This window comes from Macadamia integrifolia, chromosome 14, assembly GCF_013358625.1.
Source record: "Macadamia integrifolia cultivar HAES 741 chromosome 14, SCU_Mint_v3, whole genome shotgun sequence".
NCBI classification, from domain to species: domain Eukaryota; kingdom Viridiplantae; phylum Streptophyta; class Magnoliopsida; order Proteales; family Proteaceae; genus Macadamia; species Macadamia integrifolia.
Genome location: NC_056570.1, coordinates 7,700,030 through 7,763,109, shown reverse-complemented (window position 1 = coordinate 7,763,109; position 63,080 = coordinate 7,700,030). Strand labels below are relative to the sequence as shown.

The 63,080-nt window shown below is 39.9% G+C and overlaps 2 protein-coding genes, 2 long non-coding RNA genes and 1 pseudogene across 5 annotated transcripts; 2 read left to right on the top strand and 3 right to left on the bottom strand.

Moving 5' to 3' along the window:
- Positions 1-21,686: 21,686 nt before the first annotated feature.
- On the top strand, positions 21,687-23,646 carry LOC122060957 (D-inositol 3-phosphate glycosyltransferase). Its single transcript, XM_042624088.1, is given in 2 exon segments — positions 21,687-22,700; positions 22,703-23,646. Coding segments are annotated over 2 exon segments (1,446 nt in total). The 5' UTR covers positions 21,687-22,072; the 3' UTR covers positions 23,521-23,646.
- A 1,432-nt stretch (positions 23,647-25,078) lies between these two features.
- On the bottom strand, positions 25,079-29,153 carry LOC122060956 (pentatricopeptide repeat-containing protein At1g28690, mitochondrial). Of its 2 annotated transcripts, none has more exons than XM_042624087.1 (2): positions 26,719-29,153; positions 25,079-26,458 (listed from the first exon to the last, which is right to left on the bottom strand). In XM_042624087.1, exon 1 carries the CDS (start codon positions 28,522-28,524, stop codon positions 26,947-26,949), a length of 1,578 nt encoding a protein of 525 aa, XP_042480021.1. In that variant the 5' UTR covers positions 28,525-29,153; the 3' UTR covers positions 25,079-26,458; positions 26,719-26,946. The 2 variants fall into 2 exon arrangements, with proteins under 2 accessions (XP_042480021.1, XP_042480020.1); XM_042624086.1 differs by lacking the exon at positions 25,079-26,458 and having other exon boundaries at positions 26,617-26,841; positions 26,891-29,153.
- Positions 29,154-31,678: 2,525 nt separating this feature from the next.
- LOC122060958 lies at positions 31,679-32,749 on the bottom strand. Its single transcript, XR_006134516.1, has 2 exons — positions 32,562-32,749; positions 31,679-31,817 (listed from the first exon to the last, which is right to left on the bottom strand). It is a non-coding gene; the product is annotated as an uncharacterized LOC122060958 (long non-coding RNA).
- A 4,229-nt stretch (positions 32,750-36,978) lies between these two features.
- Positions 36,979-38,853, bottom strand: LOC122060467 (annotated as a pseudogene).
- Positions 38,854-51,812: 12,959 nt separating this feature from the next.
- On the top strand, positions 51,813-56,962 carry LOC122062157. The gene is made up of 3 exons (XR_006134809.1): positions 51,813-51,882; positions 52,745-52,801; positions 56,675-56,962. It is a non-coding gene; the product is annotated as an uncharacterized LOC122062157 (long non-coding RNA).
- Positions 56,963-63,080: the final 6,118 nt, after the last annotated feature.

Here is a 63,080-nt window from a genome sequence, read left to right as displayed (position 1 = left end):
TGAAGCATCAGGATTCCTGATTGAGCTTGCATATCAGAAAGAGTTGGGGAAGAAGACCCATATTCTCTATTAAGAGGAGTAGGAGAAGGCTAAAATTGAGCCTGGGATTGTTTTCTTTACAGAGGACCTTAAACAGGTTGATTAACCTGTAAAGGTGTACAATTAGTACCCTGAATATTTATGATTCCATCATAATTCTCATTCTGAACTCTGGAAGTAGAAGCACAATAAGGTGCTTGAAACAAAGGATATTCAGAAAAAGAAGAAATTACAGAAGAGGTAGATCTTCTTGAATCATGAGATCTACGGTCGAAAGTAATTTCAACATCACCAGATGGAAGTTGAGTGATGCATGATGGACAAGTTCTCATAGGTGGCTGAGGTTGAGCCACAGAGGTTAAGGTCCAAGAGTCATGAAGATTAACTTCTGACCATCTGATACATCGGGGCACAAAAACTTGAGATCTTTCAGAATTGGCCTGAAAACAGATGGTTTGACCCTTTGGATCTATAACTTTGACATTAGGTGCACATGTGGTCATTGTTTTGTAATAGATACGATAAATTACAGTAATATTCTGAGTTCTTCGGAGAATATCATATCCATATGTCCTTAAGGTAACAATAGTACCATTTAATATATTTAGATCTGTGACGGACATGGATAAACTTGTTCAGCTTTGAAAATAGATAGGTCCTTCACAGAGGCTGGTTTCAACAACACCCATCAGAGGTTCGTTAAAATTATTCATCATTGCATCTCTAATGGCAGTAAAAATAACACTATTTAACCCTAGGAGAGTTAAGGGTTTTAGGGCGACCTGAACTAGGCCTATGTGGATAAACTTAAATCCACGCTCTCTATGCCTCTGAATCTGGGAGTTAGTCAAAAGTTGAATTTGCTCTTGATCAGAAGTAAGAGTATGTGTGCTTTCGCATGTCTTAATAACATAGTCACTATGAAATGCAAAAGTGCCTTTATGATATAACTCAGATTCAGGTATTTTAGGAATGGTATAATTACTTATAGCTACTTCAAGGTTACGAAAAACCACTTCTTTGGAATTGTGGACTATGTCTTGAGTCCTTTCGGATGTGCTAACCTCAGAAGATGAAGATCTCCTTGAACTTGAGCGAAAGTATGAAGCCATGCTTTAGAGGTTTGAGTCAATAAGGGTCTCTGGTCAATATATCCTACTATCAATACCTTTACGCCTTCAAACGCCTATCTGCGGCAACATGGCTAAGTACGACTTGGGTGTAGGTCGATACGACTTGGGCGTAGGTCTATATGACAAAGGGTGAAACACTACCAACTTAATGGTCCTTACGACTTTGGCACCTATTCTACCTAGGCTCTGATACCATTTACAACTAGGATCTAAAGATCAGATTTATGCAGCAAGAGAAGTTATCAGGCTAAGGAGGTGTCTTTTCTTAGAGCAAAGCCTAGATAATTCAAGGGTTTCTAACCGATGAAGTGCAGAGAAGTGGTCTGGATTTTCAGGAAATAAATAAATATAAAATTCTATATAAGCATAAGAAAGATCAATTAAATTATGTAATAAAGCAATTTCTTCTTTTAATTTTCTAATTGCAAATATAATACAAAATATCAAAAGTAGAGAAGAGAGAATACAAACTTACATAAAAAACTTTGATTTTCAGACTTGAATATGAACCGGGTAAGATGATTACTTGCTTACAAAACACTCTTAAAATGTTTACAGAACACTCAGAAATTTACAGATACTAAACACTCTATATCTTCTATATTTTTCGTGGTGTCAAGTAAGGATGAGAAGTTCTCCTTTTATAGATGACGGACACCAAACTTCAACAAATTATAGTTCAGAGATGCTGATGGGCCTTGATAGAGATGGCATCGATTAGGCATCCAACCAACCAAGAATGACAGGTGAACAACCTCAAGATAAGGTGTTCTTTTTGAAAGAGGGTACACCTAATAAGATGTGGGGTTTGTGTCAGAAACTGATAAGCTTCAGCCAAAAGTTATCTTGTCCATAGTCCAAGTGTGTGACTGAAATTAAGCCACAAAAGATTCTCTGGCATTTCCACGTGGGAGGTCCCACTGTTTTCCAGAAGAGTCTTAGTGAGGTGAATTATTAAAGTGTCCACCCATGACACTCACTATAATTCATTTATAGTACTGCATGACGCATGCCAAGACGTCAGTCTGACTAAAGTGGCACTAGGTGTGGGTGCTTGACACTTGGTAAGAATCAGAATGGCGTGTCTGATTATCACGGCACTGCGTCATGGTGCAGTGAGACCTCTTGAGATATATACCCTCCCAGGGTTTTTTTTTTTTTTTTTTTTTGAAAAAAGGGCCTCAGTAGTCAGGCCGTTGAGCGCATTGGCTAGCATCATCTGACGGAGGAAGAGTGGAAGAGGAGGAGGAGGATGCGACAAGGTCGGATTGAGGAGGAAATCCGATAGCTGGGAGAATACGCTCTTGGATCTGCTCATCAGATAAGTACGGAAGGCGACGTCGAGCATCTTGAAAAATGTTATAAAAAGGCGTCTGAGCCGTCATCGAAGAAGAAGGTGCAAGGGGTAAATCGGCACCAATACCTTTTTTAGGCATAAAATGGGAACTAGTTAATAGTGAAATGTCAAATTTATCCCACCATTTCACAGACAGATGTCGCTCCAAATGAGGAACATAATTTCATTCATCAAACTCATCATTAGTCATTTGATACCTCCACTGAAGGATCCAGGGTACTTCGTATAAAATAAAAAATTGGATGAAGAGAGCCCGAGAGTCCAGAGGTTGATTGAATTCTTTAAACTTGGTAACTGACTGCTGAAGAGATGTTGGAAGAAATTCAATTGGAGGTGATCTCCACGTGAAGAACTATCAAAAAAATCAGTTTGGCACACCTAATAAGTTGTGTTGAAGTCAAAACTTCACAAACCAGGAATGGGTCTCATGATCATTCTGATATAAGAATATCATGTCCCATGCTTTAACATAATCAACATAATTATATGACCTGAGTTTAAGGTCAGTGATATCATAGAATTTGCGTTTGAATGAGGGTGAAGATCCCTATTCACGATCTCGAATGATGTTAATTATATTGAGCTTAGAATAAGTCCAAACATGTGCAGATCTATAATTGTGCTGAATTTGAGCACTCTAAGTTTCTTCAAGGATTCTTTCATAGAAAAAATGGGTTTTATCGCTAGTGGATGGATGAAGGTAATCACGGAAGTAAATGGTGGCTATTTCAGAAGGAGTGTGGCGAAGATGGATGGATTCGATAGGGATGACTGGGATAAAATTTGTTGCTATGAAAGGAGAGTTATTGGTAGCCTGTAAGGTTGAGGCAGGTGATGAAGACTGGGAGGAGATAGGAGAAGGATGCTCTTGAAGTTGTCTGGACAATGTTGAGGTAACAACTTTATTGGGAGTGACAGGGATAACAACCTTCTGTTTAGGAGCCCTGCAAAAATTCTCGAGTTAAGAAATGAGGTAAATTGTAAGTACTACCTTTAATAAATTCAATATTAAAATAAAAAATAGAGAGTTGTGACTGCCATCGAGCGAAGATTTGTTTTGAGGTAAGATTTTTGACATCTTTCTCAAGGACATCCTTAGCTCCCTTACAGTCAACTCGGACAAAAAATTATTGATTAAGTAGATCACTTTCAAATTTGGTTATGCACAAGACAAGTGAAAGAATCTCCTTTTTCAATGTTGAATATTTTTTTTGAGTGGGATTCCAAGTACCAGAAGTAAAACGTACTAATACTTCGTTTGGAAGATTAGGACATCATTGCTTCAAGATACCACTATATCCAAATTCGGATGCATCGGTCTCAACAATTTTGAAACAATCAGGTCGTGCTAAGCTTAAGCACTGGAGTGTTTTAGCTTTAAGCTTGATTTTATGGACAGAATTAGTATAACATTTGTCCATGGCTCAGGCTGTGGTTTAAGCTGATTGAACAAAAGTTTGGTGTCCTTTGCTAAGTCTTTATAGAACTTAGTAATGTAATTTAGGCTACCAAGAAACCTTTGGAGTTGAGTCTTATTGTTATTTCATCAGAAATTTTATTAGCAAATTGAATAGCTCATTCTATGGGAATGATGGATCCAAAAGAGATATAATGTCCAAGTAGCGAATATTAGTTTGGAATAGATTTATTTTCTTTGCAGAAACAACAAGTTATGCTTGTCGAATAACAGAAAAGAAGAGATTTAAATGTTTCCAATGTTGAGAAATGTCCTGAGAATATATAAGGACATCATCAATATACACAATTATAAACTATAAATACTGATTAAAAATTTGATTCATAATATTTTAAAATTCAGATGGAGCATTCTTAAGACCAAAAGGCATAACATTCCATTCGTATTGACTGAATGGGACAACGAAAGCTGTCTTATACCTATCGTTCTTTGCTATCTAAATTTGCCAGTATCCAGACTTCATATCAAATTTAGAAAATACGCGGGAGGCGTATAGTCTATTAAGAAGATCCCTCTTATTAGGGATAGGATACCAAATCCATTTAAAAATATTATTTAAAGGTTTATAGTTTATAACAAGTCTGGGTGCATCTCTTTCAATCTTAGCATTATTGTTTACATAAAATGTAGTGCAGCTCCAAGGAGACTTACTTGGTCTAATAAGACCTTTAGCAAGAAGTTCAGAAATTTCCTTCTGACAGGTTTCTCGTAAAAGATCAGGCATTTGAGCTGCCCGAGCTTTAGTGGGAATCTGGATTTCAAAAAAGTTATTTTCATATGGAAGAGTAACAATATGAGTTTTCCTAGACCAGAATGCAGTTGGAATGTCTGAATAAACTTCCTTTTCAAGTTGAGCTTGGAAGTTTTTAACTCTAACTTAAAAACTAAGGTCATCAATTTTTTGTTGTATGCTCTTTTGTTGGATTTTAGAAGATAAAGAGCATATAAACTTTTCTTTGGACTGACCTTGAGTCCAGATTTCATTCACCGTATGGATCTTAGGTGGTTCGATAAAATGAAAACTGATAGGGTGATTTTGAATCGCCGAGTGAAGACCGACTGCATTAATTTGTAATGGATACAACTGGGATAGGAATGGAATACCAAGAAGTACAAATTGAGAGAGTCCTTTTACCATTCTAAAAGGAGTCTTCAGGCAGTGTCCATTAATACTGATAGAAGCAGAGGGGAGTTTATATCCGACCTGCATTCTATATCCATCAGTAGTAACCAATTTCTGAGCAGTCTTCTTAAAGTATTTAGAAGGTACAAGTCCTTCATTAATACAACTGATATCAACACCTGAATTAATTAAGACAATAGTTTTTAGGCTAAACTCATGATTAACAACGACGTCAATCATTACATGCCATCGATGAGTTTGAACCTTTTAGATGGTTAAGACTTGAGCGTCATCAGAAGAAACTGCAGTAGGGGTTGCAGAGGTACTAGCTACTATGTTTTGAGTTGCTAGTAGATCCTTAAAGGAAGCTTCTCCATCAGAATCTTGCTCAATAACCTGTTGAGTATTGTAAAGTTCAAGAATCTGAATTATTGTTTAAGATCTCAAACTTCAGTTTTAACTTCGTTGAGGTCTTTACGAAATTCCTGAATAGTAGGTTCTTGGGTAAGAGAGGTAGCTTTAACCCGATTGATCATAGTTTTAAAACTATAGTCTTGAACCAAAGGCTTATTAGGAACTTGGCTATGCCTAGTTTTATCCTTAACTAAGGTGATATATTCATATAAGAGTTGAGCCTTAGTTGTAGGATCATAGACCTGGTCAATGGTTTTTAGAAGGAATGACTCTTCAGAGGAGAGAACCATTAAACCATTTTTCTTGAGCATAGCCTGATAAGGATCGCAACTACAATGGGGAGTCTGAGATTTAGACTTAGAGGAATCAATATCGAACTCAAGTTGAGCAATATCTTGATCAAAGTTAGACTCGAAGTCTGACTCAGGGTCAGAAGAGCTGTATAGCAAGACCTTTTCAAGATTTTACTTTTGAGAATCTTCAATTTCTAAAGCATTGATTCTAGCTTTAGTTCGACAGTTATTTTTATAGTATCCTACTTTTTCACATCTATAGCAAACAGGAGGTTTATTAGGAAAAGTGTTTTGAGGACGAGTTTTTGAAAAGTGTTTCTTGAAGAAGCGCTTAGGCTTAGTTGTATAATGTTTGGCCCTGATATTTAGGCTTAGAAAACTTAGAGAGTTTCCAATGGGTTTTCTTAGAGCCTAGAAGGCGAAACTTTTCAAACCCCAAATTGTTCACAGAAATCTCTAAGTTCTCGAAATCTAGCTTGTCTCTCTTTAGACAGTTGTTTCTTGAGTTTGAGGTCTATGCAGAGTTGACGTCCTTCATTGCATATTTCAGCAGATAATTCCCCGTAGATGTATTGCTCGAAAGGAATAGTACCATTTTGCATTTCTTTAAGTCTATACCTTACCTTTTCAGCAAATAAAGGAGGGAGACCAGAGATGAACTTTTCTTTCCATATAGAATTGTTGCAGTCCTCTCTAGAAAAGACTTTAGCAAAAAAGACGTCTCTATACCATCTATAATGAGATAGTGTAGGACAACGAAGATTCATTAGTTGTTCTCTTGTTCGATCAGCTAGAATTTTAGCTGGTCCAACAAAATGAAGAGTTATAGTATAGACCAAAGTATTAACCGCATCTTCTTGGTCGACATAAACAGTTCACTGGGAAAAATAACCATCAGTTAATTGTTCAGTGAGCTGTTGCGGAATACGAATCACAACATTTATAATCTGCTGTCTAACTTCTTCAGATAGATAAAAATCCTACCAACCACGGAGTTGGCCAGAAAATCCGGTTGCTATAATTTTAGCAACATCTGAATCAGATGAATGATTTAGTTTTACCGCTGTGGCATACATAAGCATCTGTTTCAGGAGATTAATGATTTGATATTCAGATAAACTATCAATATTCCACTCAAAAATAGTATTACCATCGATTATAAAATTGGCAGGTTCTCCTTCTACTTCAAATTGAAGGTCGACAGGAGAAGGTCGAGGGTAATAATAGTTTACAGGAGCGGTAGGCATAATTTTTCAAGCTCTTCTCATAACTTGATTTAGTTGAGGAAGAGACTCAGGAACTGCTGCCTGTTGAGGTAGCATAGACTGAAATTTTTTCTCTGCTAACTCTATTTCAGAATCAGAGGGTTCGGCAAGAGAAAGAGTCAGGGCCTAACTGTCTTCTAATTTTCCCTTAGAGACTTGGATCTTTTGGATTCGGATAACAATCTCATCAAGAATGTTAGCCACATATTTTTCAATTTTATGTTTTGGAATATCCAGGGTTGGAGGAGGTTTAAATAAGACAGACTGGTTACTTCTTGGTTGAGAAGTGGATTCTTTTGGAGTGCTTTTAGGTTGAGAAGCAAAAGTTGGCCAAACATGCTCAATTTTAGCATGAGACGTAGACGGATTAGAGATTTTTAAAGAGTCTACTATCGTCTCAATACGATCAGTTTGGCTTCCAATAGACTGAAGACAAAGATTACTAAAGTTATTTTGTTCAATAACTTGACTAAGATGAAATTCAGTTATAGCAGCAGAGGTATGGCTAGAAATTTTAAGAGGAACAACCATTTTGTTTCCACCTATTTTTAAGGCTTGAAATGGAAGATGAACATATTCAATTTCAGTTCCATCCTTAGAGACATAAGTGGTTGTTACCTTCTTAATCTCACTAATCTGATGAGGGTTAGAGGAGTTATTAAGAAGATAAAGTTTTAACCACTAGAAAAGAGGAATGTTTATTTGATGAGTTTTCATATGAGAAACCCATTTCTCATGAAGCTCTTTTCGCTTAGAATCAGAAGGATAATGTTCTTCAAAGAGTTTTCTTTTTCCTTCGTTCTTAGCGGATTTGTACTCCTGAATTAGGAATTTCTTATTAATTTGGAATTTGGGTTCTTCTGTGATGTGGAGCATCTGGATTCCTGATTGAGCTTGCATATCAGAAAGAGTTGGGGAAGAAGACCTATATTCCCTATTAAGAGGAGCAGGAGAAGGCTAAAATTGAGCCTGGGATTGTTCTCTTTGCATAGGACCATAAACAGGTTGGTTAACCTATAAAGGTGTACGATTAGTACCCTGAAGATTTATAATTCCATCATAATTGTCATTCTGAACTCTAGAAGTAGAAGCACGAGAAGGTGCTTGAAACAAAGGATATTCAGAAGAAGAAGAAATTACAGAAGAGGTAGATCTTCTTGAATCATGAGATCTACGGTCGAAAGTAAGTTCAACATTACCAGAAGGAAGCTGACTGATGTATGATGGAGAAGTTCTCATAGGTGATAGAGGTTGAGCCACAGAGGTTAAAGTCCAAAAGTCAGGAAGATTAATTTCTGACCATCTGATACATCGGGGCACAAAAACTTGAGATCTTTCAGAATTGGCTTGAAAACAGACGGTTTGACCCTTTGGATCTATAACCTTGGCATTAAGTGCACATGTGGTCATTGCCTTGTAATAGATACGATAAATTATAGTAATATTCTGAGTTCCTGGGAGAATATCGTATCCATATGTCCTTAAGGTAATAACAGTACCATTAATATATTTGGATTTGTGAGGGACATGGATAAACTTGGTCGGCTTTGAAAATAGATAGGTCATTCACAGAGGCTGGTTTCAACAACACCTATCAGAGATTCGTTAAAATTATTCATCATTGCATCTCTAATGGTAGCAAAAACAACACTATTTAACCCTGGGAGAGTTAAGGGTTTTAGGGCGACCTGAACTAGGCCTATGTGGATAAACTTAAATCCACGCTCTCTATGCCTCTGAATCTGGGAGCTAGTCAAAAGTTGAATTTGCTCTTGATCAGAAGTAAGAGTATGTGTGCTTTCGCATGTCTTAATAACATAGTCACTATGAAATGCGAAAGTGCATTTATGATATACCTTGGATTCAGTTATTTTAGGAATGGTATAATTATTTATAGCTAATTCAAGGCTACGAAAAACCACTTCTTCGGAATTGTGGACTGAGTCTTGAGTTCTTCCGGATGTGCTAACCTCAGAAGATGAAGATCTTCTTGAACTGGAGCGAAAGTATGAAACCATGCTTTAGAGGTTCGAGTCAATAAGGGTCTCTGGTCAATATATCCTATTGTCAATCCCGCCTACTATCAATACCTTTACGCCTTCAAACGCCTATCTGCGGCAACACGACTGAGTACGACTTGGGTATAGCAAATTAGAATTAGAATTGGAATTGGAAGAAACAGAGTGGGTTTGGGTATTTTAGGTACTTCATATTTAGTAAGGGCATTTTGGTATTTAAAATAAAATATAATAGCTAACATCAACATATAAGGTATATTCCTTAACAATGACTGATGATAGGTATCTAAGTCTAATTTGGTGAAACAAATGGAGTGTTCTTATAATAGTGGCATTCCCTAGGGGCTGGCGTTGTAAATTTTCCTAAATAAAAAGAAAAAGTTTAAGTGCTTGAACATATTTATATATATATATATACATAGTAGTAAAAAAACACGTGCAAATGTACGTGGTCAAACATTTTTTTTTCGCATGCTTGTGTGGACAAAAATTGCAAGTGTGGAAGAGAGGGATAGAATGGAAAAAAGAAGAGGGGAGATAGGGATTAGATAGAAGAGGAGAGCTCCTGGAGAAAGGGAATTAAGGAATTATTTTGATTTATGTCCTATTTGGTAGTATATCTTGTCCATTGTTCATATCCACTCTCAGTGTAATATATGTTACGTAAAAGCAACACTTTTAGAAATGGAGGTCATTAAAAGTACAATGCATTTGAAGGCATTTTAATTTGATGAAAATATTATTTTACTTGAGCATGAAATTGAATATATTATTGTAGTTAGGCATGAAACCTCAACAACAAAATAACGGAATAGGATATGATGCATTGCATGTACGACTGTATAGATGTATCAATGTATTTGTAAATCTCCAAAAAGAAGAAGAAGAAGAAGAAGAAGAAGAAAAAGATATTAAAGTTATGGGGAAAAGATGTTTATTGTATTTGACATCTATCATCTTGAATTTAACATATAACTGAAAAATATAAGTATGCAATCTGTTATTTATCATCTTTAACTTATGGGGACTTAGTGTACATAGAAATTTTTTAAAAGTATACATGAAAAATAATATTGATGAATTTTGGATCTAAATTCTACTATTTCTTCTAAAGACCCGGCAGTTGTATCTCAGCAAATCTATTATCTTTTCTTTCTTTTTAATGATGGTATTCTCTTAAAAAAAAACTGTTATTTCTTACACTTCTTTGTCTTCTTCAGGTTGTTCTCTTGGAAGGCCATCTTGAGGCATCCATCAAATCCTACATCAGGTGATTCATTGAATCAGAGCATTCATAGTTGCATTAGAAATTGACATTAATCCATTTAATCTCAGATCATTGTTCCAAAGTCCAACCCAGTTTTCATAAATAATTAGCCAGTGTGCATGCATCAAAGCTGAGTTTAGAGAACCAAGCAGTTTAGTTCCCACCTGATTGGAATAATTTCAACTTCTCTACACGGTTTGACCTACCCAAATTTCATTGAATGTTCCCCTTTCACCTCCTAAAATCGAGAGCTTGCAAAGAGATGACATGTTTCCTAATTGGTTTATTATCTTTAGAAGACAAGCCCTCCTAATCGTCTTGCTTTGGAGATTCTTGGCAATCTAATTTTATCCAAGAAAATTCCAATACTGTGATCTATAAGAGTCGCAACTCAAGAAGTACACTCCACATAAAAGAAAAGGTAATACAAACATAAAGTGCAAGAGGAATGACAAACTCTCCCAATAGATTTACCTGTCCAAGTTTCATCTTTATGAGAATCATATATCTATCTGTTGTGGAACGGAACTAGAAAGCCATTTCAGAACCTTGTATTAAGGGAATAAAGAAAATAAAATTCTCGCAAGTGTTGATAAAGAATATGAAATTCTAAACCTGCTGTGTCAACCAAGTATATTATTCCTCAACAGAAATTGAAACTAAAAATAGAAATCTTCAATTTACGAATAATAAGAAAGGAAAGGGAATCATAGGAACTAACACAGACATGAGAGAGAGAGAGAGAGAGAGAGAGAGAGAGAGAGATCATCCCTATGGATATAATAACAAGGGTTTCGAACTAATTTTTGGAATTTTGAAGAACCCTAAAGACAACTGTCGTAGAGAGAAGTGCACAGAGGCTTCAGGGAGGGGCCAAGTTTCGATTCATTAACTGCAGCATCATCTGAAGAATCATCTGAATGGGTCCAGCCAAGTTCACATATATCGTTAGATGTTCTTCTTGACTTCCAAGCTGTTGAAATCGATGTTATGTACGCATAGGGTCTCTGTGAAGGAGAGCCTATGTATGTGGACCGATCCTATGTATGTGCAACTAAAGAAAAGAAAGGAAGAGAAACCAAGAGAGAGGGAGAGATTTTTAATACAAAAAGGAGAGAGAGAGAGAGAGAGAGAGAGAGAGAGAGAGATTTTTAAAACAAGAATTAAGGAAAGTAGAAGGGATAGAGAGAAAGAGAGACAGGTAAGAGTTTCAAAACAAAAGGAGATTTTAAGTATTATAAAAAATATAAAAATATAAAGGGGCATCGATAATTTAAAAGAATGGAAAAAAAAGGTTAATAAAGAAAAAAGGGTAAAATTGTCAAGTAAAATATTTGCCACTTCGTGTTTTTATATAATAGTATGATATATATACACTCAAGTACATTTAATCTAAACCTAGAACATATATAGGCATTGCATTAACTCTGAATTATTGATATGATTGTTGTTAATCTGAGTCATCCATTAATATAAATCGATTATAGTGTTTAGGTAAGAACTCATCTTCATGTTTTTTTGCGTAAGCCTTAGGGGCCTCTTCATTTGTCGAAAAAGAGTATGATGAGAANAAAAGAGAGAAAGTTTTTCATAAAATACCAAAAACATGTTTCCAACCCATACCTCTCATCTGCTCATGATTTTACAATCAATATTTACCAAGTGTCTAGCTTTCTCAGCTTTCCGTTGACTAATTTTACTCTGTATACATATATATATATATATATATATATATATTTATATATGGGAAAAGGTTGGGTATGCCGCCAATATCAAGTATGCTAGCACCCATTGTGCCTATCTCACTCTTCCCTTTTTCTGAAATGACCCTCATATCCTTCATGAATGATACTTCATCATTTGTTCCTATTGGTGCTATCTGCTAGCACACTTGACATCGATCCTTATTGAATTGGTTTTGGACTAAGGTATGATCGGACCGGTTGAAAACTGGACCAAACCGAATTGACCAATAACCAAACCGAAATCGTACCAAATGAAACCAATAAAAAATGATTATAAAGTTATAAATAGGTTAATTGATTGTCCATTTTTTACAATACTAGTGAGAATATTTATCTTATAAGGGAAATTTTTACAAATCAATGAATATGAGGTTAGAATATGAAAATTGATTTATAAACTGTAATAATGTTTCCATTGATGTCCTTGTTTACTACTCAAAATTAGTTGGATAGTTAAATGAATGATTTGATAGTAGGGTTCATTTTGCGATTTCAATATTAGTTATCTTTTTCTTACAATAGTAAACCATGATTTCGCTACAAATTTAAAGTGTTTTCGCCAAATATTTCCTCACTACAGGTTATAGGCCTAACATTATTCAACTGGTTTTCTTAGTGGCACGATTTCAAGCTAGTCCTAAGGAAGATCACTTATTATCAGTAAAGAGGATATTGAGCTATCTAGAGGGGAGAATGGAGTATGGGTTGTGGTATGCAAAGACTATCAGTTTTACTCTCACAGAACTCTCATATGCAGATTGAGCTAATAGCATTGATGACAGAAAAAATACTAATGTCAGTGCATTCCTTTTTGGGGGAAAGCTTAGTTGCATGGAATAGCAAGAAGTAAGAGTCAGTTTTATTTTCAACAGCAGAGGCAGAGTACATAGTAGCAATAGCTAGTTGTACTTAGTCATTTGGATGAAGAGACAAATTTTTTTTTTTTTTTTTTTTTACATTCACAGTGATGAACCAATGGCAATAATGATTGACGATATGAGTGCAACCAACATCTTTAAGAATCCAGTGCAACATTCAAGAATCAAACCTATTGATATAGGATATCATTTTTTGAAAGACAAGGTGATGGAAGGAGAAGCAATATTGGAGTTTATGCCCACTGCAAATAAAATTGCAGGCATCTTCACTAAGGCTCTTTCAAAAGACAGTTTTGAGTGACTTCGAGAAAAACATTGAGTTATGACTCGAAGTGTTCAATTATAGGATTGGAGTAGGGGGAGCCTTGACACCTGAAAGAACCTAGAGGGGGTTGAATAGGTTTATGCTAGTGAAATTTAAACTTTTTTGATTAATGGTTCCCAAATGTGATTGTAAATTAAAACTGTGGAATAAGTGAAATAAACATAATCACACAACACCAAGGTTTATAGTGGTTCGACTCAATCCGAGTCTAGTCACTCCCTATAAATTTCACTTGTAAGGTATTCCGCTAGCACTTCCCTTTTAGTACAGTAGGTAGGGAGGAAAACCTTTATAATCTTTTAAGGATAAGAGTGTCCGTACAATCCCCTTTATAGGTAGAGAGACACATTACAATTCCCTTTACAGGTAGAGAGACACCTTACAATCTCCTTTAAGGTCGAGAGGCACCTTACAGTCTCCTTTAAGGTCGAGAGGTACCTTACAATCTCGTTTAAGGTCGAGAGGCACCTTACAATCTCATTTATAGGTAGAGAAGCACCTTTACAATCTTGTTAGGACAAGAGTATCCTACACTAGCCTAAGTACAGTTTAGACAAGTGTAAAAGAGAGAAGTGGAATAAAGTTTTGAGTTACCTCGTGCGGTGCATGTATAAAATGCAATGATATATAAGAATGCACCTTGTTGTCTTCTCAATGCTTGTAGAATGCTAAATAATGGAGAAGACTTGTGTAGAGAGAGTTGAGTTCTTCTTTGAAGATATGCTCAAATAGCAAGGCTAGAACTCAACCATATAACTTCCTTCTCTTCATTCTAATGCCCAATAAATGTACTTGGATTTGTAGTAATCAATGGTGTTCTATTGTTCATTAATGTGGGCTATTTATAGAGTGAGTGGGATAAGAGAGGAGTTTGAAATTGTGTCTAACGGATAGAAATTTTCTCAATCGACAGTTGTTGCTTCCAATCGACAGTTGTTGCTTCCAACCCACAGTTGTCGCTTTCAGGTCCATTTGAATAGAAGTAGCCATTAGACTCAGAATATAGCTGTTATATAGCCATTGGGGGAATTCATTCGATCTGAAACATCCGACAAGCCGGTTCAATTGCCGATTCCATCAAAAAGTTGTCGGATGGTCTCTATTACCATTATCTAATGGAAAACAGATCACAGAGATCAAGCAACAGTTGCCACTTCGATCTGACAGTTGCCGCTTCGATCCGGCAGTTGCCGCTTTGATCCGACAGTTGTCGCTTCGATCCGGCAGTTGCCGTTTAGTCTTTGTTTATACTGACTAGTCATTAGTGTTTTGACCATAATTTTTTTGTTTGACCTTGGATTAATCTAAAATTAGTTGCATTGAAATCATGACTAGATTTTCTACAACTTTCATGAAGGGTTCATATCTTGATACTAATTTTAAGGTTACCCAAAATGCCCTTAAGTCAGGTCATTGTGGTTTTCACAGAATATTACTAGAACATATTTTTCCTAATATGTTTCTAACCACTTTGGGACTTTCATACTTGGTCAAGGTATGTCCTACGGTCATTTTAGTATGATGTTATGCAATGCATGAGGTGTGTGCACATATATATGGAAGTTTATAGATTACATATAAATAATCATTCTATCCTAGAGGTCTCTTCTCCACTTGAACCTTAAAGTCTTTATCTTGACTTCTACTCTTGATACTTTTTCTTCTATTTTTCTTGTTTGCAATTCCATGACTTTGAGCTTGACATCTTGAAGCTTGAATTCTTATGATATCTTCTTCAAGCATTGATACCAACTTGTTGACACACCTCATTTGATGACTTCAATCTTTATTTCTTCCTTCCATTCATCAGATTCAATCTTTGATATGAAGTCTCTACAAAACAATGCTTAAAGACAAATTGTGAAATACTTTCATATGTTTGTTACCATCAAAACCAACTATAGGAGTGTGGGAATATCCCTAACAACACCCTTTGTCTTTGTTGTCAAAGGTGGAGAGAGATTCCTCATCAATACATGGGGAGATTGGTGCATGTTGGGTGAGAATAAGTTTGGAGATTCCATATTTAGGGGGAGCATGTTCTCAATAAGTTTTATTAGACAAGTGATGAGAAGGTTGCACAAACTTTGAAGGGAGAGATTGTTGTATATTGGTTGTCCTTGTTGGCAACCTTAGCTAAGTGTTAGTGATGAGGTGGCCAGAGACGATGATGAGGTTGTGTACTATGTTGTTATGAAAGTGCTCAAAGGCATGTCACATGTTGCATGTGTGAAGTGGAAGTAGTGTGTGAAGGACTCTTAATTAAAGTGAAGAAATGATTGGTTTATACAATGACAAAACATTCGAGTGCATTTTTGGAAACCTGGAAGAAATATTTAGTAAGAGACATGCACATATAACTTTTAGATTTTTGAACTGTGAATTTAAAGCAATTTAAATCGCATCGATCAGATATCGGAGTAGAAGTTACAACATGTTCTTCAAGTCAACATGTATGCTAAGTAGGCAATATCTTACACATCTTTAGGTTCAATTCCATTTTTTAGATCTTTATAGTGCATTTGAGTTGAAGGTATAACATGAGAAATGTAGTTCTTTGAGTCTTCTATCTGTATAAAAAAAGAAGGGTAATTTACAATGCCACCCCCTGGAGAATGTCAATATTAGAGGGACACCCCCTCTCTTTCACCAAATTAGACTCAGACCTCCTGCCGTCAGTCTCTGTTAAGTTATGCTGATATATGACAATTTAGCCCTTAACACTTCTTTTTCTGTATCAAGAGCAACCTGAGCTTTTATGAGGTTCTACTGTTCGCGGTCGTCAATCTCTTCACGTCATCGGCTCCCTCTTTCTCTCTCTCTTTTGAGCATTTTATTGATGATAGAATCCGTCATCCGATGCCTTGATATCAAGCCACACCAATGCCGGAAAAAGAACCTCCATCGTCTTCATCCCCAAACCATGAAAAGCAGCGGAGCTTCATCTTTGGATTCTCATTCTCCTTGCTTGAACCTTTAGAGGGCCCACACAATCACCGAAATCCCCTGCTCTCTGGTGATTGCCTGAACCTTTTCATGGTCAGTTGCGAGGTTAAGCAAGGCAACAACAACGGTAATTTGGACATCGTGAGAGGTGCCTTGCCGGAGGAGCGCCACCACCACCCTCTGCCCCAATAGCCCCACCAGAGAAAGATCCCTATAACATCATCCCTGTGCATAACCTCCTCCATGACCACCCTTCCCTCCGCTACCCAGAAGTCTGCGCCGCAGCTGCAGCTACCCTCCGCACCGTGGGAGATCTCCGCAAACCCCCCTTTGTTGTATGGCACGATGGCTTGGATCTGCTGGACTAGCTTGGTGCTTTCTTCAGCTTCCAACACGACAATGTTCTGAACTAGAGAGAGCACTTGGTCCTTCATATTGGCACCAATGGAACGTTGCAGGCCTTCCATTCGCAGCCGAACAAACCTAGCAGATGAAATTTGAGACCACCGCCTGGTTACCAATACTCTGACGGAGTTTTCCCCCTTCTTTCCATCTTCAATCGCTTGATATACAAGAAACAATCTTCCTATTTCACGATCGCAGCAAAACTGTCTTCTCCGTAACTGGTAATTTGTAGCGTTTATCCGACGATCTTGAAATCTTCTCACGGATTAATTGGCCTCGCCAAACTTCAAATCCTATAAGTGAATATCAGTTTCCCATAGAATCCCACCACTGATTAACACACTCCAGATTGATCTTGCCAATCAATACCATCTCCACATTCCGTTGAAGATCAGATATCAACTTCGGTTTGAATCCTACCAATGAATACCCACTTGGGATCAGTTCATATCCACACCTAATCTCTCTTAAGGAGAAGATCTCAATTGTCCTCCTATTTTGATTCTTGACTTGCAATTTAGATTTTGGAGTTTAGTGCTTGCAATTGGGACAAGTTAAACAGGAGCATTTATATGGAACTATTTTGTTCAGTTAGAGATGGTAAAGAAGAGCTTCGCAACACTAAACAAAAATTCCACCGGATTTGTTTGCCATGAATTTCAAATGAAGATGTTATACAGTGTAAGCCAAGAAAGTGAGGGGTGTGGGTGGTGTGGAGGTGGAGGATCTTGTCCAGGATGACGGAGTGTATGCCTGGAAGACGGTGAATGTGGGTTGCCGGAGACTATGTGAGCTGGATGGACAAGCTGACGGCGAAATGGCTGTGGGGTAGATGATTTGTGGTGGGAATTATTACATGGGCATTTTAGGTACTTCACATTAAGTAAGGGTATTTTGGTATTTAAAATAAAATATAGTAGCTGACATCAACATATAAGGTATATTCCTTAACAGTGACTGACAGTAGGTGGTCTAAGTCTAATTTGGTGAAAGAGAGGGGATGTCCCTATAATAGTCTATTTAAGAAGAAATATGAATCAGTTCATTAGGAATTATATATAAAAAGTTATGCTTCCTGCATTGAGGTTAGGTCAATTTGTCAAAGTAGATTCTAGTCTGAACTAGGTGGTTAAACTAGACACGATTTTGGGGCTTTTGTTGGATCTTCTTAAATGAATTTTAGGGATTTATTTCATAATTGCTTGAAGAACAAATAAAAGAAAACCCCTAGAAGAGAAAAGACGAGAAAATAGAAGAATAGACCAAGGCTCCGTTTGGTATCGTTTCTGTTCCAGAAACACCATTTCGTGTCAAAAACAGAAATTTCAGTTTCTGTGTCAAAATGCAGTTTTTAAACGAAAAAATGGAGTTTCAAAATTTCAGAATTTTATCGGAAATTTTTTTTTTGTAACATGGAACGAAACTGGGAAGACGGAACTCCAAAATGGAGTTCCTTCCAATCTCATTTTTTCAGTTTTTTTTTTTTCACTTTTTGTTCCAAAAAAACAGAAACGGACCATAAGTGCACCAAACAGAAGATTCCGTTTTTTCGTTCCAATAGAACGAAAAAACTCCAGAAATGTTTTTTTAGAACGATACCAAACGGAGCCTAAGTGTTTGTATGCTCTCATATCCAAATCTTGAGAAAACCCCTTATTTGAAGATTTTGGTGCATTGAATGCTTCAGTACCATCACCACCAAGCCTGAGAAGTCATTAAAGGCTATGAAGGTTGGAGATCGATTTTGGAGCTCATTAAAGACAAAGAAGCTCCTTGTGTATGATAGAAGAAGACGAAGAAGGAGAAGAAAAAGAAGATGGACCATCTTTTTTCTACTTTTGAAGGTTCAAGATTTTCCATCAAGTTCATTAAAGACAAAGAAGCTCCTTGTGTGTGATAGATGAAGAAGAAAAAGACAACATTTTCTCCTCTTGAAGGTTCAAGATTAACCAAAAAAATGGAAAGTTGAAGATTTCAGTGTATATGAGAATCTCAATGAAGCTCTCCACCCCTTACTAGTCAAGAGAGGTAATCTTTGCTCACCAAGTACTATTTTGTATGGCCTAGTTTATTAAAGTTATATAACCTAAGATATTGATTGTAAGGGGAGGGACATGTACTCATATTTCTCATCATATACATTGTAAGGGTAACCTGAGTACTATCTTAGGTTGAAGTAGGTGTCATAGCACCTGGACTATTAAAACAATCCCAAGCTAGGTGAGTATTGAGCAAAATACAAATCTTAGAAAGGGTATTGCTCTGTGGAATAGGCAGTGAGCCAAACCGCATATATCTTGTGCCATTTGTATATGCTTGTATATTGGACTTGGAATGCATGGATTATGAATGTGTGCATGATGGATATGTTTGTCTGGTAGACCTGACCACTGAGTGGTGCAAGGTGGACAAAAATATGATAGTGTGAAACAGACATTTTTGGGAAGGATTTTGTAGACACTGTTCACCCCCCTCTCAGTGTCAAACTGGAATTAATAGAGTAGCCTGGCCAAAATATCCCATCTTATTAATTAACTTGTGAGACCATGTGGACCCACCACTTTGACTCTATAAGTCATCAATTGGGTGCTAGAAGGGGTAAACCATACATGGGGAACTTTATCAAAAAGTGTGACTGTGATATGCCGGTTCCCATATCCGATAACTCTATTCAGACAGTAAGACCCACTGGTAGGTTGGTCGACTAGTGGTCCTTACTACACTTGTCTTGACTTGGTTTCTTCAATGCCCTTGCCCAATTAGGGAGGGGGTTCCCATAGGGGTTTGTGCACACAAATATGATTATACCTACTGTGCTTTAGTGGAACAAAGTAGTAAGGTTAGAATACTCACTACCAAGGTTTCGAAAGGCCTCTATTCCTTTATTTGTTTAGCCTATGTTATATACACTATCTCTCTTCTTATTTTCAAGCATGTTCTTTTCAATTTATTTCTAAGAAAATCAACAATGTGTCTGATTCCTTAGCTAGGAAGGCCATGACGATGATATGTACGACAATTTGGTTTATTTTCACTCTGTGGTTGGTGGATCCTTGTAATCCAATTTTAGGATGTTCTTATATCAATGAATAAGTTCACTTTTACCAAAAGAAAGAAAGAAAGAGGAAAATAGATTTAGTGTGGACTTACTTCGTGATAGAAAAACCCTCACAGGAGTTGGGTGTTGGAACAAAGATGGATATGCAAAAGACCTTATCTCATTTCTCCACGATTTAAGCTTTTCTTAACTTCTTTTGATTTTTTTTTTTAATTTTAAAAAATAATCAAAGTTAAAATAAAATAAATTTTGAAGAGTAAAAAATAAAATGAAATAATGGGACGTGTTGCCAAGTGAGGCCAGTTAAAAGAGAAAAAAAAGGTTGAGGTAAGCACATGGAGGAGAGAGAGAGAGAGGAACGCTACCTCCCTTCGGTGTTTGTGAGGAACAAAGAAAAAAATAAGAAAATTACTAGCATTGTTTCAGCACAGTTTCAATGGTCACTAAACTATTTAACTCGTCAAGACTCCTACTTGACTAGAATTCTATATGTAGACAACCCTATCCTCTACTAAAATTTGTACTATAGTCCATATCCATTATATGTGATATTGAGTCATAATATAACTCCCACATGTGATATTAAAATCCTAAGTGTAACATCTCTTCTTATTAGATAGAGTTTCCATCTAACTGTGGATCCCATTTGTATATAGGTCTACTCGCACATCAGTTATTAGCTAATGAAAGATAATCAGACTACAATTATCAACACATTGCCACTACCCTATTTGTAGCATCGCCAAGCTTGAAGGGATTTTTTGAGTTTGATGGACTAACAAGGGGTAAGCATGTAGGGCTTCTGGTTGAGCTTGATGGAATAGCGAAGAGCGGCCATGGATCTAGACTAAGGGTGTCAATCGGTACGGTCTCGGTTTGGTACATGAGATAGAAAGGAGAAACCAAAACCATACCGTACCGAGAACTTGAATGTTTTTTAAATACTGAAACCGTACTGACTTGGTTTGATTCTAGTACAGTTGTCATGCAGTTTTAGAAATGGTTCCTTACTGGTTTCGGTTTTTATAGGGTTTCAATAATCATATGTCATATATAATATATAAGATAAATATATAACATATACTTAGAAACATATTACATAATTACTATACGTGTGTATAATTGATTCAATTCGAAAATAGGTAATTTAGTATGATTTGGTTCATATTGAAATATTTTGCCTTAGGTACCAATATTGTGCAATTCATTTTCTTGATATCAAAATCGTACTGATTTTTATATATAATTAGATTGATTATAGTTTTAAATGGTCAGTACCAATTTTGGTATTCGATTTCGAACACTCGAGAAGTGATTATTAATCTTGGTAAAGACGTTAACACAGGCCTTAGAGTCAACATACTCTTCTTTGGATCAGGCTTCTTTGTAACGCGCTACACTGTGTAGCGTAGATCTAATGTCTGAGAGCCTTCAGACGTGTCCACTCGCCCAATGTGCTCCCAGCCCTTGGATCTACACTACATGACGTGTCGCGCGACAGATGATCCTCATACTTCTTCCTTATCATCTTTAGTAATTTAAATTTATGCACGCACTTGGCAGTTTTTTTTTTTCTCTACTTTTCTTTTCTTTCCTATCCTCAACAAACATCGGGAAGAATCCTTGGGCCTGTTTGGTATCGTTTTGTTCCAGAAACGCCGTTTCGTTTCAAAAACGAAAATTTCAGTTTCTGTGTCAAAACGTAGTTTTTAAACGAAAAAATGGTGTTTTAAAATTTCAGATTTTTATCGGGAATTTTTTTTTTTTTTTTTTAAAATGGAACGAAACTGGGAAGACGGAACTCCAAAATGGAGTTCCGTCAAATCTCGTTTTTTCAGTTTTTTTTTCACTTTTTGTTCCAAAAAAACAGAAACGGACCATAAATGCACCAAACAGAAGATTCCGTTTTTTCGTTTCAATAGAACGAAAAAACTCCAGAAACGTTTTTTTAGAACGATACCAAACGGGCCCCTTGTCTTTTCTTTTCGTAGTTCCGCCGAAACAGTACGAATCCCAAGGCTCACTACTTCGGAAGAGTCAAAACGTAGGCTTGAAGAGTTCAAGGTAGCATATCTATCAAGGATTGACTTCAAGGAAACTGGAACTAGCCACCATGTGCAGTAGACGACTTGGAATCTAGAGGAAGCTCCGAGGCGATCCCGAGCAACTTGGGGAGAAAGCATTTAATGCATGCAGAAGCGAATCTAGTTTAACAACTCCATTTTTTATATCGTGCAGTGTGAGATTAATAAAGAATCTCCATTACTTTAACCATAAACATATACCCAAGTTACTTGCAACAGGAAGCGTCACACCATCACTCAGGGCAATGGGCTTGAAGCACCAGACCTCCAAGACCTCTCCCTCCATTCTAACCATCAAGTCTATAGCTTATCTCATCTTTGTTCTCATCGCTACCTACTTTCTTCTTTTATTTGTGCCTCTGATAGGGTCCTTCCAGGAACCATTCTCCAGAACCCAGCAAGCAAAATTTCATGGTGATCTTCTGGATGCCCAGTTTCCATGGAACAAACTCTGCTTTGGTCCAGCCTTTGTGAAGCTGAAGCTTGCAGTCTTCTCCAAGACTTGGCCAATGGGTGCAGCTCCTGGGGGAATGGAACGCCATGCCTCAACCCTATATAATGCTCTAGCAGCTAAAGGACATGAGATCCATGTCTTCACCGTCCCTTCTGATAGACAGCATCACCTGGACATCCAAAATGGTGATCTTCATGTCCATTTTGTGGCCAACGAACATGGTTCTGTCAATTGCTCCCTAGCATTTGAGATCTTCAACCAGGAGAACATGGCAGGGGCATTTGATTATGTCCATACCGAGAGCGTGTCTCTTCCACATTGGCGTGCAAAAACGGTACCTAAGGTGGCTGTTACCTGGCATGGGATATGGTATGAAATCATGCATTCCAAGTTGTTCCAAGAGCTCCTCTCAGAGCCACAAGAGTTACACCAGGATCATATACTGAACTTCACAATTCAATGCCAAGGCTAGTCGATGAGATCAGGTTCTTTCCTAGCTATACACAACACATATGTATTAGCAACAGTGCCAAAGAGGCCCTAGTTAATGTTTATCAGCTCCCAAGAAGAAATGTCCATGTCATACTCAATGGAGTTGACGACAAAATGTTTGTTCATGATCCAGTGGCTGGAGCACAGTTTCGGAAACAAAATGGCATACCTGCTAATGTGAGCATGGTGATAGGAGTCACAGGGCGGTTGGTGAGAGACAAAGGACACCCACTTCTCTACGAAGCATTCTCATCAGTAAGCAAACACCACCCTGGAGTATTTTTACTTGTATCTGGGTCAGGGCCTTGGGAAAAACGTTATACAGATTTCGGTCCTAGAGTTAAGGTGTTAGGAGAACTAGATCCTTCACAGCTCTCTGAGTTCTACAATGCACTCGATGTGTTTGTGAATCCTACCTTGAGGCCTCAAGGGCTTGATCTGACACTGATGGAAGCGATGCAATGTGGGAAGCCAGTGTTGGCAACCAAACTCCCAAGCATCACAGGCACGGTAGTGGTGAATGAAGACTTTGGGTACACATTCTCTCCCAATGTGGGTTCTTTAATTGAGGCCTTGGAGTCAGTCATAAGAGATGGCCCAATCATTTTGCATAGTAAAGGTATGATATGCAGGGCATATGCACTGTCGTTGTTCACCGCAACAAAGATGGCTGCAGCCTATGAGCGGTTCTTCCTCTGCATGAAAAACAAAAATTATTGCCAATATCCCCTTCCAACTGATTGTTAGAAGTAAACAAACCCCTTGTAATATGTAGGTCAATACACTATTGTTTCATACTACTTACACTGACACAAGGGACGTGAAGTGAATCAACATATTAAAGAGGATATAGATATGTATTTTTTGTTATAATTGTTAAATAGTTAGTTATCATATGACAGATGATAGTTCTATGGTCCCATCATCTTCAGTGGAACCCACTCCAACGTGTCAATCTGGAGCTGATTCAGTGGCCTGTTTAGCTTTGTGATCAGTCTGTACTGGCCTGAGCAAGCGGATCGGGTGTTTTGCATTTCAGAGAAGGGGAACTATGAAGAAAGTGTAGATTCTCCCATCTAAGAGTTAGTGTTGAGGACTCACACCAGAGAAGGTATAAACCTCTCTGATGTAGTTTTCAAGCTTTTAGATAGTTCTGCTGATTTCAACTTCCAATGAAGTCTGGTATTTTTCCCCATCTAAGAGTACTGTTTCAGATGAGTTCACCAGAGACCATATTAGTGTAAGATATCCATTCTGTAAGGATAGTTCTTCTAACCATACAGAAATATATCAACATTGTTGCCTTTGTCAGACTATTTGGAAGCAGCTGAGTTGTCTACCACCATATGCGATATCTCTGTAAATAAAGAAAATGGAAGCTCAACAGTCCTGAGACTCGGGAGCACCATCCAAGCTCTGTCTCTTTCATAGACCTATAAACTGCTCAAGGTTTTGAATAGGCCATAGTCCACAGCACATATCTTCTTATCATTACTGGCACATGCACTTGTCTGTGGTGGGACTAGGAAGACTTCGGAAGCTTATATCTTATAGTGATGTCTAGAATGATTTTCTATACAACATATGCAAATAAGAGCCATTTAGGCCACATTTGAGATCCTAGAAAAGAAGTTTTCCAAAGGCAAACACCAGAAAAGTGAGTTTTTCAATGAAAAGTTGATCATATAGCTTGCATTTTCCAGTATTTAGCGAAAAACTCTATATTTCTAGATGACAAAAAGTACTCTTATAGTAAATCAATACCATAAAATGGATAGAAATGTTCACTTCATCAGCTCGAGTTGTAGGGCATCTCAAAGGTGGAAGCCATTATGACATTGTGGGAAAGTCAGATAGTGTAGAATGAAAGATTGTTGACAGAACCATGTTTGAGAACCTTCATCATCTGCATGAAGATGATCAGGACTTCAATGTACGAAGATGAGACAGTAAGTTCCGTGCGAGAACCTTCATCATCTGCATGGAGTCTCTGCTCAGGGAAAAAACTAACTCCTTTCAGATTTTAGTCCTGCACAAAAAATGGAAGATCTGCCTCTGAATTTAAGATTGTATTCATGCTAGGCTCGAGAAAGAAGGCTAGCAGAAAGATGATTTTGAGATCTGCAGTTGATGCATAGTCGATTGGTTGCTATACCAGTGACAATTTTTGGATTATGAACCTCTGTTTTATCAGGTCATAACATTAAATTCAGTTTTTTGAAAGTGTAAAATTTTTTTGGCATGTTATGTATTACCAGAGAAAACCTCCCTAATGGATTCAAATCACAAGTCAAATTCAAGAGTAAAATGGTTTTTTTTTTTTTTTTTTTTTTGTACAATCAGTTTTCACCCTGGATTTGTCATTGTTTCCTAATGTAGGAGTGTTCCACCACCTTTTAAGTAAAATCTGCAGCATGTTATTCATTTGGGCATTGATAATCAAAATATATGCACTAGCAATGTCTTGAGCAAAGAGAAGATATTAGGAGCATGATTTAAAGTATCTCCGATACATTATGAGACATATCTTAAATTTAGTCGACCGATATGGCAACTGATACCGATACTTTAATCCTTGATCTTTAGCATATTTTAGTGTATCTCTGATACGATACGATACCCTCCGATACATATCTTTAATTTAGCCGACCGATACCGATACTTTAATCCTTGACTAGGAGTTCAACCAAAGCAGGAAAAGGTTAAAATGAAAGCAAGCAATAAGCATGTTAACATATCCCATGGAGATTGATAACATGAACTTCTCCCAATCTCCAACATTACAATATGAGTAAATTTCATACTAGTAAAATTAAATAAGAGTTCTACATATTTAGAAATACAGGGGTTTCATGCCAATCTTCTGCTTTGACCATGTTAAGAAATTTTTACTTTCCAAGGAGGGTAAAAGTCTCATTTTTGTTGTCTTTCACAATTTTTCAAAAACATCGTTCCCTCATATAATTAGTGATTGTAACCTTTGATAGTTAATAAAATATAACTAACTGAGTGTAATTCCAGTATTTGCACTTAAAAGTCGTTCTTTATGGATTCCTGGTAGTTTTCATGATTTAGATTCACTTGAACTTTAGTTCATTGAATGATTAAGATATGGACAATCAAACTATTGCATTGCATTTTATTTCCCTTCTAAAGAAGCAAGTGTTACTTTTCATCAGTTGGTCATGCATATAGTTTCATGATGGCACTTGTTAGATGCAAATATTAACAGCAAATTGCAAAACCAAGAACAGAAATTGAGAGAAATAACACAAATCAAATCTAACAAATAGTAATGTGCATTCCAAAGAGAAAGATATACTACTACCTAAAACTGCAGTATACAAAGTAAAAGAGAGCAAGAAATTCTGATAACTAATAAGAAAGCAATGGAGTAAGCAAGAAGGCATTGCATGAAGTCATACTTACAGCAAATGAGAAATTAAGTACCCCAAACCCCAAATTTTGCATTCCAAAACTAAAAATTACACAAAGAACACAAACAAATAGTCAATGCTACAAAGAAAATATTAACATTCTAAAATTGGCTCGATGTACTTTGACCCTGCACGGATAAAACTCCAGAATTGAAATTACAGTAATCATGCAGGATACATACTTGGAGTATGTTTTACATATTTAAGAGTGGATCCATACGATCTTTATAAACTTGCTCATCTTCCAACTGCACACAACACAAAAGCATTGTTTGAAGGAAGAGTTCCATTGTGAACACCGAGTATGATCAAGATTTTCATTTCAAGATATAAATATGAATTATTATAATGTAGGGTAAAAACAAAATCCAAATAAGGTAAATTACAAAGTGGTAAATGACTGATGTATCCAATTAGGCATGAAAAATATCTTCAATGAATCAAGCCAAAATTAAGGTTTTCACAATCTTAATGGAGCCAACTTCACGCAATGTTGGAAAGGGCGTACCCAGTGCCTAAGGCTCCCGCCACTGCGGGGTTTGGGGAGGGTCATAATGTACACAGCCTTACCCCTGCTTCACACCCAATGTCACAAAATGATTATTCTGTAACAAATTAAAGTTGGAGCAAGATACACAACTGCACAATGAATTTGAAGGATCTGCCAAAGTTGGAGCAAGATATTGAACGATACAAAGTTCTGCAAGAGGTTGTGCCACCCTATTTTACATACTTTTCACGTATTTTGGGAAACATGAAAACCACATAAACCACTCTCTGTCCCAACCCAGCTGCAGGCAGCATCTTTAGAAACTCCTCTCTCCTTCATCAACTCCCGAATTTCAGTTACACCGTCCCACTTCCCAGCAGCTGCAAAAGTGTTAGACAAGGCAACATAAGCACCAGGCCTCCCATCACTTCTCAACTTAAAGAGCTCATCGGCAGCAATAGCTGCCATTTCTACATCACCATGTAGCCTGCATGCACCAAGCAGAGCTCCCCACACATCAGAATCAGGTTTCACAGGCATTGCTATTATGAACTCCCATGCTTGCTGTAGACTCCCAGCACGCCCTAGGAGGTCAACCATGCAAGCGTAGTGCTCCACCCTTGGATTTAATGAATAATCTCTCTCCATGCTGTTGAAGATCTCCTGCCCCTTAGCAACCAGCCCTGCATGTCCACAAGCTGAGAGTGCACTGAGGAATGTAACATAATTGGGTTTAATTTCATAATCTATTTGCATTTTGTTGAAGAGCTCAAGTGCTTCTGTAGGATTTCCATTCTTCCCATACCCATCAATCATGGAAGTCCATGAAAAGACGTTCTTTTCTGGCATATAGTTGAAAATTCTCTGTGCTTCCTCAGTTCTTCCACATTTTGAGTACATGTCTATAAGTGCACTTCCCAATTTCACATCTGTGAAGAGCTCAGTCTTCATTAACTGTGTTTGGATTTGTTGACCGACCTCAAAAGCGGACAAGATAGAGCAGGCCCCAATCACACTGACAAAAGTGGAGAGTGTTGGTCGAAAATTGATTCGTTGCATGTCAATGTAAACTTCAAACGATCTCTTGGCGGTTTCAAGCAATTTGCTATAGCCTTCAATCATTGCATTGAAAACTACAATATCTTTATCAATTGTCCTCTGAAATATTTCCTCTGCATCTGCCACAGATCCTTGTTTCATGTAACCACTGATCATTGCTGTAGAACAGATTACATTTTTCTTCAGCCTCTTATCAAACACTTTCCTTGCATAATCAACCTTTCCATTCTTCGCATACGTATCAACCAAAGCAGTGACGAGCACATCATCCAATTGGACATCAGATTTTAGTATTTGGGCATGGACCTGTTTCCCAATATCACAAGACAACATTACATTACACGTAGCTGTTGTAGACAGCTTCAAAATCAAGGAAAACGTGAACCCATCTGGTTTTTCATTAGAGGAAGTGAGTTTGCGGATCAAATTCAGAGATTCTCCAGCTTGACCTTGTTTGAGGTAGGCTGCAATCATTGAATTATAGGAGGAGACGGTTGGTTTGGACATTTGATCGAATATCTTTCGGGCATAGGATAAACAACCAGATTTTATGTTGAGAATGAGGAGTTTGATGGAAATGTTGGTGTTGGGTGAAAATCCAATTTTGAGAATGTGGGCATAAATCTTCTGGCCATGGGAAGGGGAATCGGACTGTATGTAGTGCTGCAGAGCTGCTGATAGAGAGTTTGAATTTGGAGGGGATATGTAGTCGTAATTTCGCGGGAAACTTTTATATGTAGGGAATCGAAGTGTCCTATTTTTCATCTTTCTCAAGTTCTCATTTTCCCCTTCTGGCTGGTTGGCTCACGGCAAAACAGCGCTCAACTTTGTGTTGAATTTTCTTTGACTTCGATTGTTCTTTGTTTTTCACGGTTCGTCACTCGTCGATTCGAGTACTTGAGTTCCATAGGACTTCTTTGAGTGTGACACTTGTCTTTCTAATCCAACGTCTGTAAATCATTCGACCCACAAGGGTCCACAAGGCTACTGAAAACCGCATGATGAGATAGAAACCCGATCCATGATACCCTCTCGAACTCTCCCTCTTTTTCCCCCATTCGACTCTTCCTCTCTTTCCCTTCTTTCTCTTGCATTTGAAATCCTAAGAACTCGACTCTCCATCTCTTTCGTCTCCCTCACTCTTTCCCTTCCATTGAAGTAACATTATTTCATAAACCCTTTTTCACTCACTCGAGCTTTATCTCTGCTCCCTCGAGCTTCAACGCACCCTCTGTTCGAGTTTCATCTCTTTCACCTGAGCTTCAACACACTCTGTCCCTAAAGGGGGAGGCTGGTCTACGAAGGAACGAGAGGAGGAGGAGGAGGAGGAGGAGGAGGAGAAGGAGAACCAAAGAGGGAAAGAGGTATGCTTCATCTTTGTTTTTGGCCTAGAATGATCATTATATTTTATTCATGGTGCCATTTTGTTGTTTTTTCGGATTTTTTAGGATGGGGTTTAGATATTGTAATAGAAAATTAGGGCTTTGTGTTGTTTTTTATTTTTATTTTTTTGGTGGCATCCGTGTTGCTGATTATCTCATTTTTGTGTGGCTGATTGGCCAATGCCTGAAGATGGGTTAAAGCTTATGTAATTATGGATTTAGTTCTCGGTATCAGTATGCTGATACTGATCCAGATCAGATCGGTATCGAAGAGGATCAATGCGTATCGATCACTTTTGCCCTTTACTTTTCAGAAAAAAATACGTTTTTTTTTACTGTTTTACCCCTAAAACAATATGGATAATCGATCCGAATCGATCAAGGATCGAGGTCGGTCTCAGTCAACATCGATACGATATGACCGATATGTCTGATACGATACCAATACTTGAAACCATATATGCAATAGAAAAACCAGAACCAAGTAATGAACAATATGGATAGTGTAAAATAGCATAAAATATACGTTTTCGTGTGGCTCATTTAACTAATTTTTGTTTTCATGGAGGTCTGTGCTGAGATGGTGAGGGAGAAATTTTTGGTATAATCTTTTGTGTGGGCAAGCTGTCTTCTTTGGATTTGGGTATTTAGCAATACTAACTTGGTTCCTTTCTATGATATTTTCATGTGGTGCATTTGCGTTTCTTAATTGTTACTTAAATTGCTCTCTTAAGCTAGAATTGTGTTTCAACTAATTTTTGTTTTCGTGGAGGTCTATGTTGAGATGCTCATTGATTGCACGGTCTACCCAGGGTTATTGAGAAAATTCATTATTTGACTGAATGGTTTTGTTGTAAATCTGATTCTAATATCTTTGATTTTTTAAAGGTCAATATTTTAGGCCAAAAAATGGAAGATACAATGTGCCATATGCTAGATTGAGCCTCGGTTGGTATGATAGTACATAAGAGATAAAATATAATAGTACCATAACATCAAGGGTATTTGTATGTAATAAACATGGAAAAAGGAAAGTATACAAAAGAGATAAAAATATTGTCAAGCCTCGAGCGGAGACAAGAACTGATTGTCTTGCACGGATGAGGATTAAATTGAGTATCCACAATGGTGAAGTCGGAGTTTGCTACTGTATTTTGAAAACCAAATTAAGATGAATTCAGCATTTACTTATCATTTCAGTTGGACAACGATGAACATATAGTGATGACTATTTCAAATGGTTATTTGAGGTTATCCTGGAAGCTCATGGAAAAAAGAAGCCGATAATTATTTTCATAGATCAAGATGTTGCATTGGGAAGGCTTTGGTTGAGGTATTACCTGAGACATCAAGTACATTCCAGAGGCATATATATATTGAGGAAATAGCACGGGCAACAAGAAAAACTGTTGCTCATGATTGTGAAGGAAACGAAGTTATAGAAGATGTGGTACATTTTTCATTATACTCGGATTTATTCAATTAGCTTTATGGGCCACATGAAATGGTGTGAGTTGGAGATATGTGTCAACAATGGAGCAACTCTCAAAAGAAAAGAAGGTCCAAAAGAAGGTGATAGATAAGAAGTGTTGCACCTTTTAAAATACAACAGTCGAATCTTTATAATGAATTTGACTAATTGAATGACAATCAAAGTTTCAGATCTATAATACTGTAGTTTACAATAGTATTGGTACGTTTTTTATTATACTCGGATTTATTCACTATTGATGTATCTTACTCGTTGTTGCCTTTGCAGGTACTTATGACTTGTAGGGAAAACTTTTTTACACCTTGCTGAATTTGAGTACCGTGCTGAACTGTTGGAATTGCTTCCACATACCCTTTATACCTTATACATTTCTGAATTTGAGCACCTTGCTTAATAGAATATCATTTGCGGTTGGATTTGTGTACCTTGCTGGATGGTTGGGTTTGAGCAAATTGCTGAATGGGAAGATTTAACTTTGCACTTTTTGTTTGTGAGATTTACTATGAGATATGATTGGTGGCTATTTGTTCATATTAAATGTGTTGTTGTTATGTTGGGCTCAGGACTTTTACATCTCCTTTTTTCTTAGTTCAACATCTGTATTTTTTGCTTGTAAAGTAATACGCGAGGATAAGAAACAATCTTATGTGACAAGTAAGTTGTGATCATCTTTGAGAATCCAAGATGTTATTAATTATTCATCAAATAATGAGAAAATTCAAGATAAAACACCATATCATTACTAACATCCTTTTTATTTATTTATTTATTTTTTACGATGTTAAAAAAAAAAAAAAATCTTCATTGATTCAACAAATTTCTCTATTTCATCCATTCTAATTTTTCCATCGCACACTTCTTCTTGTAACCCTGCACCTCCTTCGTAACCTCCGTGGTTCCTCTTGTAACCTTTGCACCTCCTCTTGCATCTCCTGTAAGTCATGTGTGAGATTGTTTGTTGGGATTTCTCTACGAGAGGGCTCGGTTATTGGTATATTTATAGGATCATACCAAGCGAAGTAGTTATACGTAAACTCTAGGCAACTGTAAAAGATTTGATCTATTTAGATTTTCTGCAGTTTCTGAGATCCTAATTACATCTTTTCGATTACATATACACTTGATGCATCTATATTTAAGTAAATCAGGGTTGCTGCAATTAGCAGTTGAGCTAGAAATTTTATCTGCAAAAAATAAATTACAGATGCTAATCAACCATCCAAAAATAAGACAATCAACAAAGGCTGAAAAGGCCACCACAAGCCCTAGTTTTCTATTAAAATATCCTACCCTAATCTAAACAATTCCAAGAACACAGTAAGCAAAGACCACTAAAAAATAAAATACTACAATCGTTCAAAGGCTAAAATATGTTGGACCTCTCACAATTAAAGTAATATATTGGGTTAATCAGAATCTCATATTTTTCATTTTATTGGTTAAAAGTCCCATGAACAGGGTTAGGATACAGCCTTGCAGAGATTAATACAAATCAAATATTCTCAATAGTGAAAGTAACCAAATATGATTGTAATCCATCTTCTTTCATCAAGTTGAATATTTCAAGTGCAGTTTTTAATTTCCCATTCCTCCCATAATCATTGCATTCCATAATGCTGGATCATCAGAACTTTCAATCTAATCGAAAATATTGTGTGCCCAAGAAGAACATCCACATTTCATGTACATATCAATTAGGGCAGTGCAGATAAATTCATCAGCATCCACAATTGTCTTGATTTTGTGCCCATGGATCTCTTTTCCAAATAGGAGAGCAGACATGGTTCAACATGCCAGTAAAAGACTTATAATTGATTTTAAACTTGGGGTTACTCCTGATGATTGCATTTTATTAAAAAATGTAAAAGCTTCGTACCGTTCTTTGGTTCTGCGAACATGGATCAAAAGCTTAGGGTTTTGAAGCATACCTCTTTCCCTCTTTAGTTCTCCTTCTAAAGCTTTGCTCCTCCGCCTCCTCTCATTTCTTCGTAGACCTTCTCCTTCTCTGCCAAGGGTAAAATCCTTCACTGTTAGGGTTTTTGAAATCACTCGAACAAAGGGGTGTGATGAAGCTCGAGGGAGCAGAGATGCAGCTTGGGTGAGTGAAAGAGGGTTTCTGAAATAATGTTTCTTCAATGGGAGGGAAAGAGTGAGGGAGAGGAAAGTAAGGGTGTCAATTCCATGCCCACACCGGTAGGTCTTATCGAGCCCGACACGTTTATGGCCCGACTTAGACCGGTTCGATTAATAAATGTGTCGGGCTTGGGGTGTGCTGAAGCTCAAAAGAGCAGAGATGAAGCTTGGGTGAGTGAAAGAGGGTTTCTGAAATAATGTTTCTTCAATGGGAGGGAAAGAGTGAGGGAGAGGAAAGTAAGGGTGTCAATTCCAAGCCTGCACCAGTAGGCCCGATCGAGTCCGACACTTTTATGGCCCGACCTAGATCGACTTGATTAATAAACATGTCGGGCTTGAATAAATAGGTAGTACACGGTGCAACCACCTAGCCCGACCGGCCTGACACATTTACAAGCTCAATTTGAACTGACCCCTTTAAGCCCGACCTAGCCCAACCCCTTTAATATTTTTTTTTTTTTTTTTTTTAATTTTTTAATTTTTTTAATACTATTTGTATTTAGTCCTAAGGGTATGTGATATGTACAATTTTTTTTTTTTGGTGAAGATATGTACAATTGAGATGGTGGTAATTATTATATGAACATTCATTTTTTTTATGCATAGTTTAATTGATTTGAACTTACTAAACTTGGGTTATGTAGGCATAGTTTAATTGATTTGAGTTTCGTGGGTTAAAGATTGAGTACTTTAGTAATTTAGTTACTTTGCGCATCTTTGGCTTAATTCATTTTAACTATGGGATTTTTTTCTTTGCTATGTCCATCTTTGCCTCATTTTATTAGTATTCTTCTTCAAGTACATTTAAGAGACCAATTCTAAAGAGGACTTGTTTAAAGCTAAATAGGTTTATAGCCCGATTAAGGCCCGTTTATGGTAGCCCGATTAAAGCCCGAGGCCTACTGGCCGGATTATTAACCGTACCATGTCCGCGTTAGCTAAGCCCGTTTAGCTAAAGGGGCGTTCACAGTGTAGCCTTAGAAATTGGCTGAGCCCGACTAGCCCCGATCGAGACCGGCTCGGCCCGACCACTTGACACCCCTAGAGGAAAGAGATGGAGAGTCGAGTTCTTAGGGTTTTGACTGGGAAAGAAGGAGGGAAAGAGAGGAAGAGTTGAATGAGTTTCATGGATCGGGTTTCTCTCTCGCCTTACGGTTTTTAGCAACCTCATGGAGCCTTGTGAGTCAAATGACTCACATTAATTGGATTAGGAGGGCACTTGTTGCACTCAAGGAAGTTGTTGGACGATCGTTGGAGCGTCAGTTGTTTGAGACGAGCCTGATCTGTATATATATTAGAGCTTGTACACATTATTTCTTTATTTACCAAAAAAAATAAAAAAAATTCATTGGATTAAGCTTTCCTTCAACCTTAGAGATCTCTATTCTCCGGTTATGTGATCCTATGATTGGATTCCTTATCATTAACTCTCATCTTCTATTAAACAAGGTTGAAAATATTCATTTCTCATGCTAATCAAAGACCTTTAAATGTCATAAAATTGTATTGAAAAATTAAAATAAAAAGAGAGTACAAATTTAACATCTAGGGATATCCAGATGGATACAAGAACAAAAAAATAAGAGGAGAACCTCCTACCTTTGGCATTGCCTCTCTCTTTTTCTCTCTTCTATTTACAGCCATCAATAGGAAAGTTCCACTCACCCATAACAAATTACCTAAAGAAATGAAATGTAGGACCACCAATAATATCTTCTTGGATTTCTTCTTTAACCCATAAAGGAAACTCAATTACATAAGATGAGATGCCAGATTTTGCTGCCTCTTTAGTTGAAAAAAAGCTGCCATTGGATAAGTTACTCTAAAGCAATGAGTAATGCTCCAACTAATAAAAATTAATAGTAGCTAAGAAAGGTTGAAGAGAAGCTCATTTCTGCCAAAAATGGGATGTGATTAGCTTGAACCAATAGGACAACAACGATTGAATTGCATTCAACCCATAATTTATCCTAACCCATCTCTATGCGTGTGAGACATTGAAGTAGCATTGAAAATTATGTAGCTAAGTTTATTCAAACCCCAAGAAACTCCTTGAAAAAAAAGATGATAACCCCTTTATGATCCCTAAATACATCCCCTGCACCAGCTCTACTAGGATTTCCCAACAAGCAAACCATCAATGTTGATTTTTGTACATCGAACCCAGAGGAGGTTTGGACAAAAATCCTGTAATAACAAGGGCATAGCAATAAAATCCTGTAATACATCACCTATAATCATACAACTGATCACTAAAGGATTCCTGTTCTTCCTTGGGTACATGCAAGCAATTCTTTCTAACCACAAATGATAAGGAATTAAAATTAATCCAGCTAGTCATGCTCATGTGCAAAAATCACCATGAATAAAGAGAAACTAGGCCTATTCGTTGATCTTTCCATTTTTCCTTTTACAGGCCATTAAATTGTGCATTGTGCTAAAATTTGAATTTGACATCATCCTTCATTGTCGACTAAATCGTTCAAACCCTCTGCGCATTTTGTGTAATAAATCTCCTTTGAAGTCAAAAAGTTCTTTCAATAACGAACTAGGAAGGGGTGGGTGACCCGCATAGATTTTCCATGTGAAAGAATGATACAGCAATTTCAATGTTGAATGGACAAGGTATGATCTGGATTGATCATGTCTCAAAGTATTCAATACATAGAGTCTAATACGATCAAATACCGAAGGATGCCCATTGTTTCCTGATGAAATGGGATTTCTAGTCCATGGGCTGGCCCAGGATTATGAGTTCACTCCTCCAGGTTTAGGTTAGAGCTGAGATATACAAAATTGTATACATGAAATCATAGGCTTTATGTGTTGCGATGGTTCCGTCTTGAAAGCTATGTTTGGTTGTAAGGGAAATTATAGGGAAAGGAAGTAAAATTTTTATAATTAAAAAAGAAATGTATGTAATCATTACCTCATATGATTATAATATTAATGTCAAATCATTCCATATTTGGTTATAAACTTTCACTTTACTTTGCATCAAAAACCCTTTGTTATATGATGAAAAATAAAAATTATATGTCAAATATATCGTTACTACATATGGTTAAAAAAATTAACTAGTTTATACAATTACATTGTATTACATTGGGTAATGATCACAAACATTTCTATTTTATGTATGAAAATTTCACTTCACTTTCCTTTAAATTCCACTTGCAACCAAACGGATCCGAAGTGAATGATTCAAAACTTGTTGCCATTGTTTTATAATAAATATATCAAGTGTTTTTAGTTAGATTGTCCAGGCCGAGCTAGGTTGGATTGAGCCCAATTCAGGTGGCACTAGGTTGAGAGCCAAAGGACAAGGAAGGACCTGGGTGTGCTTGGGCACCCTACAGTACTTATACTCCCATGTAACAATGTATATATACACCTTTGAATTGACAGCAGTCTGCATTTTTGTAATTTGGGAATTCAAAGTTTCATATTGCTAACTCCATTTGAACTCATTTTTCGCTGGCCGGATCAAGAACGAACTTCTTCTGGATACTCGGGGCATATCCAGATTTCTCTTTAGATAGAAATTTTGTTATTTAATGAATATAGTTCATTTTGAGGAGGAGAGCTAATCTTTCGGTCCTATTGATGGCAATGCTGAAAGTGAGATTTTTCCTTTTTGTTGAAGTGTCTGGCTTAGCCCAATGTCGTTAATTTTTTCTCATTTTTCACACCCAAAAAAAAAAAAAAAAATTGGAGTCTTCCATATGGCGCAGGACGGAGCTTGGATTTTTGTCCTATGGGGCTAAGGAATCCCAATAATTATAGCATGTTATATATGCATGCAAGATAGGTAAATAAACCTATGACTGCACCGTAATTGTAAACTATTAATATGTACAGTCCTCTTAATCTCTCTTCTCTTTGTCTCTCTTGACACACTCTGTCCTCATTCTCCTCACCCCATAAATACTCTTGTGCCTATGAAACACCCCAATTAGTTGATTAAGGGGCATGTAGATACCCAGGAAAGTCCTGCGTGCCCGTCTCACAAGTTAAGCGCATGCTATTGTTGGCATAGTTCAGCAAAGTCTACATATAGTGGAACTCAAGTAATCAGTTAAAACCCAATCCATAATTACCATCTCCATTATTTAAGTACCAAAAGGAAAATTACCTAAAAGATGAAGAATACATATATATATATATATATATATATATATAGAAATGGGCTGACAACCATCATACAAGGAATTGAAAATCTTAGGCAGAACCATTAACAATTAATCCTCTGATGGAAGTCTCAAAATCAAGCCTGATATATTAAGTTTCTCCTACCAACTTTATGTAAGACTTTAATAATAAAATACTGATTTATCATGCTAGAGCAAAGTCTAAGGTCTTCTTCCCATCATGGGCCTTGCTGAAGAAGTATTTACTATAGTCAGCATAAAGGACTTGCTTATATAATGGTTTCTCACCATTCTCTAGCACTTCCAGTAAGGGACCAATCCTGTCTTTGGGTCTTGGGTTGACAAAGATTGGAACTGAGATTCTGTTCCTACTTCCATTAGCAATCACACGATGCTCCACACTCTTGTAACGATCATTGCTTAAAATTTGCAGTGCATCACCAACGTTGATGACGAGAGATCCATCGATGGGTGGGACATATATCCAGCTATCACCACTGATTCCTCTCACGTATAGGCCACCTACATCATCTTGAAGGAGGATTGTGAGTGTTGACACATCGGAGTGGCGGCCAACACCCACCGTTAGCTCTGGGTTTGGACAAATCGGATAATAGTTCAGGTTAATCCTCTTTGAACCCATTAACAATGACTCTTTTCTTTCGTCGATATCCTTCACATTCAGCCTTTTCATTAGAACCTTCAAAAGTTGCTTCACAAGAGGTTCAGATTTCTCCATAAACTCCAGCGCCTGTTCCCTAATGTCACAATACAAATCAAACATTAGTACCATCAAAGTTCCATCCCGGGATTTGGCTTTCGGTGGATTCCCAATATGTGTGATTTCATCAACCACCAATTTTTTTTTTTGCTAGAAGATCCAAAAACTTATTAAGAAAAGAATTACAAAAGAAAAAACCACCATAAAAGCGTTAAGAATCCCCAAACTCAAGCTTACTTACTGAATCTAAATTCTAGGTCTTAAAGCTGAATCTTGAAAAATTTCTTCTCTAGCTAAGAGGGGAAGGAAATATGAGATGTAAGTCCTGTCTTTGCTCATCTTTTGCCAGAAAATTTGCAGTTCATTCGCCTTCCTAAAGCAATGTGTTATCTTCAGGGAATAGAGGCTAGGTAAGGTTGCATTGAAGACCAATCAAATCTTGAAAGCATCCACAACTTCACCCTGTGATCTCGAAAAATACCTCGCCCCGATCTCCCAGAGTTACCAAGAGAGCCTAAGATAAAAATTCCAACCACCATTAACTACAAGTCTACATGCATATGTTTACAGTTAAAAAGGGCTGTCTCTAGTTGTGTATGCATTCAGGAAATGGAAAGGCAAGGTTTCTATAATCCTTACTTGCACTCTTTGGGCCAGTAGGAAGAAACTTCATCATTTGAACGAAGAAGAGGCTGAGGTAGTCTTTCCACTCCAGAGCTCTTTCTGCTTGAGGGATGAAGCTGTCCCATGCGAACGTTGTTAGTTGGAGACATCTTTTTCGTACTTCAACTTCTCATCAGCAGGCAATCCAAAGAACTTATGAGTTGCATCCTTCACATTCTTCAGAACCTGAAGAGGAACCCTATGATTGATAACCTGAAAAAAACCCCATATCTCTGCAGCATCACATATCAAATCATCCAGGTTAGGGTCATCCCATTTGGCCATGTCAATCACGGGTATAGAGTTCTCAATTGTGATGTTGTGCACGTCCATCCTTTCCTCCATGGGTTGGATGTACTGTTTAGGGACACTAGTTAGGCCAGTCTCTGCAAGACCCTTGACTCCATTTCCTTTCTCGACAATAAACTCCATGAGTTCGGACGAGTTGGAGATGGTCAGAACCATAATTTAAGGGCCAAGGGAAGGAAATTTGGGAAGGATTAGAAGATGAAGTCAAGCTATTCTCATCCAGAAAACTATAGCTATTCTCATCCTTGTGATTCGATTCACCATGCTACTATAGCTAGTCTTCTCCTTGTTGAGTACAGGTCGTTGTTGACTCACTATAGCTAGTCTTCTTCTTGTTGAGTACAGGTCGTTGTTGACTCACTATAGCTAGTCTTCTTATGAAAAATAAATAAATAAATAAATAAATAAATAAATAAATAAATAAATAAATAAATAATTGTAGGCATTGTTGGAAAACCAGGTTTTGTGACTCGACTCGTCCTCTTTAAATCCTAATGAGTCGGAGCGAGTCATAGAAAATCAGGCGAGTCATGTCAAATTTGCCCATCTTATTTTCATACTAGTCTTTCTCAAGCAACCCAAATAAATAATTAATAAACAAATTAAATGAGACAAGATAGAATAAAAGTGTTTGTTTTTCAAAATTTTCTTATGAAGCTCATCATTCATTGTCTTTTTGGTGAAAGTGATAAGATCAGACTTGGAGATGTCATGGTCATGAATCATGTTTTTTTAATTAATATTTAGATGTACACACTCAATAGTCACTAGATTCAATAATGAAGACTTCGGTCATTGAACATTTAACATCATTAAAATATATTTTAACTCAAAACTATTTAGAAATGCCGACTTAAACTTTTGACAAGAATCGACCATTTTGTTGTGACTTAGACAAAACAAATGAATCTTGAATGACTTGATATGATTTGGTCCTAGTCTTATCATGTTTTAATACAGGACGAGTCTCCATGACTCTTAACTAGGTTTCTAATATTTTAACCAAGCTCGGCCTATTTTTCCTAGTCAAAACCTGGTTTGCCAACAATGATTGTAAGTAGTCTTGTCCTTATGAACATTTTTTTACTTCGTAAAAACATTCTATTCACTATATTACTACTATAGCTAGTCTCATCCCTGTGGAGTGCATGTCATTGTTGACTTGCTATAGCTAGTCTTCTTAAACCCCCAAAGCCCCCACCAAAAAAAAAAAAAAAAAAACTATAGCTAGTCTTGTCCTTATGAAGATTTTTTTTACTCAGTAAAAAAGATTCTATTCACTATACTACTACTATAGCTAGTTTCGTCCCTATGGAGTGCAGGTCATTGTTGACGTGTGATACGGCCAAATTGATTGCTCAGTAGGGTAAGAACATGTGGTCTTTAAGGAAAGGCACGTGCCGCCCACCTGATAGAGGTTGCAAGGATGTTGACCACGCTAACCGCGAAAATAGAATATTCCCCACGAAGGGGATAGGACGTATCCAGGTAGGACTCGAAAAGGAAAGGAGGCGGACCCGAGAAGGACTCCTCCAAGAAAAAGAGAAACCCTAAACCCTAAGGACTATAAGAGAGGGCCCGAGAGGAGGAAAAAAGGTAAGCAAAAACAGACCCACACCAATACCCTTGTGAAAATCTGTACGGCCGATCTCTAACTTGGGCATCAGAGGACTAACCCCGGATAAACCTCCGGGCCTCTTCCTTCTGTGCTTGTGCAGGATCAGCTCATACAGACTTTCGGCAGCAACAGATTGGCACCATCTGTGGGAACGACAGTAATGGTGGGGAGAACCTACAATCTTAAGAAGACTAGAGCAGCGTCGAACATAAACATAGGGGAGGAGGAACCTTCAAGAGGGCTCCCTCCCTCGACGGAAATCAGAGAAGAATGGGGACACGATGATCAGGAAGGTTCCGCAAGGGACCAGTGTTCTGTTGGATATTCGGTGCGCGGAGATAGTAATCCTCCACCCCCTCCTAGAGCGCAGGAATATGTGACAAGGGAGCAGTTTGAAGCACTCCAGGAGAAATATGACCGAATGGCCGAGGCAATGAAGGAGGTCTCCAAAGCTATCTCTCAAAAGACTGGCGGAGCACCACGAGGCCTCCATATTCGGCCCGAGCTAGCTCGAGATGAGGACCAGAGCAATACAGGATTGATAAGCTCTGGTCATAATCCTCGAAACCGAGCAATAAGGGAAAGTCCCGCACCCAGGGGAAGGATGCAGCGTGCCGCCGGGGCCAGGCATAGGGAACCATGCCAAGGAGACGAATAGAGACACGAGGACTCGGGGTTGAAGCAGATGATCTTGGACTTGAAAGATGAGATCAGGAAGGTGGCAGAAAATCGGATGAGAGCTCACGAGCCAGACCTCACTAATGACATGGCTCTAGGTGATGAGGTCATGAGGGACCCACTCCCGGTCGAATTTCTCTTACCAAGGTATGACACCTACGATGGGTTTGGGGACCCCGTCGATCATCTGGAAGGCTTTAAGGTTGCTATGCAGTTCCATCGAGTCTCAAAAAACATCATGTGTCTCGCCCTGCCATTGACGTTCAGAGGAGCGGCAAGGCTATGGTACAACCGTTTGTCGACGAAGTCGATCCATAGCTTCAGTTATTTAAGTTAATTCTTCATGAAGGGATTCTCCAGTAGCCAACCCCTTCAGAAAACCATGTTGAACTTGACCAATGTCAAGCAACATGAAGGAGAATCATTGCAAAACTACATGAAGTGCTTCTAAAAAGAGAAGATCACGATCAGAGGTCTGGACCCGAAAGAAGATTTCACAGCCCTTCTCGGAGGTGTCAAGGATAAGGAGCTGAAAAGGTCTTTGGCAAAGCATACACCGAGGAACCTAGCCAAGTTGAGAGCTCGGTGCGATAAGTACATCCAGATGGAAGAAACCCTTCAAGCCGATGAAGAAGCTGAAGGGAAGACGGGAAGGAAACGAATCTCAAGAGGTGACGACAAACCTTTCAAAGAAAGCAAAAAACGAAGTGTGGTCGGGCACCCAGTCCACCAAGAAAGTTCGAGAAATACGTGCCCCTGAACCGAAAACGAACAGATGTGCTGATGCAGATAAAGGACTCCCAGGATACCAGAGCCATGAAGTAGCCAGGGAAGATGGGACGACACCTCGAGAGACGCAATATGGACAAATATTATCATTTCCACAGGGACCACGGCCACGACACCGAAGATTGTTGGCACCTCAAGGGGAAAATAGAAGGAATGTTCCGAAGAGGATATCTAGGCCGATTCGTGGATCGCGAAAAGGAGGATGCCCAAGACGGTAATGATCGTAGGGACAACAGTCGTAGAGATGGCAAAGGTTGCTATAAAAGAAGGGGCCAACCCACAGAGGCAATCAGGAACGACAAAGAGACTGGACACACAAGGAAGCTGACCATCACCTCTGGGATGAGAATAAAAGCCCAACTAGGGTTATAGTGACAATTTGTGGAGGCCTAGCCGTTGGAGAAAGTTTAGTCTCGGCCAGAAAAGCAAAAGCCTATGCGAGAAGCGTACATGTGGCTGAATGGTCGAACAAGAAGGCAAGGACGGGGATGGTTATTTCCTTTTTAGATGACGATGTGGAAGGGGTGCACACTCCGCACGACGATGCCCTGGTAATCACCATGACCATAGCCGATTGCAGAGTGAAGAGGATCTTGGTGGAGAAGATGGGCCTGGATGAGGGAAAGATGAAGAAAGTCGAACACCCATTACAGGGATTCTCCGGCATCCCAGTAAAGTGGAGGGATCGATTAAGTTACTGGTAAGAGCCGGCACTGGAGATCACTAAGTAACAGTCATGATCAACTTCCTGGTAGTAGGCATCACTTCAGCATACAACGCTATACTAGGGAGAGTTGGTTTGAACCTGCTAAAGGCTGTCGTCTCCACACCACATCTCAAGATTAAATTCCCAACTAAGAACGGTGTCGGTGAATGTCGAGGCGATCAGGAGGCATCCCAGAGGTGCTATGCCACTACCTTATGGGGAAGAGAAAAGGCGGGCGAGGCGCTCTTGATAAAATATTTACGCAACGACACCAGTTATCAAAGGGGGGAACCGGCTGAGGATCTGATACAAGTTGAGGCCGAAGAGGGGGACAACACTCGCCAATTCCAGGTCGGGGCTATAATGCCAAGGCAACAACGAGAAGAACTCATCTCATTCCTTCGAAAAAACTCTGACGTCATCGCCTGGTCAGCCTTAGACATGCTTGGAATAGACTGAGAGGTAATAGAGCATCATCTGAGTGTTAACCTGGTAAAGAAGCTGGTGCAACAGAAGAAAAGGACCTTCACCCCCGAAAGGCAGAAGAAAATAGATGAAGAGGTAGAGAAGTTGCTGAAGGCCCAGTTCATTCACAAGATCCAATACCCAGAGTGGATATCCAACATGGTGATGGTCCCGAAGCAAATGGAAAGTGGAGGATCTGCATCGACTTCACCAATCTGAACAAGGCTTGCCTAAAGGATGGATACCCCTACCGAAAATAGACCTCCTCATCGATGCCACAGTAGGATACAAGGCGCTGAGCTTCATGGATGAGTACTCAGGGTACAATCAGATCAAGATGTTTGAGGGTGATGTCCCGAAGACATCCTTCGTGACCGAGGGGGGATTGTACTGCTATAAAGTCATACCCTTCGGACTAAAAAACATAGGGGTGACCTATCAAAGGTTGGTGAATAAAATCTTCAAGGGGATGATCGGCAAAACCATGGAGGTATATGTGGACGATATGCTTGTAAAAATCCTGAAGGCGGAGCAACACATTCAAGACTTAGAAAGGGTGTTCTAGGTGCTGAGGCAGTACAACATGAAGCTGAACCTGGGGTGTGAAGCAAGTCAGGAGCTAACAGGCAGAGTCGCCGCCCTAGGGCGATTTATGTCTCTATCGGCTGACAAGTGCCTCCCCTTCTTCAAAGCCTTGAAGGGATCCAAAAAGTTTGAATGGATGGAGGAATGTGAAAAGTCCTTTGAACAACTGAAGGAGTACCTGGCCGCACCCCCACTGCTGACAAAGCCAAACGCCAAGGATACCTTGCAGTTGTACCTTACTATATCAGCAGTGGTGGTAAGCGCAGTACTGACGAAGGAAGAAGGAAGGCAACAACGGCCAATATACTACGTCAGTCGAACCTTGTTAGATGTCGAAACAAGATACAGAAAGATGGAGAAAGTGGCGTACACCCTTGTAACAGCGGCAAGAAAGTTGAGGCCCTATTTTCAATCATATACGGTATGCGTATTCACAGACCAGCCCCTGAAGAAGATAGTGCAGCGGCCGGATATGTCCGATTGCCTGGTAAACTGGGCCATAGAGATGGGAGAATTTGACATCCAGTACAAACCAAGAATCGTAATAAAAGCACAGGCCCTCGCAGACTTCATAGCCGAGATGACGCTCCCTGATGATCCCCAGGAGTTTTTCGAGGACCGAGGAGAAAAGGCTTGGACATTGCACGTGGATGGTGCTTCCAACAGCATGGGAAGCGGCACAGGGATCATATTGGTCAGCCCTGGAGGTTTTAAGATCGAGTACGCCCTACGGTTCGACTTCGATGCCTCCAACAATGAAGCAGAGTACGAAACGTTAATAGCCAGAATTAATCTGGCCCGGGCTTTGATGGTATAGGAGCTGGTGGTGCATAGTAATTCACAGCTCGTGGTATGATAGGTGAATGGAGACTACAAAGCCAAATAATAAAGGATGGCTGCATACTTGAAGACACTGTAAGAAAGAATAACAACCTTCAAGGAATTCGAGATAAGGCAGATGCCATGAGAAGAGAATGCTAGTGTAGATGCACTGTCGTAGTTGGTCACCTCTGACTTCACAGACCTTGGACGATCGGTGTATTTTGAAGTGCTACCATAGCCAAGTACCGAAAGACCCCAAGAGGTATTACCTGTAAGCGAATACGGCCATAGCTGGATGGATGCCATAACCGAATACCTGAAGGAAGGAACACTCCCCGAGAATAGGGACGAGGCAAGGAAGGTATGAATGAGGTTAGCACGCTTCCTTTTGAAGGATGAGACACTATATAAAATAGGGTTCACTGTGCCGTACCTCAAGTGCCTGAACCCCACCGATGGTGAGTACACACTCTGAGAAGTGCATGAAGGGATATGTGGCCAACAACTGGGAGCCTGGGCCTTAGCACATAAAGTGCTGAGGCAGGGCCTATTCTAGCCGACAATGATGAAGGACGCAGAATCGTTAGTCAGGAAGTGCATCAAGTGTCAGATGTTCACCCCCGTCCCCAGGTAGCACTCTATCGAGCTCTCATCCCTATCAAGCCCAATACCATTCACCATGTGAGGAATGGACATCTTGGGCCCATTCCCTCTAGCCACGAGACAAAAGAAGTTTGTTGTGGTGGCGGTAGACTACTTCACGAAATGGGCAGAGGTCGAAGCACTGGAGACGATATCCGAAAAGAATGTAAGGAACTTCTTCCAGAGGGCAGTAGTCTATCGATTTGGAATCCCTCGGGTGGTAGTAATGGACAATGGAACTCAGTTCGCCAACCCGACTTTCAGATTGTTTTGTGATGCCCTCGGCATTGACCACAGGAAAACATCTATCGGTTATCCATCAACCAACGGGATGACAGAGGTAACCAACTGTACCCTGCTCCAAGGAGTAAAGAAGAGACTGGATGATGCCAAAGGGTTATGGGTAGATGAGTTGTACAACATCCTCTGGGCTTACCGCACAACTGAGAGATCAACCACCGGAGAAACACCTTTCATTTTAACTTATGGCACCGAAGCTGTACTTTTGGTGGAGGTAGGGGTCGTAACCCACCAGATTCAATACTACAATGAAGAAGAAAATGATAAAGGACTCCGAGCGAATTTATACCTCTTGACCAAAGTCAGGGACACCTCGTAAGAAAGGATCGTCGCCTACCACTAGAGGGTTGTGAGGCACTACAACTCCAAAGTCCGAAAGAACGAGTTCAGAATGGGTGACCTCGTCCTCAGAAGGGTAGAAGTATCAGACCCGAGGCATCAAGGAAAGCTACCTCAAAATTGGGAAGGTCCTTACAGAGTCTTAAGGGTAATACGGCCAGGGTCTTATCACCTGGAGACTACGGGGGGAGAAAAGGTACCCCGATTGTGGAACTCGAAGAACTTAAGAAAATTCTACCAGTAGTGAAGTGGCAAGCACACTCACATTTTGTAATTTTTTGCTCCTAAGCCCTTTCAAGTTGTAACTCCTCATCCTAAGCTCTTTGGAGGATTTTATTTATGAAAAATATGTAAGCTGGTTTACGGAAATTGATAGGAATTCTCCTGTTTGGTGGCTTTAGCTTTGCCGAAGGGATACAACCGAAGGTCCTCACCTATATGATGACGGTCGAGGGTAGGATGTTCGGCCTAGGACCAGAGGTTAAAAGACCCCTTGGCTGGAGCTGAGGGGGAACACAACATAGTGAAAATCCTACTTGTTTAGGATCCTTTAAATTCCACGGCCCATAGACTTGGGAAACCTCTCGGATAAGCCGATGGAGCAGAACCAAGCCTCGTACTAGAGCAGAGGCGTATTAATCCTTGGGCTGCCAACAAGCGGTTTCGACCTTCTTGCACCTACCTACGGGCTAAAGATCCCTTATCAGAAAGAAAATGTGAAAAAGCAAAAGGCTAAGGTATTCGAAGAAACGAAAATATTCATTCATTGAAAAGGCCCGAAGGCCGAGATTACATGAAAAGGGCCGAAGGATCATATCACAAAAAAGAGAAAGAGAGCCCGAAGGCTGAGGTAAGACGCAAGGTGGCTTCAGGGGGCATCCATCTGGTTCATGGCCTCGTCGTCGGCATGGTGGAGGGTCTCCTAATCGGAGCCATCATGACCAGGAGTCAGAGGCACCTCATGTTGCAGTTGAACCTCACCTTCCTTGCTACAGCCTTCACTGTCGGTGTCGACAACCTCGATGGCTATTGGGGTTGCCTCAACACACTCCTCTTCGAAGATGAGCCCACTGTCCTCAAAAGAGACCTCTGGGTAATGCTCGAGGACCCAGTCTTGGACCTCAGTACCACCCATTTTGAACCCAGGGGTGATGGCACGCTTGATCTGCTCCCAAAAGCCCTCAGAGGCCTTATACTTCTCGGCCCCTTGGGCCTCGGCCTCCTAAACCCTTACCGTTATCTAGCCTTCAGCTTCGCAAGCTTCTGATCTCATTCCTAGCGAGTACGAAGAAGGTATGCTTCCAGGTGCTCCACCTTCTCGAGGAGAATAGAATGCTCATCCTCCAGGGCTGACTTCTCATGTTCGAAAGCCTTGAGGTCTCGGGCCATTGCTTCGGCCTGGATTGCCAATTGACCCACTTGGTTTTGGGCCTGCATAAGACACCGATGGTCAGTATGTTGCAATGATAATAAATTAAGGTTTGGACGACCGAAGCTTACCCCTGCTATGAAGATGCAGACATTAGTTATCATGGCCGTCGTCCCTTGTCGTTGTGCTTCAGCCTTCAGTACCAACTCACGAGCAACACTCCTGACGGATAGAGTGTCGTCTTCTTTGACCAACCACCTAGGGACGAAGCCAACCTCGGCCCTCACATTCCCAACCCTCGGGCTTCTGAAGTCTACCATGGGGGAAGAGTCTCAGGCAGACAAGCTATGGCCCAGAGCAGCAAGGGCCTGGACCGCTTTGGTACTGGGTCCTTTGGCCCTGGACCTTTTCTTTGGTGGGGGAGCTTTGGAGGAGGGGGGCCCCTTCTTCTTCCCTTTCCTCTTCAGCCTCTACTGCTGCTACGCATCCCGTGCCCTGGCCTCCCTTATTTAGACTTGCCTCTCCGCAGCTACAGCCCTAGCCTCGGCTATGGAGATTTGCACTGCATGAAGATGAAGGGAGTTACTATGAAATACAAATACCCGAGGCAGGTAAACTTGGGCTGGCCTAAGACTCACCCGGGTTAAGCCTGAATCTGAACAAAATAGTGTCAGATTCAACTGGAGGGCAGGTGTCTTGACACCTCACCATCGCCATCAACTCTGCGTCTGTCCCAAAAAGGGCAGGGGCGGAGTTCATCGTACTTAGATCGGGGATATCCCAGATGGTGCCGAAGGGCACCCCCTCGAACAACCTCACAAAAAAGAATTTCTCCTTCCACCCGTGGATCGACGTTGGGTAACCGTTTAGCTACCGAAGGTCTTTCCGAGGGCTGATGTAGTACCAACCCGAAAGCCCCTTACTGGACTGAAGGAGGAAGCATTTGATGAAGAGAGGGAGGGAGAGAGGCCTCTGGTGCCTAGAAAAAAGGACGACGAAGCTGAGCATCTGCCGCCATCTGTTCGGCGCCAGTTGGGTCGGATAAATCCCGTAGTGATTCAAGGGAGTCTTGGGTCTGGGCTCGGGATTCAAGCACCCTCTCTTTGAATCCCTCACCGTTTGAGCCACCCTCGGACCTAGATGGCAAGGCTGCGGACGATGAGTCTCGAGCAGAGGGTGAATCAGGGGAAGAGTCCGAGGACATCCCTCAGACCCCCCTAGACTCTGATACCTACGGGTAGATATTATCCTCTCGGAGGATGAGGGACTGTACCCAGACGAACAAGACATTGTACTTACTTTTGGTGAAGACGAAGCGCTAAAGGAAAAAGAAGCTGAGACTGAGGGGAAGCTCTCCGAAAGGAACACCTAGACCGAAGGAAGGCTCTTTGAGGGAAAAACAAAAGTGACCCACAAATGGACCCCCACACTTTAAAAAATAGAAGAAAAATGATATGACTGCCTGAGCATTAATGGCGCCGTCACGTCACCAATTACCACCCCTCGAGACTTGTGCCAAAGCGGACCTGACCATGGGTCCTTACCTTGGTTGGGAGCTCAGGCAAAGGCCGAACGGACTTGACGAAGGTCCTTACCTCGGTTAGGGGCGCAGGCCAAGGCCAAATAGACTTGACTGAAGGCCTTTACCTCAGTTGGGGGCTCAGGCAAAGGCCGAGCGAACTTGATCAAAGGTCCTTACCTCGGTTGGGAGCCCAGGAAAAGGCCGAGCGGACCTGACCGATGGCCCTTACCTCGGTTGGGGGCTCAGGCAAAGGCCGAGTAGACCCAACCAAAGGTCCTTACCTCGGTTGGGGGCTCAGGCAAAGGCTGAGCAGACCTGACCAAAGGTCCTCACCTTGGTTGGGATTTTAGGTAATGGCCAAGTGGACCTGACCGAAGGTCCTTACCTCGGTTGGGAGCTCAGGCCAAGGCTGAGTAGACCTGACCGAAGGCCCTTACCTCGGTTGGGGGTTCAGCCAAAGGCTGAGTGGACCTGACCGAAGGTCCTTACATCGGTTAGGGGCTCAGGAAAAGGCTGAGCGGACCTGCTTGAAGGTCCTTACTTCGGTCGGAGCTCAGGAAAATTCTGAGCTAACCTGACTGAAGGTCCTTACCTCAGTTGGGAGCTCAGACAAAGGCCGAGCAGACCTGACCGAAGGTCCTTACCTTAGTTGGGAGCTCAGGTAAAGGTCAAGCAGACCTGATCGAAGGTCTTTACCTCAGTTGGGAGCTCAGGAAAAGGCCGAGCAGACCTGATCAAAGGTATTTACCTTGGTTGGGAGCTCAGGTAAAGTCTGAGCAGACCTAATTGAAGGTCCTTACCTCGGTCGGGAGCTCAGGCAAAGGTCGAGCAGGCCTGATAGAAGGTCTTCACCTCAGTTGGGTACTTAGGCAGAGGCCGAACGGACCTGACCGAAGGTCCTTACCTCAATTGGGGGCTCAGGCCAAGGCCGAGCGGACCTGACCGAAGGTCATTACCTCGGTTGGGGGCTCAGGCAAAGGCTAAGGGGATCTGACCGAGGGTCCTTACCTTGGTTGGGGGCTCAGGTCAGGCCCGAGCATACCTGACCGAAGGTCCCGATCGCAAGCAAAATTAAAGCTGGAGCCGAAGGAATAAGGCCTGAGGGACACATGAATGAGAGAAAATGATGAAAAACTTGATTACTCCCACAGGAAGAGCCTCCTGGTGGGAGTAAGGGGGCTACTGATACAACCAAATTGATTTCCCAGTAGGGTAATAACACGTGGTATCTAAGGAAAGGACACATATTGCCCACCTGATAGAGGCTGCAAGGATGCTGACCACGCCAACTGCGTGAAGAGAATATTCCCCATAAAGGGGATAGGACGTATCTGGGTAGGACTCGAAAAGGAAAGGAGGCGGACCCGAGGAGGACTCCTCTAAAAAAAAGAGAAACCCTAAACCCTAAGGACTATAAGAGAGGGTCCAAAAGGAGGAAAAAAGGTAAGCAAAAACAGACCCAAACCATTACCCTTGTGAAAAATTGTGTGGCCGATCTCTAACTTAGGCGTCGGAGGACTAACCCCAGATAAACGTCTGGGCCTCTGCCTTCTGTGCTTCTGCAGGATCAGCTCATATGGATTTTTGGCAGCAACAACGTGCTATAGCTAGTCTTCTTAACCCCCCACACCCCACCCAAAACAAAAAAGTCTCAATCATTCTTATGGAGGTTTTTTATTTTTTATTATTATTATTTTTTAAAAATATTTTATTCATGACACCATCTGGAATCTTAGAGTTTGTTCATAAAAAAATGATTTCATTTACTAGAGTTGGTCTAATCCTTGTGGAGCTAGGCGAAGGGCATGTTTATACGGATAGGACCGTGAGTAGGTACGATTGACATTATAGCTATTCCTATTGATGATTTCCAAGGAATAGGTGGTGCCGTGGCCTTTATACTGTTTGAGTTGTCCCCATTCCCTTCATGTGGGTAGTGTTCCTAATGAGTGAAGAGGCCCTTGCATGATTCCCACGATATAGTTCTGAAAGGAAGAGGTGGAGATCATCTATCGATATATATATATATATATATATAGGGAAAAGAACCCTACCAGTCTGGTGTAGGTAGTACCAACGCACGGGGCCAATAGGATGGCACGTGGGAGCATCATTAACACAAGCGGAAGGGGGTATTGTGGTCTTTTCATAACCTCATGTGTTCGGGCATAGACAACACCAAACTGGAATGTAATGCCCTAAATTTTGGAACCTTAGAACATATATCTTTTTTATGTTGTTTTCTAAGCTTACTTAAATATATAAAGTTAGGGTTATTTAATGACTTAATGAGTTAGTCTAGTGGTTAGTATCTTCTCTACCTAGAGGTCCTAGGTTGGAGTCTTGTTAGTAGTATATAAGGGGGGGTTTTAATTAATTGATTTCTTTTATTTTAAATCATTCTTTGTGGACCCCACCCCTTTTAGACACTCTTTGGAGATGTTGATTTCTTCATATGAATATTTTTTTTGGCACCCAATATGTAAGGGGGGTTTTAATTAATCAATTTCTTTTATTTTTAAATCATTCTTGTGGACCCCACCCCTTTTAAACACCTGTGAGAAAAGAGAGAGACGTGAGGGGGAAAAGAGAGAGAAAAGAGAGAGACGTGAGGGGAAAGAGAGAGAGAAGAGAGAGATATGACGGGAAAAAGAGAGAGAGGAGAGAAAGACGTGAAAGAGGGAGAGAGACGTGAGAGGCGGATAAGAGACAGAGAGGCATGGAGAAAGGTGGTGGGATATAAAAAGAAAGAAAGAAAGAAAGAAAGAAAGCGAGATGAAGGGGATTTTGGTGTCTAGTTCTCTATTTTTCTGCTCTGCTCACTTCAGGTAATGAAGCTTCCTCTTATTCTTAGTTTAAATTTTTTGTTCTATTGGTTATTCTCTTGTGACCCAATGTGAGTCTTATTCCACCCCTTTTAGACACCTATGGGAAGAGATAGAGACGTGAGGGGAAAAGAGAGAGAAGAGAGAGAGACGTGAGGGGGAAAAGAGAGAGAGGAGAGAGAGACATGACCCAATATGGGTCTTATTCTTAAGTTGGAGATGTTAGTTTCTTCATATGAATATTCTTTTTGAGACCCAATATGTAAGGGGGTTTAATTAATTAATTTCTTTTATTTTTAAATCATTCTTTATGGACCCCACCAGTTTTAAACTCCCATGAGAAAAGAGGGAGACATGAGGGGGATAAGAGAGAGAAGAGAGAGACGTGAGGGGAAAAAGAGAGAGAAGAGAGAAGAGAGAAGAGAGAGAGACGTGAGGGGGAAAAGAGAGAGAAGAGAGAGAGACGTGAGGGGGAAAAGAGAGAAAGAGACATGGAGAAAGGGGGCGGGCTATAAAAGGAAAGAAAGAAAGAAAGAAAGAAAGAAAGAAAGAAAGGGAGACGAAGGGGATTTTGGTGCCTAGTTCTCTAGTTTTCCGCTTTGCTCACTTCAGGTAATGAAGCTTCCTCTTATCTTTAGTTTAAATTGTTGGTTCTGTTGGTTCTTTTCTTGTGACCCAATATGAGTCTTATTCCACCCCTTTTAGACACCTGTGGGAAGAGAGAGAGCCATGAGGGGGGAAATAGAGAGAAGAGAGAGAGATGTGACTCAATATGGGTCTTATTCTTAATATGTTAGGGGGGTTTTAATTAATTAATTAATTTTTAGATCATTCTTAGTAGACCCCACCCCTTTTAAACACCCATGAGAAAAGAGAGAGACATAAGGGGAAAAGAGACAGAAGAGAAAGAGACATGAGGGGGAAAGAGAGAGAAGAGAGAGAGATGTGAGGGGGAAAAGAGAGAGAGACATGGGGAAAAGGGGTGTGCTATAAAAGGAAAGAAAGGAAGAAAGAAAGAAATAAAGGGAAAGGAAGGGGATTTTGGTGCGTAGTTCTCTATATTTCTACTCTGCTCACTTCAGGTAATGAAGCTTCCTCTTATCCTTAGTTTAAATTGTTGGTTCTGCTGGTTCTTCTCTTGTGACCCAATATGAGTCTTATTCTTAAGTTGGAGATGTTGGCTTCTTCATATGAATATTCTTTTTGGGACCCAATATGGAACCCAAATCATTTGTTTTTAAGGTTTTAGGATCCTAATTGTTTTTAGGGTTTTGTTTTAGGGTTAGGGGTTTCTTGGAAACCATTAGGATTTTTCTTGGGACCTAAATCATGTGACCAAAACCGTGTGACTCAAATCTAATATTATTTCATATCAAGGCTTAGGATTCAATTCATAGGGACCACTTATAATATTCTTTATGAGACCTAAATCTTGGGTGAGATAGTAATTAACATAGGCTATTACTAATTTCAGATTGGGACCTCCTGAACAATTGGGACTCAAAGGGGAGGAACACTTCTACAAACAGAGGTAAGTGGATTATAGTGGGATTACACCATAGGTATGTGGGTTGATTATATGATGTGATGTTTGGTGTGCTTGTATTGTTGATATGTGCTGACATATACTTTCTGAATTGTGTTTATGCATGACATGAGTTTATGAGAGTAATTGATATTTGATGAAGGTAACTATTAGCGTGATGTATATTGATGTTAATTCTGACGTGGAGATTTTACTGTGCTCGTGTTTTTAAAGAAAGTGATTTTATGAATGGTGATTTATGAAAGTGTGAAAAGAGAAAGTGTATGAGGGTAAATAAACTACTCCGTACCAGACCAGAGAGAGGTGTCCATTTGAGCTGCAGGACTTATACTCATTGTGCATAGTGGTGTATATTTAATCACAAAGTGGTGACGACAATGTGATTGTGTGATCGTGTGATTTTAGGGGCCATGTTTCTCTCTCGTATTATGGGCGGTGGTAGCTTATTTCCCTTAGTACCGACTAAAGTGTGATAAAATAAAATGGATATTTTTAAATAATCGTGTTATATTAAAAGTGTGGTTTGAAAACTAAAGCAGTTTGTTTTAACTGTCATTTTAGTTGATTGTTTGCCCTATGATGTGTTCGTACTATTTTCCTTTACTAAGCTGTTGAACTTGATCCATTATATTAATATCATAGAAAATTGAGATGAAGATATGTTTGTAGCGCATTTCGAGGGCGACCTAAAGCTTTCTATTAGTTTATTTTTCTTTAGTAGATGATTGTAGTAGGCTACTGTTTTATGTAAATTCCTACAAAGTGTTTTTTTTTTTTTTTTTTAAATTTTGGGATCACACCTTAGATTGCCACTAGTAGGTATGATTTTGGGATATTTTGTCTTTGAGTCATTTTATTTTATTGGCACTTGAATTTTTATGAGTTCTTATATGCCTGATTCTTGCTTAATATTATGAATCACTTGATCATTGTCAGCGAGGGCTGTACCTTTGCCTATATCTGGTTGTGTTATGACAGAATGGTATCAGAACGATAGGTTTAAGAGTAGAACCTGGTGGCATAGGGACATTAGTAAAAGATTTGTACTAGAAGATAATATATTGACACTATAGGGTGATTGACTAGCTAAACTGAAAATATTATGATAACTTAGATTATTAAGGAATGATTGTTTATCAGGGGAGACAAGATGATGTAGCGAAGGTGATTGACCAATTTAGGAAGTTCCGACCACTTGTGTTTAAGGGAACCACTGACCCTTTATTTGCAGTCATGACTGTGGGAGATGAATAAGATGTTTAGGTTGATGAGGATTACTGATGCATTGAAGGCAGAGTGTGCCACTTTCATAATGCAGGCTAATGCTTATTATTGGTGGGAGACAACAACGCATGTACTTAGGGGGATACTCAACCAGTGACTTGGGATGAATTTGTTGAAGTATTTATTGTTAAATATTATCCAGCTCTAATTTGTCGGGAGAAAGAGAAGGAATTTCTATAGCTAGAACAAGGGATGATATTGATAGCTGAGTATGAGAGAAAGTTTGAGGAGCTGATTCGTTTTGCAACATGATTGGTAGACACAGAAGAGAAGAAAACTAATCAATTTGAGGATGGACTGAAACCGGATATAAAGATTGTGGTCACTACCCACCAATCAACCAATTACAGTGATGTGCTGAAGCATGTCCTAATTGTAGAGAAGTGTTGCAAGGTGGACAACCACTCCGGGGCATATGAACAAAGGAAAAAATTCAAGCCAAACAACCATCAAGTTGATGCTGATGAGGGAGAAAGGGATTTTGGTCTCAATAAAAAACTTGCCGAAGATTGCCCCAAGTGTGGGAAGGCCCATTCTGGGGAGTGCCCATAAGAACTAGTGACGTGTTATAAGTGTGGGAGGAAGAGGCACTATGCCTATAACTATCAACAAGAGGGGAAAGTCTTCTTCAAGTGCAAGAAGTCGGGACACATGATCAGAGAGTGTCCCAAATGGTCTAAGAAAGGGAACCAAGACAATCAAGATGGACAGAAGACCAAGGCACATGCAAGAGTTTATGCACTAATTGACAAAGTAGGATGCCAAGGCATCACCTGAGATGGTGATAAGTGAGTGAAATTTGGACGATGAAATTTTTCTTTTTAGTGGGGAAGGATATAATATCCCAAATTTTGGAACCTTAGAACATATATCTTTTTCTGTTATTTTCTAAGCTTACTTAAGTATTAGAGTTAGGGTTTATTTAATGACTTATTGAGTTAGCCTAGTGGTTAGTAGCTTGACTATCTAGAGATCCTAGGATCAAGACTTGTTAGTAGTATGTAAAGGAGAGTTTTAATTAATTATTATTTTATTTATTTTTAAATCATTCTTTGTGGACCCCACCCCTTTTAGACACACGTGTGAGTGGAGGGAGAAAAGAAAGAAAGTGTGAGGAAGGGGATTTGGGGGGCCTAGTTCTCTATTTTTCTACTCTGCTCACTATAGGTAATGAAGCTTCCTCTTCTCCTTAGTTTAAATTGTTGGTTCTGTTAGCTCTTCTCTTGGGACCCAATATGGGTCTTATTCCTAAGTTGGAGATGTTGGTTTCCTCATATGAATATTCTTTTTGAGACCTAATATAGGACTCAAATCATTTGTTTTTAGGGTTTTGGGACCCTAATTGTTTTTAGGGTTCTGTTTTAAGGTTAGGGTTTTCTTGAAAACCATCAAGGTTTTTCTTGGGACCCAAACCGTGTGACCCAAATCTAATATTATTTCTTATCAAGGCTTATGATTTAATTTATAGGGACCACTTATAATATTCTTTATGGGATCCAAATCTTGGGCGAGATAGTAATTAACATAGGCCATTACTAATTTCAGATTGGGACCTTCTAGACACTTGGGACTCAAAGGGGTGGTAACAATTTTGCAAACAGAGATAAGCGGATTATAGTGGGATTACACCACAGGTGTGTGGGTTGATTGTATGATGTGTTGTTTGGGGTGCTTATATCGTTGACATGTGCTAACTTATACTTTTCAAATTGTGTTTATTGCATCCTAGATGAAACAGGATATAGGGATTTGAACTTGAACCGCAAACAATTACTGAGTCATTTTGTGGCATATCCTAGTTGTTCAGTGGTCTAGTTCCTACATGATGCAATGCAATGGGTGAGGCTATGGGACAGAAGAAGGCCACCCTTGATAGAACCGATATACCTATCGCTGAAAGCGAATTATGGGTACGTGGTTCCTTTAATATATCAGATGGTATTGTATCAAGGGTTGTGGCTTTGCCAATGATTGTCCATGACATTATATCGGTTCAGTTGGCTAACCATAGGGGTAGGTATATCCGTGAGTGAGTGTACGCACAAGTGTAGCGCAAAAAGGGGCCATTAGTTGATCTCAGAATGGTAAGATACATTCTACTACCCTTGAGGGTTTGGAACTGTCGATGACCATCCTCATCAACCAATTTCACTTCAAGCACTCTAATATAGGAAGTGGGAATCATTTGATCTTAGAGTATTTAGTATATCATTCATTGACCTCCCCGAGGGTGTGGGCACGATGTGGAATACCCTCATTAAGTGATTTCACTTCGAACACGATGCATGATGCAATTACAAGTAATATACAAACATGTTTAAACACAATAATGATGAGGGGGAGAAAATTCTAACATTCATTGTAAGCCTCTGGTATAGAAAGTTTGACAGTCCCCAGTGGAGTCGCCACTGTAAGGGAAACAGATTCTTTTTGGTCGAGAATGGGATCGGATGGAGGGAGAGTGAGGGATTAACCCTACTCCCTTTTCTCCTTCATTCCCTTTTAGGGATTCTCTATGGAATATTTTTTATTATCTTTTTTCCGCTTATTTCCTCTCACCTATCTGCTTTGCAGGATGATGTCTCAAACATGTCTGGCGATTATAGGGGATGGAGAAAGCATGATTTTTGGAGTCACCATCTAGGATTCAGGGCCTCGAACCCTATGGTGGAGCCCAATTCCAATCAAGGGATCGACAAGTAGGGGGTTAAATTCTTATGAAAGGACGGAACCTCCGAATTTGACTTCAAATTTTTATGTTCTAGAGATAGGGGTCCATGTCAAGTTACGAGTGTGGGAAGGCGTTAGGCACCCACCTCACCCAAAATTTTCGATCTTTCTACTAGATGCTTGGATTTCAAATATTCTCCCCCGATAATTTTAACAGCCTAAGCCAACATGGAAGCTTTATCACATGTGATAATATAACACATGTATATAACTGCATGAAATGATTACTAAAAACTATTAAAACATTACATGGAATAATACATAATCTATATTAAAATCATATAAAATGATAAGTTATATAAAATGACAGAAATTGTAACAAACTTATCTACATAAATGTGCGAATCCTTTTGAAATGATGGTTATGATTGTTATTTTATGTGAGGAACACATATAATAACACACGGGATGCTGAAGTAGACTATCATTTAATGAATAAATGCATAAATTAATACATGAAATGATAAATAAAGTCATTATTTTATATGGTGAACACATATAATAATGAATGCGGAGATGAGGTATGTATCATGCACACAAATAAAATCACAATCTAACATTTACATGAAACAACTAATAACAATAATGAAATTTTTGGATAATTCTCCTTGACTAAGAGCAAAGATTTGACTTTCTTCTCACTTTCTTGGAGAAATAAAAACTCCCGGCACTTAGGCAAGAAATTTGAAAGGATTACTGTGTTATGGTGTAGAAATGGGTTTTGGCTTTGGAAATCTAGGCAAGGCTTTCGCATATATTCTTAGAATAGGAATCAACTATGGAAACACGGGCAGCGCTTCCCTGCTATATTCCTAAAATGGGAATTAGCTGTGGGAATAGGGGCAGTACTTCCACGCTATGTTCCTAGAACAAGAATTAGCTATGGGAAGATGGTGTAGACACACAATTTTGTCACCCTCCCCCGGCTATAATGACTTATAGATCTTGGACGTGACCTTATGCCTCCGATCAACAAAGATGATAACTAACTGAGGTAACTATTCCCAGGAGCATTCCATAGTCGCCCAAAACTCCCAGAAACCCGTGTGAGAGAAAAGAAGGGTCTAATTATGACATTTCATATGCGAAGGAACCAATCAAAGTGATCATGTAGATGTATAGTACTCAGAATTACGATTCCAATGATATATGGTATGTCAAAATCGAACCATCGGACCTTTTGTAATCACTCTTGAAAGTTGCACCTTGAGTGCCCAAGCCCCTCCCATGCGAGCACCCATGTCTTGCCTTAAGTGCCCAAACTCCACCCATGTGAGCACCCATGCCTTGCCTTGAGTGCCTAAACTCCGCCCATGCAAGCACCCATGGCTTGCCTTGAGTGACCGAACCCCACCCATATGAGCACCGATGCCTTGCTTTGAGTTCCCAAACCCCACACATGCGAGCCCCATTCATACCCGACCATGCCCCGCGTGCACCCAACCAAGCCCCACGTTCACTCCACCAAGCCTTGTATGCACCCAACCATGCCTCGCGTGCACTCAGCCAAACCCCACATGGACCCAATTAAACCTCACGTGCACTCGGCCAAACCCCATGTGTACCTGACCAAGCCTCGAGAATACTCGATCGAGTCCCATCACCCATGTCGGAGTTCTAGTACCTATATCGAAGCCCTAACACACATATCGGAGCCCCAACACCAATTTTAGAGTTCCAACGCCATTGCTGGAGCTCCAGTGCCCCTATTGGGCCTCCAGACCTCTGTTGAACCTCCTGCACCCCTGGAAAAAGCTTCGATACCCCTGTCAATGATCGGAATCCCTCTTCCAGTGATTGATTTCAAGAAGGAATTCCCTCTTCACTCGCCTATGTAGCGTACACTGCCCTGCTAGCGTACCCTACACCGTGGCCTCCCATTGGTCGAAAAAGGAATCTTTTACCTTATTGGTCCAAAAAAATCACCTTTCCCCCCATTGGCTATAGAAAATTACCCTCCACCCCATTGGTCCAAAATTTCTTACTTTTATCCCATTGGTTTAGAAAAATTACTTTTTACTACCATTGGTTAAGGAATTTTCTCTCTCCTCCCTATTGATCCGAAAATTCTATAAATACCCCTCTCCCTTTGATTTTACACACCCACAGACATCACAACAATCCAAGCCTCTTAGTGAGCAACTCATAGTTGAGAAGCCCTGCCCTCTCTCCTCCCCTCCCCCTTTGAGGTTTTCCAAGTCTTCGGAGAGATCTTCATAAGGTCCGAAGTATTCTTTGGGCCTTCGGGACTCTTTAATCATTTGCTTTCTTTGAGTGAGATTTTTCCTCCTAGCCCTCTCATAGTCTACCCCCAGCGAAAGCTCTGTCTGAGTGCTACCTTAGCTTAATCCTCCTATAGCCTATCCCCAGCGGAAGCTCTATCCGAGTACCACCTTAACCGAAACCTGGAAGTAGCTCTTCGCTAGCGGAGGCTCTACTAGAATAACACCTTAGCTTAAGCCCAAAAATGATCTTCCCTAGCTAAATCTCTGTCAGAATTCAAATCCAAAGTAACCGTTCCTAGCCAAAACTCTATCCGAATATTTTCACAGTCAGCATTTCTTGAGAAAGGAAATTGGAGGTCAAGACCATCTTCTCTTGAGCCAGGAGAATCCATAAGAAAGTTTATACTAGCATCAACCAGGGGGTACACCCCTCTTGACCCGAAATAGGTGTCAAGCTCAGGTATAATTTCTCAACAGAATTAGCACAATATAGACTTTATATAGACCTTGTTTTAATGTACGTAGTCATTTAAATTCAGTCAATGTATATATGTGTGATCACTTAGCCATGCATGCGAAATAGGAATAATTATGGAAAATATTCGTTCTTAAGCATCTAGTAGGAAGACCGGTTGAACCGGGAAGATGGAGTGCCTAACACTTTCCCAATTTTACAACCTGACACTTACCCTAAATCTCTAGACTAGACCAACCCCTGGGTCTTAGCCCCATAATCCTAGGTGGCAACTCCAAAACCTTTTGCATGATCCCGATCCCCATATTGGACCATCATTAAGTCCTCTCAAATGAAAAAATTTACACTCTTACGAAATAGGCCTCCACGTATCTCCAAGTGACGAAACAACAGGGTGGGGCCCACAGGATAAGCACACATAACACACCCCTCCCTCATGAAAGGGAAAGAGAGGAGAGAAGACGAAATGCATGCAAGCCCTTTTTCCTCCCCACAAAAGGGGAACACAACACACACATCTTCCGGCTGCTATCCTCACAGTGGTGACTCCACTGGGGATAATTGTCAAGCTTCCGACACTAGATGCTACCTCTAAATGCAAGAACATTTTCCACCACCCCTGTTTGAAAACGTGTTTGGCTAACCTAATATTTGTATTTGTACTTGCTAACCACATCATGCATCGTGCTGGAAGTGAAATCACTTGGCAAGGGACTCCCAGTCATGCCCACACCCTCGGGGAGGTCAGTGTATGTCATGGAGAGTACTTTGAGAGCAAATGGTAGTCGCTTCCTATACAAGGGTGTGGGGTATTGTTAAACGGCGAGGATTTTCATAATTGTGCCAGCACCTTCGGGGAGGTCCATGCACTTTATGACATTTTGAGATCGAATAATGATATTCTCATATTACACTTTTGCACACAATCATTCATGGTTCCACCACCCCATGGCCAATTGCTTAACCTCGTGTGTAGTCATGAGCAATGGGTAAGGAAGTCACCCACTTGATCTCGTACCCACGGGTATATTAAAAGGATCACGTATCTTACATATATAGATCCTATCAAGCAAGCCTTGTCGGTCCTATTGCATCCACTGCATACTCGCATCATATAGGAAATAGATGGAAAACGCTTGGAATGCCACAAGCTGATCTGTAGAATTTGTTTGCAATCTTGGAAAGGAATTTTCCGATGATATATTCTACTCATAAAGAAATACTCTCCTAAGTGGGTTTTCGGATAAAAGGTGTCCTTCCTCCTATGAAATGAAATATGGATTATTGCATACGCGATCCAAGCTAATTTATGTCAAAGACCTGCGAAATGCTGAATTATCTAAAAGACCCGAGGAAACTAGGAGGAAGCTCACCTAGTGGGATAAGATCAAGGAAAGTATGACTTTAATGGTAAAGAATGTATTAATAGGAGTATTCCAGTTAAGTCATTTGTATGAATCTCCTGCTTATGGCATTGAGTGGACTAGGGGCATTGACCCCTACCCACTCCCTATCATCAAGTAGTCTAACTTTGGATGGATCATTGGTTGTTAATCTAGTGAATGAATGAATAAGGGGTTGGGAATACAAGAATCCTAAAATAAACCACTTTTGGTTCAAGCATAATTTTACACCTCAAGTATTCTTCACGGTCCATTTGGACATGTCAAGGTAACCGATTGACTCGATTAAGTCCAGTGTCACCTCCATCATCTCTTCGAGATTGTCTACCGTCAAGTGATTAAAACCTAAATCACATGGATCCCCATGACCTTGAATCACCAGAGCAAGCATGGATCCACCCTATAGACACCTTACAAATAGAAATGGCCAAGGTCAAGAGAGGAATAGCTCAGATACTGCATGCACTCCAACACCCTCCCAAGGCTGAACCAGCAGAAGCTACAGGAGAGTTGGATCAGAACGGACCTATAGGTTATCGTGGGAATTCTTCCCATGTTGACTCAGGAGAACCAGAGCAAGTCAGGCCAACTGCTAAGAGAGGGGCTTCACCTACCCATCCAAATGGTCAACAAGGGGCCTGTTTTAGGGTCACTCCTCCTAGGGTAGTGGTTGAAGATGAGGAAGAGGAGTTTGCCGCAATGTTCGAATAGAGCCTCCAGAGACGGAGAAATAAAGGAAACTCAGAGCAATTAGAGAAGTTGGAGAATATGATTCGAGCGAAAAAAGGCATGGAAAGTCAAATAGTGAATTCTAATGAAATGAGTTTCTTTTCCAAGGCAAGGATTCTCGAGAAGTTAAATGGAAGACTGACAGATTCGATGGGTCAAGGCACCCTAAGGCTCATCTTAAAATCTTCCTTAGCATCACCAAGTCATGGAAAGTTGTAGACAACTAGATGGGGCAGGCCTTCATGTTAACCCTATCAGAACTAGCACTAAGGTGACTCACTCAGTTGGAGTCTTCCAAAAGTCAAAACTGGACAACAGTGGTGAAAGCCTTCACCAAGCAATACTTACAACACCAAAGTGGATGTGAAGCGATGAGAGCTTTAGAAGTTGAGACAATAGCCTAGAGAAGGATTTTCTACCTTCTTAATGAGGTTTAGGGATAAGGCCGTCAAGATGGCAGATCTACCTTTAGAAGTACAGCAAGTAGATATATTGATTGAAAAATTGTCAAATCCTTATTATGATGTCCTTTACTATCAACATCTACAAACTTTTGATGCCTTGATAGCCACCAGTACATGTGTGGAAAATAGAATCCTAAGGGAAGCTTAGTATCAAGGATCCTCCCAAGATGTAGGAAAGAATACCAGAGTTGGATGGGGAAAGGGTCCCGAAACTAATGTGGTAGGTACAATCCGACAGCCAGTCTCACCCATCACCTCTTCGTCACCATTTGTGATACAAGTAGATGCACCCTCCCAGAAGGCTCCTCGCCCAAAAAGTTAGTTTTTTAATTTAGGAATGCCTGTGATAGCAGTGTATGAAAAGCTAAAGAAGTAAGGATTGCTAGGGATAGTGGATCCAAGAGGATTCGACAACCCTCCCCCAGGTTGGTATAGAGATCATGAATATTGTGCTTACCACACTCAGAAGGGGCACACACAGAAAGGTGCCTAGGCCTTCTATATGCAATCTAGGATTTGGTAGACAATGGGAGTGTTGAAGTCAGGGCTAAACAACCTCCCAATATCAACACCAAGGGAGTATTCAGTATTTGCCCTCGGTGAAGATGACCCAACGATTGATCCCACAGATGCAATCCAATTAGCACTCACGATCCATGTGGAAGGAAAGGAGTAGGCACCTATCCAGAAGAACCATTGCACCAATGAAGAAATAGCAACAACCTTCTGTGTATGTCTAGTCTATTACTCCTTCTTTCATGAACGAAATTTTTGATTCCGAGTATGACTTGCCTCCTTTTTCTGATGATGATCTTAATAAATATCAAAAGTTAATAAAACAATGCAAACCATAGACCCCAACATTGTGCAACATCGCTTGCAGACCTACCCTAGGGTAAAGCCAATCAAACAGAAGCTCAGAAGAATAAGGCTAGAATGGAGTGAGAAAATCAT

Coding starts and splice junctions, on each gene's coding strand:
- LOC122060956 (XM_042624087.1), bottom strand. CDS start 28,524: ATGAAAAATAGGACACTTCGATTCCCTACATATAAAAGTTTCCCGCGA.